The sequence below is a fragment of the Notamacropus eugenii genome, chromosome 6 (assembly GCF_028372415.1).
Source record: "Notamacropus eugenii isolate mMacEug1 chromosome 6, mMacEug1.pri_v2, whole genome shotgun sequence".
NCBI classification, from domain to species: Eukaryota; Metazoa; Chordata; class Mammalia; order Diprotodontia; family Macropodidae; genus Notamacropus; species Notamacropus eugenii.
Genome location: NC_092877.1, coordinates 58,457,365 through 58,529,453, shown reverse-complemented (window position 1 = coordinate 58,529,453; position 72,089 = coordinate 58,457,365). Strand labels below are relative to the sequence as shown.

At 39.3% G+C, this 72,089-nt stretch overlaps 1 long non-coding RNA gene across 1 annotated transcript; it reads left to right on the top strand.

Moving 5' to 3' along the window:
• Positions 1 to 33,505: 33,505 nt before the first annotated feature.
• LOC140511152 (uncharacterized) lies at positions 33,506 to 64,036 on the top strand. The gene is made up of 3 exons (XR_011969451.1): positions 33,506 to 33,901; positions 36,804 to 36,932; positions 62,568 to 64,036. It is a non-coding gene; the product is annotated as an uncharacterized lncRNA (long non-coding RNA).
• Positions 64,037 to 72,089: the final 8,053 nt, after the last annotated feature.

Genomic DNA, 72,089 nt, shown 5'->3' with positions numbered 1-72,089 from the left:
TAGGCTAGTTTTCAAGGTGTTAATTTCTTCAACATTTTTTTGGGTCTCCTTTAGCAGGGAGCTGATCTGCTGTTCATGCTTTGATTTCATGTCTCTCATTTCTCTTTCCAGCTTTTCCTCTACCTCTCTAACTTGATTTTCAAAATTCTTTTTGAGCTCTTCCATGGCCTGAGCCCATTGGGTGGGCTGGGACACAGAAGCCTTGATTTCTGTGTCTTTTCCTGATGGCAAGCATTGTTCTTCCTCATCAGAAAGGAAGGGAGGAAATGCCTGTTCACCAAGAAAGTAGCCTTCTATAGTCTTATTTCTTTTCCCTTTTCTGGGCATTTTCCCAGCCAGTGACTTGACCTCTGAATATTCTCCTCACACCCACCTCGCCTCCTGATCCTCCCAGCCAGTGTTTGGGGTCTGAGATTCAAATGCTGCTTCCAGCCTTAGGGCTTTTGGCGGGGGCAGGGCTGCTATTCAGTGTGAGATTAAGTTCAGGTGCTGAGGTCCGGGCAGGGCCGCCTCTCAGGCTCAGTTCCCTCAGGGGGCTTATGCAGAGACCTTCCACAATGGATCCAGGCTCCTGCCCACTTGGGGAGCCCTGGTCTGCAGCCGCCTCTCAGCTTCTACCTCCCGGGGGGGCCTGAATCATGGGGGCACCCCACTCCTCTCTCAACCCGCCAAAGAGACTCTCTCACTGACCCCCGTCACCTGTGGGTGGAGGGACCTGTGCGGCCACTGGAGATCCCGTCCCTGAAGCCTGCTCAGATCTGTATCTCTCGGTGCCGCGGCGGCAGGTCTGGGCTGGGCTCCGCGTCTGCAGCGTGACGGACCTTTTGCGAGAGGTTTGCAGGTCCCTCTGTGGGTGGAGGGACCCACGTGGCCGCTGGAGATCCCGTCCCTGAAGCCCGCTCGGATCTTTTCCTCTCGGTGCCACGGCCACGGCAGGGCTGCACTCAGCTCCCAGTCTCGGCGCCCAGTCCGCAGCGCGAAGGACCCCCCGCGAGAGGTTTGCAGGTCTCTCCGGAACAGAAATCTCCCTCGCTCCAATATTCCTTGGCCTCTGGGTGCAGAATTTGCCATGAGTTACTTCCCTGTAGCCGTTCTATGGGTTGTGGGTTCGGAGCTATGTGTATGTGCGTCTTTCTACTCCACCATCTTGGCTCAGCCTCTGCATTTTGACTTTTTAAGAAAGCCAAAATATTGATCTTGTTTAGTGGAAGAAAAAGAATGACAAATATAGCATATTGAAAACTGGGTAGTAACTTTTCACATGCCACCCAAGTTGTGGGAGAACTCTCCACATATAGTGCTCAGTGAACAGTTTGGTGTAGCCCATGCAGCACAGTCTCTTTCCTGTATCCCTTTTTTGGTCCTGGGCTCATCTAGGAATAATAAGGTTAGGAATAATTCAAGGTCTGATTATAAATCACCTTCTCTAGTCAATATTTATTCCTCCTATTTATAAACTTGGACCAGATTAAAAAAGTAGTAACTGAGGATAGAGTCCTCAATTAGTTTTATATGTGGATGGGGGCACAAATCAGAACGGAAAGGGGGGTAATAAGGAGAACATTCAATGTGGGGAGAAACTGATCAACCACACCTGTCCAATCCTGGTTCTCGTAATCTTTCTGGATACAAAAGCTGAGCTGTTCCACACGTCTTTCTCAAGATAATTGAGAACAGGTTGGTTCCTCTTGAACTCAGTGTATTTTGATTGTCCTCTACCTCCCTCTTCCCAGAACTCTATATGAATTAATTCCAGTCACCTATATACATTCACCTTCTAGTTTCTCTCCAAAAGCAGAGATGTTCACCAGATCTTGTAATACTATGAGTAATTTCCAGATTTTACGTAGTGATATCCTCTCTACCTTTTAAAATACAAATCATGTTTTCTTCTCCATACTTAAAATTTTTTAATTTTTTTACTCATTTCAAACTTAAATACAAAAAGACAAAAAAGAATATTTCCATGTATCCAGCACAACATAAAAAGAGGATTCGATATAAAACCATGAATTTCCACTTCACACTGTTTACTCTTTTTAAAAAATGATATGATAAATATGGCATAACTTTTCAAAGTTACCCTGCTTTTCTGTGCTTCCTTCTATAAACTTTAAAGTGATATTTAAATACTATTCTTTATACAACTTCACACAAGGGACAAGGAAAGTGGAGACAACATGCAACACAAATGTATTGGGAATCCTGGAACTGGTCCCAGGTTGACATCTCTGTAATGTCCCCCAATGATGTGGCAATAAACTGTACTCTTTCAGGGTAAAGGGCCAGTCTGCACAATCATTAGCACTAGTGAAACTCAGGTGCCATCTTTTATCTACTACCATCAATCACCAACCTAAGAACCATTATGAAGGGTAGGTGAGTACAGACTGCTGGTCCACATTTCTCCAGCTCTTGACCATGAACATTTTTCATGGTGAATTCCTTTGTTTCTGTGAGGGCTGTCATGGTATAGGGGAGAGGGAACGTGAGGGAGGAGGAAGTAAGTGTGTATGGCAAGAATAATGGGTTTTTCTACCAGGAGTGTTTTTGTTTTCCCTTCATCCTTGACACAATGAACCAAGATGGAGTGAGGACAGCAAAGAAAATTCTGACGGGGTCATAGGCATAGTCATGAACCATTGGAAGTGCTTGTGTGATTATCTCACTGGAGCTACTAAGTAACCCTTATAGGGTGGGTGTGCTATGGAAGATACAGACAATCCAAATTTCCATTTCTTCAGGCCTCTTGCAAAGGTACAAGTCTCTTTGCTGCCTAGTTCTTCCTCACTCAGACTGACCTGGCTCTGTGAGATTCAGAGGGATTTTTTCTCTTTTCTTTCTCACAGTCTTGTTTAAACTCACTGCCTAACAGTGTTAGTGTAGGGATGATAGGGGATTTAGATATATCCAGGCACATTCACGTTTTAAAGATTTAGCATCCACTACTTAGAGGTACTGTCAGTAAGTGAGAAATACCATTCACGGGTAGCATTTTGAGAAAGAGCTTTTGGGATGAAGCATTATTTTCTTGATGTTATCCAAAGTTCAAAGTGGGAGAAACATTAAGAAACTGACTTTAATTTCAGCTTCCATTTACTTGCTAGAGGGTTGGTGTGGGTGAGGAGGAAGAAAATGACTTGTCCTTAGGGGGACAATAAATACTATTTTCTCTAGAGGAGACAGCTGGGAAGCATCAGCACACGCTCTTGTTTTTCCTCTTAAGTTTCAGATGATCTTAGGATACATTTTGGATGCAAGGCAAACATTGTTTTTAATTGTAATTTGCTTCTTATTCAGTATTCTGTTTTCTTAATGTGGTTAGGAACCACATTAAAATAGTCATATTGCACTTTCTTTGTTTAGTTTTGTCCTCCTTGTATGGACCTGTGATTTCATCGGCATAGGGAATTTCCAGTGAGGAAACTTCCTTCACCAGTGCAGATAGGTACTGCTATGCAATTTATGGTCTTAGAATGTTACCTAGGGACTCCAAGAGTTTACCTGATATGCCCAGAGTCACAAAGCCAATAATGTTTCAGAGGTGAGACTTAAACCTTGTTCTTCTGACTTTGACACCAGGTATCTTCTCTACCATGTGATGCTTCATGTCTTTGTTTAGGTGTTTTTTTAAGTATGTCAAGTTTTTTAAATATCAAGAGAATTAGAAGAGGGGCCCCAATATATTAGGTAGACCCCTTATTTATGGAAATAAAGGTACAACAATCACGTAGAATGGGTCACAATCTGAGTCATTGTCAGGAGTTCAGACTGATAAAATCATGAAGCTATATCTGTCAGGTTGCTTCATCTTGGTCAGCTGTCCATTAGTACAAGAAGGTAGAATCTAGTTTCTTTATAGTAAAAAAGACGAGGCCGTTTTCTATATCTGCTGAATCACAGGATAATGAAATTTCAGAATTGGAAGAGATTTCAGAGGTCATCCAGTCCAAATTATTCTTGAGCAAGAATTCCCTCTACAACATAGCCAGACATATGGTTATTCAGTCTCTATTTGAACATTTCCAGTAATAGGAACTCAGTAACTCATGGGGCAGGCACCCCATTTAATCTTTGAATTTTTGACATACTCCAGGCCCATATTTCCAACTGCTTACTAGATATTTCTGCTTCCCCCTCTAACTTAACATAACTAAGACTCACCCTCTTTTCCTCAAACCAGTTTTCTATTTTGTTTTTCCTATTTCTGTTCACAGCATTGTCCTTCTCCCAGGTACCCTGGCTTACAATGTGGGAGTTATCCTTGACTCCTCCTTCTCTTTCAACCACCTTCAACAATATCCAGGCACTGGATCCTGTTGATTTTTTTCTTCACCATTCATTTGTTTCCATTATCATTGTTACCTCTATAGCTCATCTGAGCCCTCATTGCTCTGATCCTGGGCTGGCACTGGCCTCCTAACGGATCTCTCTATTGCTAGATTTCTCTTTTCCAGTTGATCTTATATACTGCTGCCATATTGATTTTCCTAAAGTTTTGTGTTAGGCTTAGATTAGATTAGATTTTCATCCTATGACTCCATATTGTCCACTTAATAAAATGTCAGCATCTTAGTTTGGCATTTAGGGCCCTGTACAATCTTGACTCAACTTACCTGTCTAGCCTTAATTCATGCACTGCCCTATAAGAGTCCTATGCTCCAGCCCAGTTGGTTTACTAGCCCAGTGAATCTTATCTGCAGAGTATGATTCTCCACTCACTAGCTGTGAAATTTGTGAATACAAATCAGGGTAATGGCATTTTTTGTACCTTAACTCCCAAGGTTGTTGGGAGGATCAAATGAGATAAAATTCTATATGTGAAAACATTTCATAAACCTTAATATGCCATATAAACCTCAGCTATTATTTATTCTTGCCTTCACATCTTCATTCTGTTCCTTCTACTTAGAATACCTGGTATCTCTTCTCCATGAAGAGATATGCTGCTCTTTAACCAGCAATCTGTCTTTCTTGTGAATAGTATTATCTATTTTATAATGCCTTGTATTATAATTATTTGTGTGCAAGCCTTTTCTCTCCTACTAGATCATAAATGGCTTCTTACCAAATCTTATAAATATTTGTAATCTCTACACAGGAACTAAATGCATTGCCTTGTACATTGTAGGCACTTAGCAAATATTTGCTAAATGAGTGGATAAATGAACTAGGGTGCTGATGGTGGTCAGATTAACCTGAAGGCTGGAAATGTGTGGACAAACAGCCTTTAGAAGCTGTAGTGTAGATTGGAGTAAATCTCTGAAAGAGTAAATCTCTTCCAAGGTTATTGGGATGCCCTTTTATGAGCTAACATTGGACAATAACAACCTCCTACTTTGCCTGAGTAGTTTAGAAACTGAGGTTTAAGGATGAATGATTTCTGTATATCTAGGCCACTTGACATAAGGAAAGCTTACCATTATTCAGAGCTTTTAAAAAATGGAATAGATGCCAGGCACCAAGGGAGTGGTTAAAGAGAGAGAATTTCCAATCTTTGAGGTTCTTCAGGAACAGGGTAGATGGTTGCTTACTATTTAAAAAAAAAATTTCGAGACAGTTGAAGTGACTTGCCTAGGGTCACAGAGATAGTAAATGTTAAGTGTCCAAGGCTGTATTTGAACTGGGTCCTACTGACTCCATGGCTGGTGCTTTATCGACTGTACCACCTACCTGCTCCTGGGCATGTTTTTAAGGGGATTCCTAGTCGACTATGAGTTGGACCAAATGCCTTCTGAGGTCCCTTACAACTTGGAGATTCTTTGAAGGAAAAGCTCAGTAACAGTTAAAGCTGTCCAGAAATGTAAAAGACATTTCCATGCTGGCAGTGATGGGGTGTTCCCAGAAGTTTTCAAGTGTAGATTGGATACCTGTATGCTGTAGGCATCATAAGTAGTTTTTGTGTCAGTTAGGAGTAGGAGTAGAAGTCCTCTAAGGCAATCTCCAACTCTTAACCTTCTAGAATTATTCTCTGAGCAAGAGCCCAGCATCATGGAAAGTAGTGTTGTCAAACTTCAGTGGAAACAGGGCCACAAAACTGTACATGAGGATCCACGCTGTCTCATATTAACCACGTATTAATATCATTTATATTTTATTGTACTTTCATTTCTGTTGTTAAGTGTTTTCCAATTACATGTTAATCTGTTTTGGGAAGCATTCAGAGTTTTGAGGCTCATGTTTGATGCATGTGATACAAAGAATGGATGGATTTGGGACCCTGAGGTCAAATCCTGGATCTGCTACTAAGCTGCTACTTAACACTTGGGTGACCTTGAACAAGTCATCACACCTCCTGTGTGCCTCAGTTGTTACTTTATAAAATTAAAGAGTTGGACTATCTGACCTCTCAATTCTCTTTTAGCTCTTTAAGATTTCTTTGGGCTTTGGCATATATAGCTCTGCCTTGTTCAAGGATTCATAGCTAGTAAGTGGTTGAGCTGGGTTCAAACCCAGATCTCATGACTCTTAGACAGGTGCCCTTTCCACCATGTTCATGGCCTTCTGGGGGAAAATATCTACATTTAGTACTTTCATTTTCTTAACTGAACAGAGAAGGAGAAATTATATTAAAATGCCTCCAATGCCAAGGAGATAAGACTTGAAAAATGGAAATGCCTTTGTGGGGGAAATGGTGGGTTAACCTTTCTTTTCCCCCCTTAAAAGGTCACAAAATGCATAGAAATTGATATGCTCCATTGGTCTTTGCCCTTCCAACATGAATTTTTTTGTTGGCAATTTTGTGTGGAACACATGATATGAGGGTTGCCATGGTAAGCGTGAATTTTTTTTTTTTTATTGAATGACATAGTAAGCACCAATCATGTAAAACACAGAAAACTGTGTGTCTGATAAGTTACAGAAGCCCTGGGGCATAGTTGACTCCCTGGGAGAATGATGGAAATCATCAAGGAGCTGAAAGTGGCTAGAAAGACAACTAACTGCTTAGGAAGATGAGAGGAAAAAAGAAAAAGGGCAACAAAGATTTTAGGGAAAAAAGAGTAGGGAAAGACCAAAGATGATTAGGGATATGTTTTTACTACTTAAAGAAGTTAGAATAGACATTCAATGATTTAAAGAAGGGGTTCTAGGTCCATGTTCATGAAATTATTAACTAGGTTCATTTTCTCACCCCATCTCCTTACTGTAATCGTCAACAACAGTGGGCCACCAGCTGGTTAAAACAACCACAGGGAATATTCCAGATTCCAGTAAAGATTTACAGGAAAATATAGAAGAAAATCAAACAGGATAAGGATGTATTGAGGGGGTGTGGTCTTCCCCAGTGAAAGGAATACTCTCACTGCTGAAGTAATGAATTGATCCAAGTATGGAAATGGAACTGAAAGGCAGTGTGATATTTTCATAGCATTTAGAACTGAAAAGGCCCTGAAGACCTAGGAAGTGAGTACTGAAAATCTTAGAACAGAAAAATACCAGAGCTGGAGACTTTAGAACCCAATGCATAGGATATTAGAGCTGGAAGAGACCACAGAAATGATCCCCGTTGTCCATCCTTGCTTTTCCCTTCCCAGAGTAACAGGAATAGTAATTAGCACTGCTAGAGCTGAAATGGCTTTTTTTCTGATGCTAAATCCAGAGCTCTTTCTACAATGCCACACAGTCTCCTAGTGGTACTAAGGACACTGAATTTAGAGTCAGAAGACTTGGGTTTGAGTCTCTTGGCCCTGCCAATTCTCAACTCTGTGACCTTTGATCACTTTCCCATTTAGAATTTCATTTTCCTTCTTAATGGAGGTCCCCATTAATACATACTCTTCACTAAACTGTTATGATGCAACTCTCTTATATGCCTTAAATTACGATAGTAATGAAAGTTGCTGCAGTGGTGGCCAGGATCAGATGATACCATGTGAATTAACCACCGTGAAAATATTAGTAATTTTTATTTCCAGCAGTTGACTAGGTACTGCAGATATTGTATATAAAGTACTTTTTAAACATCAACTTGCTCTATAAATGTCAACTATTATTATTAGCTTAATGAAATTATATTTTAGTAAGGATAATGAGAGAGTTTATATGCTGCACACAGAAATATCTCTTCTTATATATGGCATACACATGAACTCATATGCAAAACTGTGGTTATATAGAGAATAATTGAGTTGATAATCTACTGAGGTGAGTTCTAGTTCTAATTTCACTTTATGTTGCCATGTGACCTCAGAGAAGTCCCTTTCCTTCTCTGGGCCTCAGTTTCCTCATCCATATAAATGAAGAGTTTGGACTAGGTGATTTCTAAAAAATCCTTCTAATTCTTAAATTCAAGAATTTCCTGTGAGTCAGAATTGGGGAAGGGGACAATATGATGGTTTCATAGAGAAACTACATTGTCAAATGATTTATTAATGACTGAAATGGTAGAGAATGGTAGAGATGAGTGAGTAGGAAAGGGAAATCTCTACCTTCGTATACAAGGCTATGAAGGGACGATAGTATTTTCCCAAAATCAGTGTCCTTTACTTATCAGTTTCATATTTAGAATTGTAGAATCTCAGAAGTATGTCAAAGGACATTCCCCATATGTGAACTAGAATATTTTCTATAATCTCCCCCAAAGAGATTATTCAGTCTCTTATTGAAAACTTCCAATATCAGCAAATTTGCTACCCTAACAGGCATCCCATTGCATTTTGGATAGCTCTTTTTGTCAACAGGCAGGATGGCAAAATAGATTTAGACAAAACCTAAGAGCCAGTAAGACCTGTACTCTGTCGCGTGCTGGCTCCATCATGCTGGACAAGTCACTTAACCTCAATGCTCCAGGCAACCTTTCTCAGATTTGTAAATTGCAGAGAAAGTGCAGATCTTCAATAGTAGAGGAAGTTCCCTACTTGGAACTCCCATGAACACCAAGGAAATTATTGGTTCAGTTGCTGTCTCTAGTTATTAACAAGATCTTCCTTTCAGTGAGTTGAAATCTGCCTTCTTGTGACTCTCACCTGTGATTCTTCCATCCATTTCCAAAGCATTCTTTGCCCACAACCTGCTTTAGTCTACAGATGATTAGCTTAGAGAGCATGGTGCAAATCACCCTTTTGACTTTATTACTGGAGAAGAGAATTATATTCAACTCTTCCCCATCATATTCCTCCACTTAACTCTAATGCTCTAGAACTCCACTGTATTCTGAAGATAAAAGTGGGTATTTTTAGTAAAGTAAATATTTAATAAAGCAAAGGGAGCTGAATTGGAGTCAGGAAGGCCTGGGTTCAAATCCTGTTTTAGACCCTTATTAGCTGTGTGACCTTGGCCAAGTCACCTAACATAGCGTTAGTTTCCTCGGATAATTGCAGCACCTGCAACCTTACAGTGCTATTATTAGGATCAAGTGAAATGATACTTGTAAAGTGCTCTGCAAACTTTCAAGCAGGATATAAATGTTAGCTATTGTGAATAGGCGTACCAGCCAGAACTACACGGACTTCAGAGCTGAGAAGTCATTAAAAAAGGGAAAAAGAAAAAGCCATTGTGAACCATTATGAATCAAGTTCTCCATAAAATCAATATCACATTCAGGAGTGTGGAGCTTTATTCTTGGCCCTCCCCCAAAAGAAATGATGGTGCACCTTTGAAAGACCTTATTTCTGAAACATGAAAATGCGGATATTAAGATGGTCATTTAACCTCTGGGTGTCTCTTGGTTTCAGAACACTGGATATGCCCAGTTTTGAATTCCTAGAACTGCTTTGTTCTAAATGATTAGTCTTAATGCATCCTAAACCTTATAACATCAAAAATTTGAAACTGTTGGGTGACAGAGTCTGCTGACAAAGCACCTTATTACAATTTGGCTGAATCAGATGCCACTTTTATCCCATTAAAAGAATCCTGGGATTTAGAGCTGGAAAGGGCCTTAAGAATCATTTAGTCTGAGCCTATAAATTTAAAGATGTTAAAACTGAAATCCAGAAAGCTCATGTAATTTGTTCAAGGTCATACTAATTGTTTATAGGAGCAGCTAGTGGTGCAGTGAATAGGACACTGGACAGGAAGTCAGAAAGAGTTGAGTTCAAATGTGGTCTCAGACATTTCCTAGTTGTGTGACCTTGGGCAAGTCACTTAAGCAGTCTGCCTCAGTTTCTCATTTGTAAAATGGAGATAATGATAGTACCTATCTACCAGCTTATTGTGAAGATAAACTGAAATAATATTTTAAAAGGACTTTGTAAACCTTAAATTGCTGTAATAGTAATAACAATAATATTATCATTATTATTTAGGAATGGGGTTTGAACACAGGTCTTTTGATTCCAAATTCATGACATTTTACTGTACTGTGTGCTCCCAGGTAGGGAAATAATACCTGTGTTTTGGGGAAGAGGAGTGGTGGAGCAGGGTTAGGTACCCCTTTCAAATGGGGAGAAACTGATTGGGAATGTGTGATCCTAAAGTCAAAGCAGATAATTCTCCAAGACTACAAAACTTGACCCATCCCCTGAATTCCATCTTCATGAATAATTTTCAATGATTAATCAGTTTGGGAATATAACTTTGTTAGAATACGTCTATAATTTTATAATGAAAGGCAACGAGTCAATAGGATTCTTTAAAGCAGCTCATGCCAATTCTCTGACTCCTTCCTGACACCCATAGGCAAAGCTAGATTAGCAAGTATATTACTAAGGAATCTCTACTATCCCAGTAACATTAGACAGAAGGACATGATTAGACTCATAGACTCAGAATGTTAATGCTGGAGCAGACCATTAAAGCTCATCTAATCCAATCCCTTTATTTGAACACATGTGTACTCCATTCTCTGAAAGGAAGCCTGTGCAGCCATGTAGCCCCTTCAGGGAAACATGGAAATAGGTGGTGGTTGTGGGTAAAGCCATGTGCTCTAGGGTCATAGATTTAGAGCTAGAAAGCACTTTAGAAGTTGGAAGGACCTTAGAGGTCATTGAGTCCAACCCTCTCAGTTTAGAAATAAATAAATTGAGTCTCAGAGAAGTGTCATGTTTAGCGCAGTGCCTGGCCTATAGTAGGAGCTTAATAAATGTTTGTTGATTTGAAGTGACTTGCTGAAAGTTGTACTAATAATAAATGATCAAGTTAGGAGTTGAACTTAGGTCCTCTAACTGCAAGTTATTTGATTTTCCCTTTGTACCAGGCTTCCTCTAAAGAAAGCCATGTGTATCTGGACCCCATGTGAAACAGCAAACCTGTACCAGGACTCCATGTCCAACTGGGAGCCATAAGCATTGAGGAACTTGACAAGGGACAATAGAGATGTTCTTGGAATCAACCTTTTAGACCCATTGAAAAAGTTCTTGGACTACACTGAGTATCTAGACCATGTTAGGGAGTTCCAGAATGAAGCAAAAGTCAGAGCTAAGGAGCGTAAGATCTTGGGACCATGAACCTGGGTTTAGAATGAACCTCCAAGTCCACCTAGTCCAGCTCACTCATTTTTACAGATGAGGAAACAGGAACAAAACTGTTGAGTAATTTGCCCAAGGACATCTGGCAGCTCTGAGATTTGAACTCATTTTTAGTGACACCAAGTTGAGTTTAGTTCTTCCAAGTTCAGGGTTCCTTATACTATCTTGTACCCCCTCCCAGCAAGTGATAGATCTGTGATGTGGAAAAACAAAACTGGACCTTGTCCTTTTCTGGATACTGTGAGTTATATGGATTGTGCTTGTCTAGGAGAAAGAGGAGTTACCTTTTTATTGATTTCAAGTCTTTTGTTTGTTTGGAGAGGTCTCATAGTCAGGGTTTTACCATAAGTTTTGAGACCTATATAGGTAAGGCTCATTGGAGGGGTGAGTTGCTTGACTCTCTAGACACACTGGGTGATTGTGATGATACTCATAGAAAGGTAATAAGAAAAAGCAAAGATTTTATGGGTCTCTGGAAGAAGGCTCAGTGGAGAAGGAAAGAGAATTGTATTATCGATACAATAGGCTCAAGTTTGAGTCCTTTGTATTTTATATCAGGTTTAACAAAGATATTCTTATAATTAACATCTTGTTGTTAGCCTGAGTGCTTGCATAGGAAATAGTCCTTTACTAACAAAGGTCTATGGTCAGAGCTATGGTTTTTCCAGTAGTACTGTATAGCTATGAGAGCTAAATTGTAAGGAAAGCTGAGCGCTGCACAATCAAAGCTTTCAAATTGTGGTTCTGGAGAAGACTTTTGAGAGTCTCTTGGACAGCAAGGAGATCATATAAATCAATACTTAAAGGAATTAATTCAGACTATTTATTGGAAGGACATTTACTGAAGTTTAAATACTTTGACTACACCTGAGAAGACAGGACTCATTGAAAAAGACCTTGATGTTGGGAAAGGTTGGAGGTAAAAGGAGAAGGGGGTGGTAGAGGATGAGATGGATAGATAGTGTCATGGAAGCAATGAACATGAGCTTGGACAGACTTTGGGAGATAGTGGAGGATGGAAGGACCTGATATGCAATGGTTCATGGGGTCATGAAGAGTCAGACATAACTGAAAAACTAAATAACAACATCTTTTATTGGGAAAACAAACCAAATCCTGATATTCCAAGGGGAACGTCTGGATGAGGACAAAAGTCAAAAGAGAATTGGGAGAGATATTCCTGAGACTGAAATAAGGTAGAGTAAATGCAGAGCTTTGGTGTGAGCTATTGGGTCCCAATTTGATGCTTTAAAATGTACAAAGAGGGTTCACAGATATTAACTCATCTGAGCCTCACATCCACTCTGTGAAAGAGAAGTATTAGAAGTAATAGTCTCTCTGTTTTGTGGATGGGGATGCTAATGCTCACTGAGGTGAAGGAATCACAGGAGTTTAGAGCTGGGAGGAAATTTAGAGGTCATCAGATTCAAGCCCTTCATTTTACAGAGCTGGAAACAAGCTCAGAAAAGGAGATGGTTTGCTCCAGGTCACAAAAATAGTGGCTGAGTCAGAACACAAACTCAGGTCTCCTAAATCTAAGCCTGGTGCATTTTCTATTGCACTGCTTGCTGCATTAGCCAGAAGTTTTTCTAAACCATATGAGAGTTTCAGAAAAGGCACATTTTTTTCTCCTATGGGGAAAAGGGAAAATTGAAATAGTATTCAGTGTTAATGCCAAATCAAATTGGTCATCTTTTCCAGCCCCCCTGCCAGTATTGTACTGTTCTTCCCAGTCCAATCTTTAGGGCTATGAATAGCCTTTAATATGCTGAGGAAATTACTCAGGAGGTGTGCAGATGTATCACAGGATGTCAGAAAAAAGCTGATGGTGCCTTTGACTGGGTTATGACGACAGGAATCTGATTAAATGTAGACTGAAGTTTTAGGCTGGAAAACATTGCTCATGTTTTGGGGCTTTAGGGAGATTGTGTGCTGACTCTTCATTTAGTCTTTCATTTAGAGCAATTGCAGACGGGGGTCATTCTGCTTCCCCTTTCCAACTTTGTGTCCAGGGGAAAAACAGGGGAAGGGAGTGTGTGTGTGTGTGTGTGTGTGTGTGTGTGTATGTGTATGTGCATGAACCTACTAGCCATGTTCATTTTTGCATGAAGTATTTTCTTTATAATCTACCTCTAATTTTCCATGGGCAGAAATGACCAAAGTTTCCTCTTAAAAAAGTAATCAAACAATTATTGTCCATTAGCACAATTTGTTTTTTCTTCCTTCCACTTTCCCTCCCTTCACATTGGAAAAACAACACAAAACAAAATGACGAAACCCTTGTAACAAACGTGAGCTCTGGATTGGGGATCAGGAAATCTGAGTAATATTCCCAGCTTTGACATGAACTTGTTTTTGTGACTTTGGGCAAATCATTTCTGTTTGAGTCTTTCCTGTTTTCCTGTGTGCTGCTGCCTTCCTCTCTGAGATTGCCTTCCTTCTCCTCTATATATATCTTGTATGTACCTGGTTAATTTTATTCATTCACCTAGTTGTTTTATTCCCCCCATTAGAATGTTAGTTCCTTGAGACCAAGGACTGTTTTAGCCTTTCTTTGTATCCCCAGCGCATCGCATGGTACCTCAGCATCTAATACTCACATAATAAATGCTTGTTGACTGACTTTTCTGAGCTTTATTTTTCTTTTTTGTAAAATGGAGAGGTTAAACAAGAAGCTAGATATCTCCCTTTTTGGGAGATACATATTTTTAAGACCGTATTCCAGACTTTGGTTTCATCCTATTAAGTCTCCAGGATATCAGCATAGGAGTGGTTTGGAGTCAGGTGAAACTGGCTTGAGAAAGTTGATGGGTAAATTTCCAGTATCCTTCCAGTATGGGGTTAAATGACTTCTATTGTCCTTCCTAGATCTAGGGCTAATTATTCTATGATCCTATAATCTTGAAGGGCTCCTGCAACTTACTTGCTATTTTTTAAAATTTGATTTGTTTTTTTTTCCTAGAAAAATTAGATTAACATGGACACTAAAGCAATAGTGGGAGAGAAATACTGAAATGGGAGTTAGGAGAGCTCAACTCTGACCCTGGCTTTGCTGTGCAACCTTAGACTTGCTTCTTCCCCATTCACCTCATCTATGAGGAGAAGGGTTTGAAGTAGAAGAAAACGGATTTTCAAAGTTTGGTCCAGGGACCTTGGGAGTGGGGTCCCTGAGATCCTTTCAGGGGGTCAGCTAAATAATACTGTTTTACCTTTAAAGATGGCGAACATTGATAGTCATAACCCACATAAACAAAAGATCTTTTGGGGTCCTCAGTAATTTTTAAGAGTATGAAAGGGATCCTAAGACCAAAAAGTTTGAGAACCAATAGATGATAGCAAAGATTCCTTCCAACTCTAAGATCGGATGATTCTACTCTGTTGTTCCTAAGCACTTAATCCGTCCTCCATGACTATTTCCTCCCAACCCCATGCTAACAAGGGCTCAGCTTGGCTTTATCCTTGCTCTAACAGCTCATCTCTGTTTTCTGCATTGAAAGAAAAGAACAGTTGTCATTATGATTAGGAATCAGACATTGGAATCTCATAGTCAAGACAGAACCACATATAACATCCTAAAGCCAACTTGTCCTGGGGAATTCTATTTGTATTAAGTTATTTTCCTTCTTGTTTTGGCCCTAAAGTGAATTCAGTAATTTTGTCAGATATGGACATCTTCTGGTCCCCTTCTCTCTTTCTTCTATTCTCCACCACCAGTGTGCCTCTTATGAATTTATGTTCAGTCTCAATTTATTCTTGTTTCATAGGCCAATGGGGAGGAGAGGATCATTGTCTACATTTTAGTAACTGACTGTAGTATAATCATGATAATCATGATAATTATTATTATTACTTTCATTTCTAGAGTGCTTTATATTTAACAAGTCAATTATCTCAAAACAATCCTGTCTGCTATGTCCTACAAGTATCATTTTCCCCATTTTACAAATGAGGAAATTGTGAAGTGTAAGAAGGGAGATGACTTGGACACAGTTATATAGCTATTAGGTGTTCTAGGTAGAATCTGAATGCTGGTCTCCTGACTCCAAGCATGAAAAGCAAATAATGTCTGGAAAACTATCAACCAACTGGTCAATAATAATTTATTAAGTGCCTACTATGTGGCAGGCACTGTGTTAGGCCCTGGTGATACAAAGACAAAAAAATTCCATAGAACTTACCCTCAAAGAACTTCCATTCTATTGGGGAAGGCAGATATCCATATATACCAATGTGACACTAATTATCTTGGCCCCCGACTGCCCGAAGACCAGGTAGGTTAGATTTGATTCTTCCCTCCAGGTTTCTCTGATACCTTTCAGGGGATTTGGAAGGTGTCTAAGCTCTCTATGAATTGCTCTAGCACCTACCAAAGATGTTTTCCAGTTCTAGGAGTGGATCCCTGTACTCTAGGTCCTTTAGCCTTTAACGGTAGGATTAGCTTTTACACAGAAATACTTACACATGATAACAATTATATAGACTGACTAACCCAACATGAGGCATCCTCCTTCCCCCTGCACCACTCCAGTCTCTGACAAGAAGGGAATTAGGTTCATAGTTTATCCCAGTTCCTACAGAGCACAGTCCCAGTTTCAAGTTCAAAACTCCTCTCAGGCTCAAGTCCCTGGCACCTTGGCTTATCAGAGCTTCCATGCTGCACCAACCTGTCAGCAATCCTGGCTCAAAATCATCATGCCTTGAACTTATGGTCCTGTGGGGATCCACTCTAGCACCTGGAACTGAGAAAGACAAAATCACAGAACAGAAACAGACACCTCCAGGCCCATTTCTGGGAGGACTTTCCTTCTTCTGCTCCCTTTCTTTTACTCTGACATCCTCACTGTATGTGAATTGGGATGTTCACCCTCTGGACATAGAAGATAAGAGTGGCCAAAAAGCACACTAGAAGGAAGCAGTGGAAAAAGAGTCAATGTCTCAGTCTTCCCAGTTTTAAAGCTATGGAAAATCAATCAAAGGAAGCTACCCCACCCATGTGACAGAGGATACAGTGTATTCCATCTTAGGAGAGCTGGGCATATCAAGACATCTAGGTTATAGAAAATATATACAAAATAAATACAGGGTAATTTTTTTGGGGGGAAAGCATTAGCAACTGTGGGGATCAGGAAAGGTGTTCACATAGGTTATGACATTGGACTGGAATTTCTAGAGTCATCTTAAAATATTTAAAGTTAGTCTAATTTTAAAATAAATGGGGAGGGAGGAATCACTTGCCATCTTGTTCTTGTAATGGTTCTAGGATATAGTTATTATGAGTATTATTATTCTGTTTTTACAGATGTGGAAACTGAGGCTCTAAGTGATTTGCTAAAAGCCACACAGCCAGCAGTTGCCAGGAATGGGCCTGGAACTCTGTGTTCTCTCTTGCTAGTGGACAGGATAGCGTCCTGTCCACTAACCTGGCTGCCTCTGATATTCATGTGGTAGGACGCCTCCAGTTCAATTTGATGCTACAAACATTTACCAGGTATCTACTATGTGACAGGTCTGCCTTTCTGACCTGTCTGCCTTTTCTCTTCTCACTGCCTCTCTCATAAGTGTAGCAGAGCTTTGCCACAGGATTCCTTCTACAGGGAAGTTTTGCCTTCCTTCTTCCCGTTGTTGGTCACTTTGCAAAGATGGCAGGCAATATCTGCCAACTAACAGAATGGATCCTTTGGGACCATAAAAGGGATGGGAGTAGAAACTTCATGAGTTTCACCAGTCAGGGTTCAAGATGTTTGAACAGACGCGACAAGGAGCATGGGGTCATCAACTCTGGTATTTGTTGGGTCTGTGTCTGTCATCATGACCAGCAATGACAGATGTAAGTGTGAACATGCCAGACTCTTGTAATCCTATATCTTTTATCATCCATGGTGATAATATCTTCCTTAACATTCATATCTCTCTCCAGACCTTCTTTGTTTTCTCTGTTTCTAGTCAGCAATTTATCTTTAACATCTTCAACATGATGTAGTAAAAAAAATATAGACAATGGGCTAAGAAGATCTGGGTTTGAGTTACAGGTGCAGCATTTAATAGCTTCTCCATCCTGGACAAGATCACTTCTGAGTCTTATCAATAAAATGATTATGATTATACTTGTACTGAGTACTGCGCAGGACTTTGGGGCAGGAAGTAGTTTGTAAACCTTGAAAGTATGAGAGAGTATTATTTTATTTATTTATTATTTATGAGAGAGTACTATTATTATTTTAACTTCCTGTCCTGTTTTCTTCCTTTTAAATTTATCGAGTTGCTTTTCCATTCCCTAAAATCTCCATTCAGTGTATATTTTGCTTGCTTTTTTTTTGTTGTGGGAATTTCCCAGCTTGCAGTTCCATGAGCATCCAGGGAGCATCTCGCCTGCCCACAATGAGGTCTGCTAAACTAGAAGGCAAAAAGTGAGTAGCCAAATTGAAAGGAAAGGAAATTTATTAGAGCACTAAGGAAGGCTGCTAGGGCCAGTAGCAACCTCCACTTCTTAGGATACCTGATTAGGTTTCTATAGCTTTTTTGGCTCCCCTAGAGTACATAGTCAATCTTTGGCATTCCACACCAGAAAGGAAATGGGGAAAAATGAGAAATCCTAGAGTCCCAGGAGCTGATCAAGATCAGGTTGGATCTTCCTGTGGGGAAAACCACTTCTCTGTAGTGGTAATCTCTAAGATAGGGGAGGCCTCCTTCGAATAGGATCAGTCTGACTCATTCTTGTTGTTGTAAGAGTAAGATAGCTTGAGGGTCTCATATTGACACCATCCCTTAGGTCTTTTCCCTTGGTCCCAGAGGTTACTTTTTCTGGGAAAAAGATGTTTTCCCCCCAGCCTCACAGTATTCATGTTGATCTCCATACTTTCTATTTTTCCTACTTTTCTTGGGTAGATAGGTAAGTAGGTAAGGAAGACACACCCCACACACCTACACAGAGATAGAGACAGAAAGACAGAAAGAGACAGAGAGACATATAGATACAGAGAGAACAGAGACAGAGGGACAGAGAGAGAGAGACAGACAGAGAGTATATTTATAAATGCTGCATCATAACTGTTTGACAGACACCATGCCAATAAGTAGGGATACTAAAACAAGTAAATAAGACAGTGCCTGCCCTCCAGGAGCTGATATTCAAATGGAACAAAGAAGATAGCACCTAGAGGGGAGTTGAAAAGGGTAGGGGCATTCTGTACCATGGCGTGCAGATGAACTGGAGATGGCTTGGAGATCTAGTTGTAGGAAAGATAAGAGGAAAGTTTACCTGCCCAGAGTAGTAGTTCCAGGGGCAGAATCCAAGGTTCCTTTGGGGAGGAGGTACAGATGATGTCCAGTGTAAAGGAGACATGTAAAGATGGACAGGAAGTGTATACTCTCTCAGAATGTGATACGATGGAAAAAGTTCTGGATTAGGAGACAGGAGACCTGGGTTCTAGGACTTCCTGTGTGGCCATAGACAAGCCAGTTCTACTTTCTGGGCACATTTTCCCCATTGTAAGAATAGGGGAATGGAGGGTTGGATAAGACAATGCGCTCTGATCTTTAACAGTTTTAATGTTCTGAGAGTTACTTGAGTCTTATGGATTCCCCCACCCTATAGGGAATCATGCCTGATGGACTATCTCCTTCACATGCCTCATTATGGAAGTGAGCCATGAACAGTTCAAAGGAGGGCTATTAAAGAAAACACTGAATAACCTTAATTAGAGTATTAGTTACCCTTATTACTATAAAACATTAAGGGGCTGATCCTACTCAAACTGGAGCATTGCCCCAAGGAAAAGAGCAGTATAATGAGACTCCTTTATAGTTCTGTCCTTTGTACAATTTTGAAAATAAAAGCTCTCTTATCTCTGCAAAGATCCTTAGCAGAGAAAAAGGGCCTTTGTGTTCTGATGGTGCCGTTGGACATCAGTGTTTGGTTCTTTGACACAGTGCAGCATACATTTTTCTGTTCCTAATGGTTGAGTGAGATGTTGGATCCTCAGCCAAGCTGCTGGAAATGGCTTGTGGATGGATGAGGAGGAGCTCAGTGGGCGCCATATGCTGTCCTTCAAGGACCCACAGAGTCATGAGTCAAACTAGCCCAGAAGTTGTTTGGCTTTTGTCAGACTAAAGTGGACATTGTTTTTTTCTAATGTTATATCACAACATGCACATACTGCTTAGGACCAAAACACAGATCCATCAGTGCTCTAAGAAAAACCAGGCTGAAGCCTTGAATAACATAGGTGTTTGTTATAGCCCATTTGCCCAAACAGAATATTGTAATGTCCAACAGAACAATTAGAACACAAGAATCTGCATACCACCAACAAATGGAAATGATGGACTGTATGCAGAGCTCCCTACAAAGGTCTGGGGAAGATTGAAATGTCAAAAAGATACAGGTCCTATCCTCCTGAAGCTCTAGTAGGGACACCATGAATGAAATTAAGCATCTACAGGGACTTTCTTTGAAGTAAAGTATACTAAAGTATGGTGAGGTGACTTGCCCAGAGTCACACAGTTAGCGTCTGAGATTAGATTTGAACTCAGGTCTTCCTAACTCTAGACTGAGCACTCTATCTACTGCGCCAGCTAGATGGTGCAGTAGATAGAGCACCAGTGCAGGAGTCAGGAGGACCTGAGTTCAAATCTCACCTCAGACACTTGACACTCACTAGCTGTGTGACCTTGGGCAAGTCTCTTAACCCCAACTGCCTCATCCTGGTCATCTCCAGTCATCCTGATGAATATCTGGTCACTGGATTCAGATGGCTCTGGAGGAGAAGTGAGGCTGGTGACCTGCACAGCCCTCCCTCACTCAAAACAAAGCCAAGTCATGTCATTATTTCTCTGATGGCATGGTCTTCTTTGGCAACGAAGGACAAACACACACTAAAGTATGTCTTAGAGATCAATACTGTTAAGATTACATTACCTCCTTATGTCAGCAGGAAGTAGCTTCCTAAAGTGTAGCTAAAGTGGGAAATTATGTCATAAGGAGTTGTACGTGCAGTTTATACTTTACATTGTATTGTACACCTCTAGGAACATGTTCTCTATTCCTTCTAGACTGTAAACTCAGGGCGGGATCCATGTCTCGTATCTTTTGTAACTCCCCCGTGCCTAGAACAGTGCTTTGCACGTAGTAATTGCTTAGTAAATATGTCCTGGGTGAATTTTGCAATAAATGCAAACAGGAGAATTCATAATCTTTGTGAAGTCTAAAAAAAAAAGAGAAGAGAGAAAGCATTTGTCAGTATGTCTTCTGCACTGCTGAGGGAAGAGGATATTCTGATCCCTAGTGATAAGTCTTAGTTATTTAGACAGGAATACCATTAGAATGGAGAAGGGCAGTTTATCAGATAACACACTGCTATCCTTCAAGGATGAATGAATGAAAGAAAAAAGCATTTAGTAAGCATTTACTATGTGCCAAGCATGACAAATCCATTAGTTTATTTGTATCAGTGTTGCTTCTGATAAAGCAGATCATGGTCCCTCCCTATCCTGGTGGATGGTTAACCCTCTATGCCCTCCCTCCATCACAAAATGGATCCTGTGTTATGGGTGTCTCTCTTTCCATTTACATAGTTGTCAATGTATATGTTGTTTCCCTAGCTGTTCTTGTTTTATGTTGCATCAGTTCATGTAAATTGTTTCATACTTATCTGTAGTCATCATGCTCATCATTTCCTGGAGAACGATAATAATCCATGACCTCTTCTAGGTTTAACCTTGCCTGGGCTTTTGATTTGCCCGCCTCTGAAAACAGGACAAACATGTACTCCACATCAAATGATGTTCAGCCATTTGTATGGCATGACACTTACCCATGTTTCAATGCTTATCCGAAGGATCATCATTACTTTCTTTCTTAAGCCAGTCCACATGAATCTCTTCTTCCTTGCAAATGCAATATCAGTTTTCTTTGTTTATAGCCTCATTTAGAACATTCCCTACTCTGCCTTACACTGGGATTTTATTTATTTATTCTGTCTCATTAAGTGTGAAGAAAAGCTCTTTAAGAGGAGGGCCTAGGTCTCATGTTTTTCCACACCAACCCAGTGTAGTGGCCTAGATTTAGGAAGCATTTAATAAAGTTTATTGTTGTTTCTATTTTTGCTAGTAATATGATGAGTTCCCCTAAGTAGGAGGGTTGTGGAATAAGAAGACTATAAAGTCATGTAAAGTTAGAAAATAGAAAGGGACTTAGAAATCATTTAGCCCACAAGTTCTTAACTGGATCCATTCATTTGTTTTTCATTTTGGTAATGATGCAATGATTTAGTTCGTTTCCTTTGTAAACCTATGAATTTTATTTTATACATTTAATACTATTATTCTGAGAAAGGGTCCATAGGCTTCATCATACTGCTAAAGAGGTCCTTGACACAAAAAGAGGTTATTTGGCCTAGTTCAAACTCTTGTTTGATGACAAAATTTAGACCCAAATCAACAAATACTGTGTGCATGCTATGTAAAATGTCTAGAGGGTGATAAAGATGAAAAAATAGATAATACCTTTCTCCATGGATCTTACATCTAATGGGAGGGATATGACATGTGCATAAATAAGTTATAATATGATGTGGCATGTAATAGAGACAGAGGAGAATTTTAGACTAACACATAAAAAGTACTCAAGGAAAATTGAAGAAGAAGAAGAAGAAGAAGAGGAAGAAGAAGGAGAAAAAGGAGGAAGAGAGAGAGAAACAGAGAGAGAAGAGAGAGAGAAAGGGAAAGAGAGTGAAAGAGAGAAAGGAAAAGAGAGAGAGAAAGGGAAAGAGAGTGTGTGAGAGAGAAAAAGAGAGAACGAGAGAGAGAGAGGAGAGAGAGAGAGAGAGAGAGAGAGAGAGAGAGAGAGAGAGAGAGAGAGAGAGAGAGAGAGAGAGAGGAGAGATTCATAATGAAGGAATCAGACAAAGTTTTACGGAGGAGATGCCACTGCTGTACCTTTAGGGAAAAGAAGTATTTCAATAGGCAGAGATCAGGAGGGATCTCTTGGAATGGGGACTGACCTACATGAGTGCACGCAGTTACTAGAAGGATGGACAAGATTTGTAACGACTTTGGCTAGAAGGAAGAGTGTATGAAATGTAATAATATGGAAAGAGGGTTTGGAGCAAGACCATTAAAGGTTCTAAATGTCAAACTGAGGAATCTATATTTTATCCTGTAGATAATAGGGAGCCATAGTAGGTTTTTGCAGTAGGGGAATAGCATGGTCAGCCAATATTTTTTTTCTGTTCATTATAATAGATTCGAAAAAAGGAAAATAATTTCCCCAAAGTCAATTAGGTGTTCAGTGCCTTTGGGATTAGAACCTTAGTCTCCTGTCTACCATTTTATCTCCCTTTTCACTATGCCATGCTATCCTGAAGGCAGGAGAGTAGATCAGATGGTTTCTCTATTTCCCTTCTAGCTGTAAGATGTATACATATTGACAGTCTTGTGGGTTAAATAGCAAACTATTTAGCTTGCAGTATAGTTTTAATGCCATAGACATGCTCTCCAGCAACACAGACAAGTAGGTGGCAGGCTGATTTTCAACCACTCAAGCTAATGGAAAGAAACTGTTCAATTTTAATGCCTGTGACTGATTCTGAGATCTAGTATGTGCTGTACTTTGACACTGAAGCAGAAAACTGCAGGAGGGGGGCAGTAATTACTTACAGTCATTCTGACTTAAAGTCAGAAAAGACCTCAAGGGATCATCTACACTAGTCTTCTACCTTCTACCAATCATTCCTATTTTACACATGAGAATCTGGCACTTTTGAGATCTTAGGAAACTTAGAAGCATATAATTTTAGAGCTAGAAGATACATAGATAAATAAAAGAATGAATAGATAGATGATAAAAGAATAGCTAGATAGCTGGATAGGTAGATAGATTGATAGAATGTACTAAATAAATGCTCTGTGTACCAAATACTGTATTAAGCAATAGTGGTACACAGACAAGCAAGCAGGGCAGTACCTACCCTCAAGTTCCTTACATTATGGTGAAGAAGATGACTCACTAAGAGGTCCTAGAAAACAGTGGTGTAGGGAAATATTACCTTAAGGTTTAAGGCATAGTTAGGAGATGATGGAAAGCTAAATAGAGACCTGAGTTCCCACAAGGTAAGGAAGAAACTTTAGATAGCTTTAGAATTGAAGATCTTTTTCTGAAATGAGCATGATGAGTAAGAAATTTCATAGACTCTCAGAGCTGCAAGGGCTCTTAGAAATCATCTACTTAAAATGATACCTGAGGCCTGTAGCATCTCTGCCAATTGTTCCTCCAGGCTCTGTTTGGAGACCTCCCTGAAAGGAGACCCCCACCACCTCCCCACATAGCCTATTCCACTTTTTGACAGCGGCAATTGTTAAGAAAAGATATTAGCCCAGGAAAATGTTAAACTAGTTTTAGCTTCAGAAATGTTCACTTTACATCCACTGGGGCTTTTATTGGAAATAGTTTTGGAAAAATGTATTTATATTAAATAGCATATTTAATTCATTGAGCCAAATACCACTCTGTTACCAAGTATTTTTCTACAGCTCAGCTTAATTGTCATTTTAGTAATGCAGTCGGCTTGATTTCTGAGGATTCAATCATTAACTATGAATTCTGGGATGCCTTCCAGGCAAATTTATTATTCGGATTCCACTTGTAATTGGCCACAACAGGATCTGGCATTTGCCTTTATGCCTCCTGTTTTCTCACCTCCTTCCCTCCTTTTCAGTGGCTTTCCTGTCTAGTTGTAGTGTTTTTCTTTGCCATGAGTTTAGGATTTCACAGTCAACTTGATTGTCCAGTGTGGCAGGGCTGTGGAATTGGCAGTCAGTTCCCACTGGGGTCATGGGATAGCAGGATCCTAAGGCTTGGAACTGGAAGGGACTGTAGAGAACTCCCTCCTTTATGTAACAGGAACCCTAGGCCCAGAGGTGTTGTGTCCTGGCTGGTCAAATGAAAACCAGGTTTGCTTAGAGCTATTCCTCTTACAAGTCAGCTCTGAAGGACTTGGGAATTATAAAGGTCACATTCAAAGGATTTAATTCCCTGGTCATCAAAAAAATGCATCCTGGGAGGACACTTGGCAAAACAGGTGTCATTTTGCAACATTCATGATATGGTGTTGGGTGGGTGTGGGGCTTGTGGGCAGATTGTCTTTTGGGTCTTTCATTTTTGTAATAGGATGTCTCATCCTTGGGGATTCATCTGTGTGATGTGCTTCCCTCCTTCCTAGTCTCTAACCATCTGGTTGTCACCTGTATTGCAGAGCAGAAGCTCAGGGCTTTGGTCCTTTTGGAAGCCAAGTGCACCCCTCCTGCATTAATCAGCCATTCAACGTGACATTGCCCTGTCAAGGTCAGTCACAATCCAAGGTTTTGTTGCTTTGCTTGGTTATTCTCTGGAAGTAGAGATGCCCAAAATAGTCACATTTAGAGTCAGAAACTCATAAAAAGTCAGAGCTGAAAGGAAACTGGAAAAAAAAACAGTTTTTGCCTTGAGGGACCTTGGAACATAGAATATTGGAGCAGGGATGGATATTAAAGCATGAAATGTTAGAGCTAGGAGATGTGAGAACATAGGAAAAAGTGTGTTAGAACTAGAAGGGACTTAAGGGATCAGCTATTGGTACCCCCTCATTTTACAGATGAGAAAACTGATGCCCAGGGAGAGGATGTGACTTGTTCTAATTTGCTTGGGGAGGATCTGGCTGAACTAAAACCAGAACCTGTTTCCTAACTCCATGTCTGTGAGTTTGGTTTTTTTTCCCATCCTATTTAGCAAAAGCAATTAGTGAAAAGGTAATTATTTTTTTTTCCTCCTTTCTTTCTCCCTTTTTATCCTTCTCTCATGGGGTCAGCATTTCAAAGCAGTTTTGAGTTTTCTGGAGCCAAATGAAGTGTCTTCACAGGCAAAGTTCAGTAGAAGTTTGGGCCTAGTTCTTCCAGCTGAAATGTGATGTGACCTTGTCAAGTCTCTTTCCTTCTCTGGGCCTTAGTTTCCTCATTTGTATAATGAAGAGGTTGGATAAAGGGCTATTTAAACTCTAAAATCCCTTCACTTAATTCGTACCTATTTCCTCATTTATAAGGAGTTAATAATGCTACCTACCTTATGGAACTGTTATGTGCTACAGTGATTTTGTAAACCTTAAGGTGGTCTAGAAATATTATTAAGAAAGGCAAGAGCAAGGCTTAGGCTAGGGAAACTGGGGTTTGAATCCTGCCTGACAAGTATTAGTTCTATGACCTTGGGTAAGTCATCTTAGTGCCATAGATAACTCCTTAAGACTATGTTAGTCAGCTGGGTAGTGAAGGGGTGTTGGACCTGGAGTCAAGAAGACTTATCCAGCCTTAGACACTTGCTAGCAGCGTGACCCTTGGGCAAGTCGCTTAACCACAATCTGCCTTAGTTTCCTGGTCTGTAAAATGGGGATGATGATCAATCCACCTCCCAGGGCTGTTGTGAGGATCAAATCAGTTATTTATTTGTAAAGTGTTTTGTAAACCTAAAAAGTGCTACAAAAATACTAGCTATTATTATTGTTGATCTCCATGAGTGGATGGAGAGAATTTCCATTCTGATAAAATCATAAACATGCGTCACAAAGAAAGCCATAAAGGAATAGCAGTCCTCAGGGAAGATGTATGGGGTGGGGGAAGCATTTCTTTGGGCCTAGGGTGCTTGTATGGCCCAGGACTCCTGGAGCCTTTGACTAGCCTTGAGAGGGGTAACTGAGATTATCTTTGTTATATAGTTTGTACACTGATATGAAAATAGAACTTTTAAAACTTTTGTAAAACTTTTAGCACTGTATCTATGGGGTGGGGGAAGAATTTGCTTAATAGCCTGCCCAACTTTGAAAGGAATTCCCCCTTTGAAGAGAAAACTGCCCTGGAAGAGAATAGAGAACTTCAGTGGTACCAGGCCTGCCTTCGTGAACCTTCTGTGAAGACAGATGCTCTGAGAATTCCTGTGAGCAACTCAAAGGCGGCAAAGGACCAGAGGATTAGATTGAAGGAAAACTTAGCATTCATCTAATTAGCTTTTCACTGTACAGAGGAGATACAGAAAGCTGTAGAAATAAAGCAGTTTGCCCAAGATCACAGAATTAGCAGTAGAGCTGGAAGAAGAACCTAGGAACCCTAGGCAACTTAGGTCACTGTGTATGGGTGTGTGTGTGTCACTAAACTGTACATAAGGATCCCTGTGGTTACATATTAACTGAGAAAACCACATATTAATATTATCTATATTCTATTTTATTAAATATTTGTTAAATTAAATATTATTTATCAAATAATTTGATAGATTTATTAGATATTTATTAGATAAAATATTATATATTTATTAAATTTATTTATAATAAATTTATTAGATAAATATTATATAAATTAAATTGATTAAATATTTACTAAATTGTTAAATTTATAATTAAATTTGTTGTTAAATACTTTCCAGTTATATTTTTATCTGACTCCTATGGCACTCAAGTGTTGCAGGGTTCAGTGCTGCTGGCAGACCCCAGGTTTTTTTCCCCTTAATTTTTTTATTATGTAACTTTAAAAAACTCATTTAAAATTTTTTGAGTTTTAAATTATTTCCCTCCCTTCAGCCTCTCTCCATCCATTGAGAAGGCAAGCTATGTGATACCTATGATGCATATGAAGTCATATAAAATATTTACATATTAGGCATTTTGCAAAAAAAAAGAGAAAGAAAAAGAAAATGAAAAGTGATATGCTTCAGTCTGCACTCAGAGTTCATCAGTTCTCTCTCTGGAGGTCAATAGCATTTTTGATCATGAGTCGTTTGAAATTGTTCATAGATTACTATATTTATCAGAGTAGCTAAGTCTTTCACAGTTGACATTGCTATAATATTATTTTTACTGTGTATGATGTTCTTCTGGTTCTGCTCACTTCACTTCGCATCAGTTCATATAAATCTTCCCAGATTTTTCTAAAATCATTCCCTTTTTCATTTCTTACAGCATTATAGTATTCCATCACCATTATATACCATAATTGTTCAGCCATTCCCCAATCGATGGGCATTCCCACAATTTCCAAGTCTTTGCCAACACAAAAAGAGTTGTTACAAATATTTTTGTACATATAGGTTCTTTTCCTTTTTATTTAGTCTCTTTGGTTTATAAATCTTGTAGTGGTATTGCTGGGTCAAAGAGTATGTTCAGTTTTATAGCCCTTTGGGCATAGTTCCAGATTATTCTCCAGAATGGTTGAACCAATTCTTAACTCCACCGATGATGCATTAGTGTCCCTATTTTTCCATATCCTCTCCACCATTTGTCATTTTCCTTCTCTGTCATGTTAGCCAATCCAATAAATATGAGGTGGTACCTTAGAGTTGTCTTAATTGGCATTTTTCTAATCAATAATGATTTAGAGCATTTTTCATGTAACTATAGATAGCTTTGATTTCTTCTTCTGAAAACTACTTGTTCGTATCCTTTGACCATTTTATCAATTGGAGAATGGCTCTTATTTTTATAATTTTGGCTCAGTTTCCTATGTATTTGAGAAATGAGACCTTTATCAAAGAAACTGGCTGTAAATTATTTCCTCTAATTTTCCTGCTGTCCTTTTAACTTTGTCTGCTTTTATGTTGTTTGTATAAAACCTTTTTAATTTCATGTAATCAAAATTATGGTCAGCTAGGTGGCACAATGGTTAGAGTGCTGGGCCTGAAGTCAGGAAAATTTAACCCTTTGAGTTCAAATCTGGCCTCATACTTACTAGTTGTTTGACTCTGGGCAAGTCACTTAATCCTGTTTACCTCAGTTTCTTCATCTGTAAAATGAGCTAGAGAAGGAAATGGAATGCCAAGAAAATCCCAAACGGGCTCATGAAGATTTGGACATGACTGACACTCCTGAACAACCACAACAAATCAAAATTTTCTGTTTTATTTTCCATGATTTTCTCTCTCTCTTGTTTGATCATAAACTCTTCTCTTATCCATGGATCTGACAGGTGAAATTTTCCATGCTCCTCTAATTTGCTTATGATATCTATTTTGTTTATAATATTTGTTTATATCTAAATCATGTACCCATTTTTAATCTTATGTTGGAATACAGTGGGAAATGTTGGTTTGTGCTTAGTTTTTTTTAGACTGCTCTCCAGTTTCCCTAGCTGTCGGATACTGAATTCTTGTCCCCAAAGCTTGGCTCTTCAGTTTTATCAAATACTAGATGGCCCCATCTTTGATACCTCTAACTTAGAAGACTGGAAACTGGATTCATAGTTCTCTTCTCAGCTGCTCCTCTCCAATATCCTCCGTTTATTTAGAGTAGATACAAATGGATAGCCAACAGCATTGGCAAATTTCTCTGAACTTTGGTGTGACTGCTGTATCACTTAGGTATGGGCTCAGTGATAGATCGTTGCCTGAAGACTAGTCTTGCTAAATGTAGAGGGTTAATTGCTAGGTGGTGAAAATCTTCAGCATATCGATTCACTAAAATGCCTTCTTAAAGGAAAATCTTAGGATTTTAATATTAATAAATTGAACCAATAAATTATTATTAATTATTAATGATACTAAAAATTATTATAACAAATGAAATAAATACATTAATAATAATTTAATAATCATTAAAATGTGTTAGAAGGATTGCAGTCACCTACAATGGGAACATTTACTGTGAATGGAATCACAGATCCCTGAAGTACTAGGGTAATTTGAAGGACCCATGATTTCAAGGGTCCTACTTATTGACTTGTGATGGCAGACAAGTTGTTTTATATCTCTGAGACTCAGTTTCCTTATTCTTGAAATGAAAGGGATGGACCATAGGATGTATCTCTGTAGTTCCTTCCAACTCTAAATCTATGATTGATAAGTATCTACTATGCAGATACACCCTGCAGCTCCTCCAGACCTTATCCTGCATGACACTTTATTACATTCTTCCAAAAGTCTTCCATAAATCATCTGCCATGTTAATGCTGGAGAGAATCCTCTGATTTCTTTACCATCTGGGAGTGGGTGTCAGTGTAGCAATCAGGTCATCCAGCTGTTTTCCCTCATTTTCACTCATTTACTGTCCTATTTCCTTTCTGCCCATATATGTCTTTGATGATGGGAAAGGTAACATAGGGGAAAGAGCACTAGATTTGGAGGCAGAGGGCCTGGGTTCAAATTCTGACTTGGTTACTTTCCATTTGACCATGGGCAAGTCACTTACATCAATTTCCTCATTTGAGAAATGAGACCTCTAAGGCTCCTCCTAGCTAGGCAGTATGGTGGCGAGAGTGTTGGACCTTGAGTTAGGAAGAACAAAGTTTATATCTAGCCTCAGACTTTGCCTTAGCTGCGTGATCCTGGGGAAGTCACCTAACCTCAGTCTGCTTCAGTTTCCTGGAAGTGCTAATAAGAACACTTACCTCCAGGGATGTGGTGATCAAATGAGATATTTGTAAAGTGCTTTGCAAACCTTAATGTACTTTAAATGCTAGGTGCAGTATTATATTTAACATCTCATGACCTGATGATCTATAAGGTTACTCGTAGTTTAAAATCCTGTGATCAAAGCAATGATAATTTCCATTTACATGGAATTATTCAGTTACAAAATGCTCTACAAGAATTCTTGATCCCATTTGATTTTCATCCATCCCTGTGAGGTAGACAGAGCAAGTTAGGGCAATGTTATCATCTCCATTTTGCAGATGAGGAAAGTTAGACATCAAGAAATAAAGTGATGGCCTAGGGTGCCAAAGCTAGGAACTGGTGGAATCCTATTTCTTGTATACTCTAAATCAGAGTGCCAATGAACATTAGAAATGTACTTGGCCAAATCCACTGAGAACAAGGCAAGCTCTGACCTTTCCTGAGCAGGGTTAACTTTGGAGTAGAGACTCAGGTTTAAACAGCTGTAGCTGAAGATGTTGGTCAATCAGTCAGTACACATTTATTTAATTGAAGATTATGTGTCAGGGAGGGTGCTAAGTGCTGGGGATAGAAAGACAAAAACATAATCCCTGTTTTCAAGGACCTGACATTCTAATGGGTACATAGAGGTAGTCCCCAAGGAGGGGCTTGTGACTGGCGGCACAGGGGCTTCTGAAAATGGAAAGGCAGTGGTTGCTAGAGAACCTAAAATAGTAATCATTCTCAATTACAATGTTTCATTGATTTTTCATCTCAATATAAGGGAGTAACAAGATAGCAGAAATACTTTCATTAGGGTCAAACTGGTGCCAGTAACAAACTTGCTTTCGTTTCTACCTCTATTTTTACTCATTCCCATTCCATTATCTCTCTTAGATTGCCCCCTCTATTATCCCCACTTGCTCACTTCAGTTGCTACCTGTCTACTGGCAGCTTCCCTACTGTCTGCAAACAAGTTCATGCCTAACTGATCCTCAAACCCTTCCCCCCGCCCCAACCTGATCTATCCATCCACACTACCCATCACTCCACATCTCTCTTCCTTTTTGTGGCTAAGGTTGGTGGCTTCTTGGTGCAACAGTAGCTAGATTGCTAGAGCTGGAGTCAAAAAGATTTGAGCTCAGACTCAGTCTGTTTGCCTCAGTTTTCTCAAATGCAAAATGGGAATAACAGCACCTACCTTGCAGGGTTGTTGTAAGGACCAAAGTAGATATTTGTAAAGTGCTCTGCAAACTAGGCACTATGTAAATGCTAGCTATTATTATCATATTGAAATGATTTTACATTGTGTGGTGAATAGGCAATAACCAAAGTATAGAGGAAGGAAAATGATACAGTAATTGCATTATGTGAACTTTCTGAAATTATTGGGCGTTCCCAGATCCCCAAACAGATAGCTATTGAGAAAATAGTATTTTATAATGTTTGTCATCTTCAGGGAATAATTATTTTTTAAAATGGTATTTTATTTTTTCAAACTACATGTAAAAATATATTTTAACATTTGTTTTTTAAAGATTTTGAGTTCCAGATTTATCTCACTCCCTCCCCAAGATGGCAAGCAATCTGACATAGGTTATACATGTACAATCGTGGAAACACATTTCCACATTAGTCATGTTGTGAAAGAAGAAACAGAATAAAAGGGAAAAGCCTTAAAAAAACAATCAAACAAAGAAAAAGTGAAAATAATATACTTTGATCTGCATTCAGACTCCATAATTCTTTCTCTGGATGTGGATAGCATTTTCCATCATGGATCTCTTGGAATTGTCTTAGATCATTGTATTGCTGAGAAGAGCAAAGTCAATCATAGCTGATCATTGCGCAATTATAATGTTCTCCTGGCTCTTCTCCCTTCACTCAGCATCAGTTCATATATGTCTTTCCAAGTTTTTCTGAAGTCCTCATCATTTCTTTTTTTAAAATTTAATTAATTTGTTTTCAGTTTTCAACAATTACTTCCATAAGTCTTAAATTTTCTTCCCCTCCCTCTCCGCTTCCTCGCCAAGACATCATATAGTCTTATAACACATTAGTCATGTTGCATAGAAGAATTAAAATGAATGGGAGAAATTATAAGAAAAACTAAACCAAGACAAAATATTATTTTTTAAAATAGTATTTTATTTTTTCAAACTACATGTAAAGATATTTTTTAACATTCATTTTTATGAGATCATGAGTAGTCTGCTTCATTCTTCCTTCTGATTCCATAGTTCTTTCTCTGGATATGGATGACATTTTGGCTGAAGGGTCCTTTGGGAATGTTTTAGGTCCTTGCATTGTTGTGAAGGGCTTAGTCTATCAGAAACAGCCCTTGCACACTGTGGCTGTTACTGTGTATAATGTTCTCCTGGTCCTACTCATTTCACTCAGCATCAATTTTTATAAGTCATTCTAGGTTTTCTTGAAGTCTGAGTGTCTGTCATTTCTTTATTCCATTACATTCATATACCACAACTTGTTCAGCCGTTCCCCAATTGATGGGTATCCCCTTGATTTTCCAGTTCTTGACCACCACAAAAACAGCTGCTATAAATATTTTTGTACATATAGGCTCTTTCCTCTTTTATGTGGTCTCTTTGGGATATAAACCTAGTAGTGGTATTGCTAGATCAAAAGGTATGCACAGTTTAATTGCAGGGCATAATTCTTAAAGATCCAGATGATATTCATATTTTGTATGAGTTGCTAGAGGATATTAGACAGTATACTTTGAATTGAATGTGATACATATGACATTTATGAGGTTCATCCAGAAAAAGGGATATTTAAAGATATTAATAAAATCTGGTGGTTAAACTAGGGCCAATCTGCATTTCCATTTAGGTGAATTTTTAGTCTTAGGTCTAGACTGTAATTTGGCCCCTATTTTTTCCTTGTGCAAACAGCACTGCTTTGGAACCTCAAGGAGCCAATGTTTAATTGTGTTAAAGTGATATTGCATACTTAGTCCTTACCCCCACTGAGATACGCATTCAGAAGCATGGTCAGATATGTGGCAGTCATAGAATGCAAGGATCCAGTATCTGAACATATAATCATCTGATTTCCTCTTCTTTTCCCTCAGCTTGACCATGGGCAGTGGATAGAATGCTGATCTGGAGTCAGAAAGACCTGAGTTCAAATGTGGTCTTAGGTAGGCACTTACTAGCTGTGTGACTGGGCAAGTCCCTTAATCCTTTTTGCCTCAAATTTCCTCATCTGTAAAATGAGCTGAAGAAATGGCAAACTGCTCTTGTATCTCTGCCAAGAAAACTCCAAATGGAGTCACAAAGAACCAGACACTACTGAAATGGCTGAGCAACAACAAAAATTTGACTGTGAGGTCATCCACAGCTCTGATCCACTCATTATCTACTCCTGATAACTAAGGCCAGATGTTTTAGAACAGTTCAAACCCAGGCTGGTTCGGTGATTCAAATTCAGCTTCAGAACTGGAATAAAATGAGATATTCAGAATCCATATAGCATTAAATAAAGGGTGGTTCACTTAACAATACAGTGGAAAGGATGTTCAGCAAAGGTACAGACTTCCTTCAGTCGCCATGCGCTTCCCTGCCTCCACATTTGTTATGGTGGCATCCCTAGTCAGAAGCAAGAGTTGAACTTTTGTAGTTGGATACCCAGAAACTTTAAACTTTGAGTCTTAGTCCCCTAGGCCAAACATGTCTGGAGAATGGCTTCTTTGCTTTTGAGGAGTAAAAGAAGCAAACTCTCCATATCTATGTGGCGAGGGACTTTAGTAGAAGTTGTTCCTATCACAGGGGAGCATCTGAAAATTAGTTATCCAGTCACCCACTGATGAACAAGGGCTGACAAAGGAGGCTTAAGTTCACAAATTAATGAGTGACTGAGTAAAGATTTTAACTGAGAATTGATTCTGTTGCTTGATTATTCCTTGTTATTTGCATGTCTGTTTTGTTTCAATTCATTACTTTGTTAGTCAGTTTACTTCATATTTAGATCTGGATGGACTGAGGATGATGGGAAAGGCCTACTGAGAGGAGTGACACCCTCATCAATAACTAGTGATGCAATGCCAACCTTTTCCTCAGGAGCTAGGAATCCAGTGGCAGAGGTGGTGATGGTAAGTCTCAGGGGTAGACTGCCAGTCAATTTACTACTTGGGACCAATATGGAAAGTTATGGTATCATAACACACACACACACACACACACACACACACACACACACACACTTATACAAAGGTATATACTTCAAAGATACAGCAATAACAGAGGTAAAAAAAAATCCCTTCCCTCCTCCTATCCCATCTTTGTCCCTGGGGAGAGTGGGCTTAAATTGATTTTAGTGCTCTATAGCATTGATCTCTCACTTGGCACTGTCAGAAGGTAGTCAAACAAAGAATAGGCAGTCTAAGAGAAAGATAGCCAAGATTCTGCTTGCTAGTCCTTTTTTCAATGTCTTCACAGTTAATAAAAGTGCTTCCCATTCACTACATTGTTAGTTGACTGAAACCAGGCACAGAATGTCTATACATGTTCCAATGTCTCTCCAACTCATTCCTATTACATCTTATCCCAACCCTCCTAGAAGAAGACTCTTCAGGCTCCTCCATATTGGAAAAGAGAATCAGAGGTATCAGATGCATATACCATCCAAGTGAAGTCTTGACAAATTTTTCTAGCTGTCTGTTTTCACGCAGGGCACAGCAAAATTTCTTTGGGGGTCCCTGTAGTATAGGCAATCTCCTTAGATATTCAAGCAAATTTTCTATGAGTTCTTATTCCAAAGCCCCTCAAAATAAAATTCCCCTACTGGATCTCTGAAGTTGTAAGAGCAATCCTGCCAGAATTCCAAAGTCACTCAATACTGAACATGTTGACTTTGAGACGATGGAAGATAAGTCAAACCATGTCAAATGAGCCCTGAAAACTGGTGAGGCTCCCAAGAAAATCATTAAACACACAGAGTTGATTGAGGGTTACCAGGCACATAGGCAAATATTACCCTACGGATTCATAGGAATAAGAATCTCATAGTGAAGCAAGCAAATGTAAGTCTAAATGTAAGAAAAAAGAAAGAAGAAAGAACATTGTAAAATTAGTGATACAAACTCCATGCTTCTGAGATTAGTCTTATTATCAGTATTTGTATAGGATTCAGCAATGCGGGTGGTATTAATATTTAAAATTCAACAAATCAAGGAATGCAAATATTTTAAAATAACATCTCAAATAGAATTGACTTGCAGGGGAAACACATACAATGTATAAATGTGCATATCTATATTAATACATCTGTGCAATTGTAACCTAAAACAAAGTGAAAGAAAAAGAAATTGCCATTTGCTCTAGGATCCCACAAACAAGGGTACCAAAAAATGAGTTTCCCAGGTACAGAATCTTTCCAGCTCTCCCTACAAATTTGAAGGACATGGTTTTATCCCAGACAAGGCCCTACATGTAGTGATTATGCTAGGCTTACTATCCCAGACTGAGGTTGTGAGAAGCGGTAACTATAACCTAGGTGACAGTGTCTTTCACCCTTAATAACAACTAGTTTTTTCTTTTTTATTAATTTGTTTGTTTTCAGTTTTCTACAATCACTTCCATATATCTTAGATCTTTTCCTCTCCCTCCCTCTCCCTTCCCCCTCCTTCTTCCTTCCCTCCTCTAGATGGAGTGCAATCTTATATAGGTTCTACACACATATTCTTATTAAATACATTTTCACATTAGTCTTGTTGCATAGAAGAATTAAAATGAATGGGAGAAACCATGAAAAACAAAACAAAACAAAACATAACACAAGGAAAATAGTCTGCTTCATCCTACGATTTAATTCCATAGTTCTTTCTCTGGATGTGGAAGGCATTTTGCCTCGAGTCCATTGGGATTTTTTAGGTCCTTGTCTTGCTGTGAAAGTCTAAGTCTACCAGAAACATTCCTCACATACTATGGACAACTAGTTTTTAAAAGGAATATTTACTTTGAACATAGAGCAATAAACATTTCTTTCTAATACCAGAGGGGCACATTCTTCTCTCTGCCACTTTGGTCTCTGGGGACAGTGGGCTCAAACTTAACTCAATCCGTATATATTGGTTCTGTCTAAGTTTAGCTGCTGGATGAGTGCTTGTCTCTCATTAGATTCCACCACTGAAAGAATCAAACCAAAATTGAGTAGCCAAAGGGGTGGGGAAACCTATAATATTTCTCAAGGGAGCATCACTTGTACACCAGGAGAGGAACCCTTCAAGTGGTGACTTAGACATGCCATGAAGGCAATATAGGACTGGCAGGACACCAAGACTAAGAAACCTAGACATTCAGGAAAGTAATGTAGAGCTTTAGGGCACCTCATATTTTTCCTGAAGCTGCAGTAATCCAGGGTCATAGTACTCAGATATGTGCAAAAGCTAGGCAACTAATTTGGTGGCACTCAGAATGCACATGGCAGCTATAAGAAGTTCATTGGCACCCTGCAGCAGGAAGGAGAAGAGGCCTTTGACATGATGTTAAAATTGGAGGACCTGTCTCTTTTAGAGAGCAGTAACGAAAGGGTGATACCTTTGGAACATGTAGGCCTCCCAAGACATTCATGTAAGACTATTCATCCTGTACAACTCTTGCCCATGCAACGTTTTAACATCACATGATTGACAGTGGAGTATATTGCCTATCAGTGATTCCTTGCTGTTGATACATGATCAGCCCTCTTTAAAAATTTATTTTTTGTCCGAATTTAATGAATACAAGAAGAAAACATTTCCATATAAAAAGTAGAATAGAAAAAGAAGATTACGTGTAAGACCACAAATCTTTATTATGTACAGCTTGATTTTAAAAAGTCTACATGTACTAACTTCAGTTATACTTTCAAAGCTGTCCTGCTTGTCTGTATTTCCATCTGAACATCCCTCTGCTCTTTCCCAGGAATCTTAAAAAATGCTCCAGTGATCCTCTTTTGTTTTTCTTTTTTTTTTCAACACTATCACCACTTTTTCCTTCTCATTTCTTCCCCAGCAATTAAAAAAGAAAAAAGAAAAAGAACCATAATCCTGACAACAAGGTAAAATGAATTCCCACACTGGCCATCTCCAAAAGATATTGACCTCATCCTGCACCTTCAGTCTACCGTGCTTCTGCAAAAAGGTGGGTAGTGTGCTTCACTATTGGCCCTCTAGAACAGTGCTGATCACTGCATCGATCAGAGTTTTTAAGTCTTTCAAAGTTGTTTTTCTTTATGAAGTTGTTACTGTATCAATTGTTCTCCTGGTACTGATTATTTCACTATGTTCCGGTTCATACGTATCTTCTCTGGTTTCTCTGAAACCATACCCTCTTTCATTTCTTACAACCCAATTCCATTCCATTTATTTATTTAATAATTCCACAATGAGTGGACTTCCTCTTCTTCCAGAAACTGCTGCTATAAATATTTTTGTGTATATGAATCTCTACCTTTTCCTTTGATCTCTTTAGGATGTCAGCCTAAAATGGGTATTACAGTTTAGTGACTTTTTTGGGTATGGTTTCAAACTGCTTTCCAGAAAGGCTACAAAAGTGTATATATGTGCCCGTCTTTTTTTGTTGTCTTTTCTAATCTTATCTCAGATGGCACCTCAGATTTGCTTTAGTTTGAATTTCTTTAATTATTCATTATTTGGAGTATTTTTTCATGGGGCTCTTTGTTGCTTAGATTTTTTTCCTTTGAGAAATACCTGCTCATACACTTTGAGGATTTATTTATTGGGAAATGATTTTTTTTTCTATACATTTGAATGAATTCTTTACATATTTTGGATGAGATCTTTATCAGATAAACCTTATGTGAAGTTTTTTTTTTCCCATTTAAAGTTTCCCTTCTATCTTTAGTGGCATCAGGTTTGTTTGCACAAAATATTCTTAATTTTTATGTAATCAAAATTTCCAGTTTTATCTCTATCCTTTATCTATCATGAACTCTTCCATCTGTAGTTTTGAAAGATATGTTTTTCCTTTGCTCCTCTAATTTGTTTATGATGTGATCTTTTAAATCTGGTCAAATAGCCATTTGTAGCTTATTATGTTATATGGTGAGAGGTGTTCTAAACCTAATTTCTGCCAGACAGCTTTACTGTGAAATAGTAAATCCTTACCCTAGTAGTTGGTTTTTATCAAACATTGTTACTATGTTCATTTACTTCTCTATGTTGTATATTTCATCTGTTCCATTGCTCAACTTTCCTACTTTTTAGTCAGTACCAAATAGTTTTGATAATTACTGTTTTGTAGTATAGTCTGAGATCTGGTACTGCCAAAAGCTTCCTTTTCATTTTTCTCCATTATTTCCCTTGAGAATCCTGACTTTTTCTTCCTCTAGATTAATTTTATTATTTTTTTCTGGCTCTCTAAAGTCATACTTTAATAGTTTTATTGGCACATGTGAAAATTGGCCAATTTCTTGGCTCTATCTGACAGAAATGACTCCATGACAGATGATGGATTGAGTTGCTTATATAATGGAAAGTTCCTGTGTACCCACCAACTGGCTTGGTCAGCTATATTTAGGGTTAGGAAAGCAAGGTTAGGAAAATGTCAGTTTAGGAAACTTCATCTAATCCAGGGATGCAAGATTAACAAACTTAACTAATCACAATGTTCTTGTGCTTTAAAAGGGAAGAGCCACAGTCCACACTACTCACTGATTGATTACCTCTAAGGTCTTCTTTCCGCTCAAACACTGTGAATCTATTTAGCAACAACAATCACATGCAAAGGTACATATGCCACTTGTACCTGTTGGACTCAAGGGAGAGGTGGCCAGATGTTTTCATGCCTGTTAGTAGTAAACAGCCAGACTCATGATACTTTGAGTACTTATGTTCCTTCTTGGGATCTCCTCACCCTTGATTCCTTCCCAGCATGACACTGAATAACTAAATTCATTTATATAGTTTTGTCATTTTTATTTTTGAATATCCTAACAATGAATAATAAACATCTCTCCTCTTACTTAGATCTGTATTTCTAAAAAGAGTGTTTTGTATTTGCATTCAAATAGTTCATTTGTGTCCTTGTAGATGGATACCTAAATATTTTATACATTTTATAGTTGTTTTTTTTTAAATTTTAATTAATTTATTTTTAGTTTTCAACATTCATTTCCACAAGATTTTGAGTTCCAAATTTTCTCCCCATCTCTCTCCTGCTCCCACCCTAAGATATCATGCATTCTGATTACCCTTTCCCCAAATCTGCCCTCCCTTCTATTGTATCCCTCCCTTCCCTTATCCTCATCTTCTCTCTTTTCTTGTAGGGCAAGATAGATTTCTGTACCCCCTTATCTGTATTTCTTATTTCCCAGTTGCAAGCAAAAACAATTCTCAACATTTGTTCCTAAAACTTTGAGTTCTGACTTCTGTCCTTTCCTCCCTCCTATCCCCACTGAGAAGGCAAGCAATTCAATATAGGCCATAAATGTGTAGTCATGCAAAAGACTTCCATAATAGTCATGTTGTGAAAGACTAATTATATTTCCCTCCATCCTATCCTTCCCCCATTTATTCTATTCTCTCTTTTGACTTTGTCCTTTCCCAAAAGTGTTTACTTCTAATTACTGCCTCCTCCCATTTGCCTTCCCTTTTATCATCATCTCCACACTTCACTTCTCCCCTTCTCCCCTACTTTCCTGTAGTGTAAGATAGATTTTTCATACCAAATTGAGTGTGCATGTTATTCCCTCCTTAAGCCAAATGTGATGAGAGTAAGCTTCACTTTTTCCCTCTTGCCTCCCCGCTTTTCCCCTCCATTGAAAAAGCTTTTTCTTGCCTCTTTTATAAGAGATAATTTGTCTCATATCTTTTCTCCCTTTCTCTTCCCAATATATTCCTCTCTCAGTCCTTAATTTTATATTTTTAGATATCATTCCTTCCTATTCAACTCACCCTGTGCCTTCTGTCTATATGTATATATATCTATATATATTTGTAGATATATATATATAGATCTATCCATCTATATATATGTATGTATGTACATGATCCCACCAACTACCCAAATACTGAGAAAAGTTTCAAGAGTTACAAATATTATCTTTCCATGTAGGAATGTGAACAGTTCAACTTTAGTAAGTCCCTTATGATTTCTCTCTCCTATTTACCTTTTCTGCTTCTCTTGATTCTTGTGTTTGATCGTCAAATTTTCTATTCAACTCTGGTCTTTTCATCTTGTCTTTTCATCAAGAATGCTTGAAAGTTCTCTATGTCATCAAATAACTATTTCCCCCCCTAAAGTATTATACTCAGTTTTGTTGGGTAGGTGATTCTTGGTTTTAATCCTAGTTCCTTTGACTAGAAATATCATATTCATATTCCAAGCCCTATGATCCCTTGATGTAGAAGCTGCTAGATCTTGTGTCATCCTGATTGTATTTCTACAATACTCAAATTATTTCTTTCTGGCTGCTTGCAGTATTTTCTCCTTGATCTGGGAACTCTGGAATTTGGCTGCAATATTCTTAGGAATTTTCCTTTTGGGATCTCTTTCAGGAGGTGATCAATGGATTGTTTCAGTATTTATTTTACCTTTTGGTTCTAGAATATCAGGGCAGTTTTCCTTGATAATTTCATGAAAGATGATGTCTAGGCTCTTTTTTTGATCATGGCTTTCAGGTAGTCCCATAATTTTTAAATTGTCTCTCCGGGATCTATTTTCCAGGTCAGTTGTTTTTCCAGTGAGATATTTCTCATTGTCTTCTATTTTTCATTCTTTTCATTTTGTTTTGTAATTTCTTGATTTCTCATAAAGTCATTAGCTTCCCTCTGTTCCATTCTAATTTTTAAAGAACTATTTTCTTCAGTGAGTTTTCGAATCTCCTTTTTCATTTGGCTAATTCTGCTTTTTAAAGCATTTTTCTCTTCATTGACTTTTTGAACTTCTTTTGCCATTTAGGTTAGTCTATTTTTAAAGGTGTTATTTTCTTCAGCATTTTTTTGGAGTCTCCTTTAGCAAGCTGTTGCCTCACTTTTCATGATTTTCTTGCATCACTCTCATTTCTTTTCCCAATTTTTCCTCTACCTCTCTTACTTGATTTTCAAAATCCTTTTTGAGCTCTTCCATGGCCTAAGACCATTGTATATTTTTTTTTTTGGAGTTTTTGGATGCAGAAGCCTTAACTTTTTTGTCTTCCTCTGATGGTATGCTTTGTTCTTCCTCATCTGAAAGGATAGAATAAAATACCTGTTCACCAAGGAAGTAGCCTTTTATGGTCTTATTTTTTCCCCCCTTTTTGGTCATTTTCCCAGCAAGTTACTTGACTTTTGAGTCCTTTGTCAAGTGGAGGGTATACTCTGGGGACCTATAAGTTCTCCAGTTCCTCCAAGGTTACACAATCAAGCAAGAGCAGTTTACTCCTCTCCTGGCCTGCGCTGTGATCTGAGAGCAACCACAAGCACTTTTTTGCCCATGATCTGTGAGTAAGATTCCCTCTCCAGAGCCTCCACCAACTCCACCAGCCAGTGCTCCTCCTTACCTCAGGACTGCCACTCAGAACTGAGACCCAGATTAGTCAATTGATTCCCCCCAGGTCTTTAGGCTGAGGGCTCCAAAAATGGAAGCTGCAGCCACCTGGTGCCAGGGCTAGGGTGGGACCCTGCAGCCTTCTCACCCAGGTGAAAGCACTTTCTTACTGACCTTTGAAGCTGTCTTTGTGTTTGTGGGTTGAGAAATCTGGGAACACTGCTGTCTGTGGTTCCATGCCCTGAAGCCTGCTCTGGTCCTGTCTGTGCTGCACGACCAAAGCTGGGCTGTGCTCTGCTCTGAGCCTGGTGTGATAGATCTTTCCTATGGGTCTTCCAGGCTGCCTTGGAATGGAAATCTCTTTTACTCTGTCATTTTGTGACTTCTGCGGCTCTAGAATTTGTTTAGAGTCATTTTTTACAGGTATTTCATGGACTATGGGAGGAGAGTTACAGCAGGCTTGTCTTTCTACTCTGTCATCTTGGCTCTGCCCTGCCCCCCCCATAGTTGTTTTGAATGGAATTTCTCTTTTTGCCTCTTCCTTCTGAGTTTTGTTGGCAATATATACAAAAATGTTAATGACGTGTGTGTGTGTGTGTGTGTGTGTATGTGTGTGTTAATTTTATATCCTGCAGTTTTGCTGGAGTTATTATTTCAATGAATTTTTTACTTGACCTTTTAGGCTTCTTGATGTGATCTTTGTTTTTCCCCTTTCTGCTCATATGTTCTTATATGACAGTTTTTATACTGCTTCTCTTGTAGAATTTTTCATTTGTAATTTAATGAAGTTTGTTCATGCTCGTTATGGGCCTTACATTGTCCTTTGTCCCATCCTTAACTTCATTGCTTTAGAGTCTAGTTCCGTATTATTCACTACCATATTTATATTTGGCAGTTATATTAGTATATTAGACAACTCTACATTGTTATACTTCAGGAAGAATAGAAATATTGAAAAGATGGGCCTTTGTTTTAGGGAGAAGATTAGGGGTCATTGGGAGAAATATGCAATTTCCTGAAAGGAGTTCAGTCCACTCACCTCTTTCCATTTAGTTTAAACTTAGCTCATTGTCCATTTTTTGTGACTAGCCAAGATATATGCATTGTTAGATGAGTTCTGTAGGGTTTTCTATTGAACTTCATTTCATGACCTGGACAGCAATCATTCTTCATCCACTTGGTCTATCCTGGGTAGATAGTTAGACCAAACTTCCCACCTTAACACTTTCATGCTAATCTTCCTACATTATTTCTCTGTTCAGAAACCATCAATGACTCTCTATTGCCTAACTGGTTCTGCTACTTATTACCTGTGTGACCTTGGACAAGTCTTGCAGCCTCGTTATCTATCTTCTTCATCTATCAAATGGATTAATAACATTTGCACTGTCTACCTTATAGGCATGTTTTGAGGGCAATGTTCTGTAGACTTCATATGCTGTAGAAATAGTGGATTAGTAAATTTGAATGGGTGTGTCCCTGGCATAAATACAAATAAAATAAAGACCAGGAAAGGAAGAAATGGGATGAGTTAGAATCTCCTGCTTTTGCCACTAGATGACACTCTCTGAACTAGGAATGTAGGGATAGTCAGATTGCTTCATATACAGTGGATCTATTATGACTCCAGAAGAATTATTTACTGGTAATTCTTCATGATTCATTGACCATGACGACTGTATTTGCCTAGAGAACACAAAATGCATGAGAGGAAGCAAAGAATCCAGATTCTGGGCAGACTGTCATGCTGCATGTAATTATAAAAAAGCAGGAGGGAATAAAAATACTCTTGTGTGTGTGGGATATTCTGTGTTGAGCATGGGCTTCATACAAGGCTGAGTGAAGAAGGTTTGTGGTGGGGGAGGAAGGCAACAACTGAAGTGGCTCGTGCCTTCATTCAGATGCCTAGGACTCTGATCACCTGGCTCCCTCATTCTTTCCTCTACAGGAGGGGTGGCATCTTCTTGCCTTGGGGCTAGACTGTAGCATCTCTCACACAGACCCTGACTCACTACAGTGGGTCTGGCCAATTGCTAGAGTCCCGCTGGTTAGGAAGGAATATCTGTGGGGTCAGTTGCTGCCTCCAGCAGAGGCTGCCAGAACTCCACAGGGTCATTGGAAATCTATTCTGGCAAATAGAGCTGCTCCTCAGATGGAACTTTTTGGCAAACTCCACTGTAATTAAAACTGGGAGGATGAGAAAAAAAAGAGGCTCATAAAGTTGGAAGCCTGCTTTCCAGCCGAGTGTGTTGATTTAAAACATGGACGACTGCAGGGCTGCATCCTGGAGGAAGCAGAGTATGAGAAATTTAAAAAATGAAACAAAACACAATTAAAAAATGCTTTCCTCTGGTATCAACCTTCAGTGCAAACAGCTTCTCCTTGAAAATGGGCCATATTCATATCCAGTGGCTGCAGCTGTTACCTAAATACTTGGTGATTTGGAAAGACTTTTGAGTGGACCTCATGTTTCTCTCTGGACAGCTGGTATCTGCTGGCTGGCTGGTTGACTGGGAACCATCACCCAGCAGCTGCTGCCACTGTTGCTTTGAGGTTTATAGTGTAAGAATCAGAGGATTTAGAATTTCAAGGCTCATCCCTTCATTTTGCCAAGGAGACACTTGGGTTCAAAGAGGTCTAGAGACTTGTCCAAGTTACATAGGGTCCAAGTTACAGGGGATGGGATTTGAGCCCATGTCCTCTGACTCCAAATCTAGCACTCTTTCTGCTATATTATGTAAAAAGAGGCATGGTCAGGGTAACGTTCTCAACAATGAAATATTCAGTCAAAGCAGTGTCAAAGACAGCATGAAGGGGGCAGGTGAGACAGAATGGAACAATGCAAAGAATTCTGGATTTGGAATCAGAAAACCTGGGTTTGAATCCTGACTCTGCCACTGGCCTAACCTTGGTAAGTCACTATAAGTCTGGGACTCACTTTCCTGCTCTGTAAGATGAAAGTGTTGGAACAGGTAAGGCATTTTGAAATCTTTTTTGTGTCACCCACCCCTTTGGCAGTGTGGTGAATCCATGGACCCCTTCTCAAAAGGTTTCTGAATGTGCAAAATAAAATACATATGGATTGTAATGCAGTTATAACAGTTAAGAACCTTTGGACTAGGTGATATCCAAGATCCTTTCTAGTTCTAAATCTGATGATCTTAATCATATTTAGGATCAGAAAAGGATTTGGGCTGGCCATGTATTGGGAATAAGAGACCACAAAGGGATAGTAGATAAGATGGAGGAATACAAATGTATGGCATAGCCCTATATTATATAATATTATGTAGGTATATTATAATACAATTATATATATACATATAATATTATGTATGTATATTAGTATAAGGAAGCTCCACATGAACTGAGGCTGGCAAAAACATCTATGGACAACAAGTAGACTTAAAAATCTAAACTGGAGCAGGGCATCCAAAAAAGTTAGGCCTGCTGCTTAGGGAAGATAGGATGGTGATAATGGATTATGGAAAGAAGGAAAAGCCATGCCCTTAGTCTTGCTTATCTTTTCTCTGTTTTGCAGGAGAAATCTTTGGATTGGGAAAGACAGAATGAAATGGACAATAGGAAATGGATACCCCAGATAAGTGGGGCAATAGTAAGAGAGCTCTAGTAGCCCTCAATGAGTCCAAGTCAGGAGGTCCAGATGAGCCACATGACATGGTGCTGAAAGAACTAGTGGATCTGAGTCATCAGCCACTGTCTCAACAATTTGAACTATCTTGGAGAAAGGGAGAGAGAGAGAAAAAAAAGAGAGATAGAGATAGATACATAGATAGAGACAGAGAAAGGGTCGGGGGGGGGGAAGAGAGAGAGAGAAGTACAGAGGGAGGGAGATACATACACACACAGAGGTCCTGCAAGATGGGAGATGGACATATTTATTGCCTTGATTGTGAAAAAAGAGAAGACAACAGAATGTGCACATTGTAGGTCAGTGAACTTGACTGGTTTCTGGTAAACTTCTAGGGTGCATTGTTGACCATCTAGGGTGAACGACCATCTAGAAAAGGAAGGAGTGATCACAAAGAGCCAATATGACTTCAAGAGCGGGTCATGACTAACAACCTTATTTCTTTTTTTATTTTTTTTTTGGGGGTGGGGGGAGACAGGATTATAGTGCTGATAGATCAGAGGAATGCTTCACATATAATTTGCCAGGATTTTGGAAATCATCTACCCAAATTTTTATGTTATTCTTGTGGATGGGATGGAGAGATGTCAGCTAGATAGCAATACAGTTAGGAGGATTTGGAACTGATCGAGTGCTAGGACCCAAGGAATAGTTATTGATGCTTTGTTGGCACATTTGGAGTGGAGTGCCCTAGAGAGCTTTATGCTGTCCATTTTAGCAATGTCTTGAATAAAGGTATAGATAACCTGCTTATCAAATTTGCAGATGACTCCAAGCTAAAGGTTGAGCTAACGTATTTGATGATAGAGTTAGGAGACAGAAAAGATCTTGACAGATTAGATTTTGGGATTGAGTTTGCAGCTTAATAGAGACAACTTGAAAACTTAATATTTGGGTTTAAAAAACAAATTCCATAAATCAAAATGGAAAAGCATAGCTAGAAAGAAGAGAATCTGAAAGAGATGTAGGAGAGAGAGAGAGAGAGAGAGAGAGAGAGAGAGAGAGAGAGAGAAAAGAGAGAGAGGGAGGAAGAGGGAGAGAAAAAGAGAGAATTCATAGCCTATGCTATATTAATTCTAATAAACTCCAAGGAAGCAGATTTTGGCTCTGTATAAAAAAGACTTTCCAAATGATTACAACTTTCAAGCAGTGGAATTGGATGAGTCACGAAGTAGTGAGTTTCTTGACAATGGTAGTCTTCAAGAAGAATTTGGATGACTGTTCCTTGTTGTCAACACTTCCTTTGTCCTTGTACAAGGAGAAAGGAGAGGCCGTCTGGTATAGCGTAAAGCACACTGATATTGGAGTCAGAGGATGGGAAGCCCCAACGTAGCTCTCCTATTTACAAGTTGGGTGCTTTGGGTCAAATTTCTTCTCAATGAGTTTGAGTTCATTCAACTGTAAAATGGGATTAGCATTACTTGCATTTCCTACTAATTTTACCAGGGTGTGGTAGGGAAAAAGGCTTGTAAATATTGGAGTGCTTTGGAATGTGATCTCTTTTTAACATCCATGGCTCCTTGAAGGCCCTAGGCCAGTTTCTGAGGAGTATCTAGTGCCTGGTGGTGTAGAACCTCCTAAGGTCAAAGAACCATGTGTGGTCTGTGACTACCATCAAACAGTGTTTCAGTGAGAGCCAGCAGGACTAAGGCCTGTGTCTGGATTTCATTAGTTGGCTGAGAATCTTAAATTATAGTGAGTGGTTCTAGGGCATTGTTTGGCAGTCCTTGCCATCTCCTGCCAATTGATTTGTATTAACTTATGTGTTCTTTATCAGCATAAATAATTTTGACTGTGCTTGCCTTATGCATATGCATGCCCTTTAAGACCTTATTCATCACTGAGAAATGGGGTAACTAAAGATTACATCATTTTGGAGCTGGAAAAGATGTTAGAGTAGGGTTCTTCACCTTTTGGATTATGGTGCCCTTTAGCAGTCTGGTAAATCCTATGGACCTCTTTATAGAAGAATGCTTTTAGATACATAGAATAAAAGGCATAGAATTACAAAGGAAACAAGTTATACTGAAATCCATTTATCAGAATATTTTAAAAAGAAACCCCAAGTTCATAGACCCCAGGTTGAGAACTCTTGCTTTAGAATTTAAGAATTTAAGAGCTAGAACTTTAGAACATGGAATTTTAGAGATGGAAGAGATCTTAGAACTGATTGAGAGAGACCTTAGGGGAAAAAAGACTACCATTTATAAAATGCCAGACATTGTGCTAAGCACTTATAAAATGTCATTTCATTTGATCTCTAGAACAACCCTGTGAGGTTGGTGCTGGGTTATTATTTCTATTTCTTTTTAATACTTTAGGAAACAAAGAGAGAAGTTAAATGACTTTTCCAGGGTCACTCAACTAGTAAGTGTCTGTGGTGGGATTTGAATTCAGGTTTTCCTGAGTCCAGGTCCAGCGTTGTGTCCTGTGCACCACCTAGCTCTCTAAAAAGATGAGGAGGTTAGAGCTAGAAGAATTTACAATAATTTCTCAAATCTTATAAGAGTTTGTGTCACTGGTTCTCAAAGGGTAAGCTGAGGCACACAGAATGGGTTTTTTTGAGGTATCCTGCACAATCCCTAGCTTCTGTCTCCAGCTTCATTTTGCTGCCTGCTCTTCCATGCATGGGGTTGAAGCTTCCAGAAAACCATTCCATCTACACTGGGAGTTCTGGAGAAGTCAAAAGATAAGAGGGTGGGGGTAGGAGAAGGAAAAGAGAGACAGATGCTTCCCATGGTCTGCAGAATGGCTTTGGAGGTTTGACTGCTCTGGAACCCTTCCTTGGGAGCACTTTCAATTTTCAGTGTTTTGTGATCCTCATAACAAAGAATAAAAAACTTGTGTGCAGAAAAAGCTTAAGAATAACTTTATGGTTTTCAAAATACTTCCTTTATGGCAACCCTCTGTAGTGCAAATATGATCTCCACTTTACAAAGGAGGCACAGAGAAGGGAAAATCTTGTCCACGATTCCCCAGCAAGGATGTATCAGAATCAGGTCTCCCATCTCCAAGTCTCCTCCTTCTCTGTCTCGTCTATATCACATTGCATTTTGGGGCACTTGGGCCAGAGTTTGCTATGATAGGGCAAGTTCAGGGAAATTTTCCAGTTTTTTCAGTGTGGTACATTCCAGTATACAGTAAAAGTCTGCACATGAGATACAATGAAAAGAAGACAAGACTGGGATTTATTAGACCGTGATTCTGCCACAAATTATCTGGGTTACACTGGACAAGTCAGTTACTTCTCTGGCTTTCAGTATCCTTTATCTATCTATCTATCTATCTATCTATCTATCTATCTATCTATCTATCTGTGCCTATCTATTATATCTATATATTATATAACATATTAATAGAATATATGTATATGTTATATAACATATAGAAATAGAATATATAATAAATATCTAGAACATACAATATAGGAACAGAATATAATAAATATATAGAATATTTTATATACAGTATATTCTATATGTGGTATATAACTATATTGAATATGTAATATACAAATAAAACGTATATATTATATAACAGAAGGGAGTTGGACTAGATGATTGCTAAGTTTCCTTTCACATACAATACTATATTATGAGCCTAATTGGAAAGAATGTTGTCATAGTATCATAGAGCTGGAAGGGATTCTTAGGTCATGGGACTTTGAAGAAGTAGGGGACTTTGAATTCATCTAGTCCAACCTCTTATTTTATAGGTGAAGAAACTATGCTTCAGATGGAGAAAGTGGTATGCTTAGTTATTTGATTAGTTAGTTGGAAGGTCAGGTCTAGAACCTGGGCCTCCTAATTCCAAATTTAGTTGTTCAGTCGTGTCTCTGACTCTTCTGTCTCTGACTCTTTGTGACTCCATTTGCAGTTTTCTTGGTAAAGATACTAAAATAGTTTGCATTCCTTCACCAGATCATTTTAGAGATGAGGAAACTGAACAGGTTAAGTGACTTGCCCAGGGTCACACAACTAGTAAGTGTCTGAGGCCAGATTTGACCTCAGGAAGATGAATGAGTCTTCCTGACTGCAAGCCCAGTGCTATATCTACTGTACTACCTAGCTGCCCAAGTTCAAAGGAAGGAGTAAATTTTATCCAGTTTCAAACATTGAGTTACAGGACTTCTGGGTAGTCAGTCCAACTTCCTCTTACTGCCTGGTGCTGAGTGTGGTATTTCACATACCCACCTTTGGGAAAGGACTTCCTGTCAGTTGGATTATGCTTCATTTCACTGGCTCACTTTTTTTGCATTCCCCTTTGACCACCCTGATTCCTCTCCCTCTTGAGACAACTTGGAAGTTGCCCTGATTTATTATGCATGTAGTCCTTTGTGGAAATTTATAAGAAACAAGTCAGAGAAAAAGAAACTCAAGTATAGTGAATGAACTCAACTCAGATGAGATCACTGCCTTTGGAATCATCTGTGAGTCACCCTTATTTCAGAAACCACAGTCATGGAGGTGAAAAACTCTGGGCTTTTTCTCCCCAGTGAAATGTGCTGGCCCAGGCCCAATGAGCTGAATTCATCACTCGTGTTCAAACTGATTCTCTCCCTCCAAATGTTAGAAAGTGCCCATCTGGGCGAGCAAGGAGAAGGCCAGCTGAAGCTCATTGTTTAAAGTGCATTTTTTCAATAATAAATATGGATACAGGTAGATAAATGGGAGGCAGTGTATTGTAATGGATAAAAAGCTGACCCAGGAGTCAGAAGCACCTGGGTTCCAGTGCTGCCTCTGTTACATGCTGGCAGTATGACTCTGGGCAAAGGATTGAACTTCTCTAAGACTATTAAGTTGCAAGTTTTGTCACCTACATTGGTAGAGAGTGTTTCCTAATCAATGAGTTCTCTCTATCAGTGAATTCAAAGGTCCAATCTCTAATCCTATCCTACAGGTAGATGTAGATGTATCCAGAAGTTAAATTTAATTTAATAAACATTTATTGAGTTCTTCCTATGTTCTGGCACTGCACTAGAGATATAAAAACAAAGAGGAAATAGTCCTTGTTCTCAGTGATAGAAAGAATTTGTGTAGTTCTTGAAGATTTGCAAAGAGTTTTGCAAACATTATCTTGTTTTATCCTGGCAACAAGTTTGTCAGGTAGGTGCTATTATTATCACTATTTTGCAGAGAAGGAAACAAGAGTTTTCCTGGGGTCACACAGCTGGTGAGCGTCTGAGACTGAATTTGAACATGGTACTTTTTGACTTGGACTCCACCACTCTAGCCAGTATAGCACCTAGTTGCCTCAAGAAACATATTCAAGTGTAGGTAGCATTTGTGTATCTGGATCTTTTTCTCTATGTGTGTGTCTGTCTACATATCTCTCTGGCAGCTAGGTGGCACAGTGGATAGACGGGTTCAAATCTGGTCTCAGGCATTTACTAGCTATGTGAACCTGGGCGTGTCACTTAACACTATTTGCCTTAGTTTCCACATCTGTAAAATGAACTGGTGAAGGAAATGTATACCACTTCAGTGTCTTTGCCAGGAAAACCCCAAATAGGGTCATGTACACAACAGAAAATGACTGAAGAACAACAACAGTCTATCAATCAATTAATCTATCTATTATCTACATACATCTATACCTATCTGCTTTTCATTTTGTCTATGTCTATGACTTTAAAAAACACTAAAATTTAAGATGTGAACTTTGAGAAGCCTCCTCGCTCATTTAGATAGGTACTTTCTAGCACACACACATATGTGGGGAGAGAGAGAGAGAGAGAGAACAGAACAGAACAGGACAGAACAGAACAGAACAGAACAAGACAGGACAGGACAGGACAGGACAGAACAGGACAGGACAGGGCAGGACAGGACAGGACAGGGGAGGGGAGGGGAGGGGAAGAAGAGAGAAAAGAAGAGAGAGAAAGAGGGTCATAGTATACTGTATGGATAGAGAGCTGGATTTGGAGTCAGTAAGACCTGGGTTCATATCCTACCATAGACACTAGCTATAAGACCCTGAGCAACTCGCTTAATTTCTCTGGGCCTCATTCTCCTCATCTGTAAAATAAGAAAATTGATTTGATAGCCTTTAAGGGTCCTTTCAGCTCTAGCTCTATGAGACCTATGTATGTTAGGTTACCTCATTCCCAAAGCCCATTGGGTACAAGACTCTCTTTATTGGTGGAGAAGAATTCTCTGTCCTGAGTGAGGAATAGGATGAAACTGATGAGAATGGGAGAGAGGGGTGGTCTCCAGCTTTGGAATTTTCTTCAAGCTTTGGGTGGTTCTGGCTTCCAGCTTTGAGAGGGGAGATGGGAGAGCCCAATCCCACTTCATATTGCTGAAGGAAAAGACTCTGAAAAGAAGAAAACGTGAGAGGAACTGAAGGTCCCCCTCATGTCTCCAACCCCAGCTCTCTACACTATAGATTTCGGAGAACTTCACCTTGGGTGAAATCTAGCACTCTCTCTCTTGATTGTGACGAGTTTCTTTGTTCCCAGTGGAAAAACTCCTTTATTCTGTATTGTAGGGTATATATTCTCATATGTATACTTTCTGAATACATAATGCACACACATATATACATATGTGTGTATGTGTGTGTATATATACGTATACACACACATACACACATATTTCATATGTATACAGGCAGCTAGGTGGCTGTCAATATAATGAATATACAATGGATGGGATGCTGAGCCTGGAGTCAGGACCATCTTCATGAGTTCAAATCTAGCCTCAGACACATAGTAGCTGTGTGACCCTGGGCAAGTCACTTAACCCTATTTGCCTCAGTTTCCTTATCTGTAAAATGAGCTGGAGAAGGAAATGGCAAACCACTCTAGTATCTTTGCTGAGAAAAATCTCAGATGGGGTCGCAAAGAGTCAGACATGACTGAACTAATCAGACAATAAGAAGAATATTTTCTAATTTGTTTTGCTACTGATTTGGGTAAATGCGTTTCTTAGCTAAGTGCTTTGTGTGTTCATTGTAGAACGGGTATTTGGCAGGAAGTGAGGTAAGCTTTGGATGTAAACCTTGAAGTCTTCCTCCCTTTCCCCTCAATAATGAAACAGTGATCATAAGGTAAATTGTTTCTGTTAATATCAACCTAGACTAATAGTATTGAAGGTAGCATATAGATGTAATTCTAGCCTGGTACTCTTTCTTTCTTAAGAGGACAGAATGGTCCTTGGCCTCAACTTCCTGCTTCCCCTCCTGGAAGCAATCAAAGTCTTCCTTGGAGAAAGGTGGGGGAGAAGAGGCTAGAGATATCTACTTTGCCTCCTGTGGACAACCCCATGCCATGTGTGGGGGACAGCCCTTGTTTTCCTTGTGCCCTCACCACAGGTACAATATTCCAGAATTGCTTGATTTCATGAGGATGAGAACTCACTTGCCTGGGGCAAATTGTTGTCTTTCCACACTCTCTTTAGCAGAGGGACTTTGTACATGACTGTAAGTCAAAAGTGGCCCCTCCTACATAGGGGGCCGGCATTATGATGGTGTCCCAGCCTCTCTGTACTTAGCTCTGCCGATCATGTGGTGAAAGATGCACAGCCTATGGTGGCTGAGCCCATACTCAAACCTTGCCAGCTTGGTAGGACATGCGAGATCTTGTGCCCTCCCAACACAGCCTCAGAAAATCTGAGGTCTCTGCCATACCTTGGTGAGGGTTCAGAGGAGAGAGGAGGACTTTGAGTAACAGGGGTAGTTTACTTTTACAGAACTCTTGAAGGGGCGAAGATCACTTTCCATACAGGGTCTCCTAGCATCCTCACACTGAGTCTGTGGGGTAGGTGCTGTACAGGGGCAAAGAGCTTGGTCTTTGGAGTCAGAGACCCCTGGGGTCTGGTTCCAGTCTCACCTCTGATGAACTGCTTGCATGAACTCTTTATGTTTGGCCTAATGGCTTCTGAGGTCTCTTCCAGCTCTTTTGTAGCCCCTCCCCCCTGACAAAGAAAAGCAGTTTCACAAGAACAATCAGTTTAATGCGCACATGTGACAATGAATGCAGCGTTATGGTTCTGTTTGTTACTCTCTGGACCAGTTCCTGCAGATCTCCTCTGTTTCTCTGAATTTCTTCTATTTGTAAGATCATCAGAGTCTAAATTCAGCTTTGGAAGGAAACTTAGAGGTCATTTAGTCCAAGCACCTCATTGCATTGAGAGACCCGGAAATTGAGGCCCAGAGAGGCTAAGTAATTTGCTCAAGGCCACACAGGTAATAAGTAGCAAAGTCAAACTTTAAAACTAGGTATTCTCTTAAATTTTTTTCTTTTTTTAAAAAATAAGTTTTATTGATATATTTTGCTTTTTTTTACAGCAAACTTCCCCTTATTATCCCTCTTCCTCCTAAAGAATCGTCTTGTATGAAAAATAGTATTTTTGAAGACAGAAAATGAGAAAGAAAAGAAGAATCAGCATGATTGATCAATAGATCTAAAAAGTCTGAGAAGATACACACTCTCCAACTCTTGTGGACCTCCTGCCTCTGTCCCTCGATACGTAGGGATGTCTTCTCATATTTCTTCTTTGGAGCCATGACTGTTCCTTCTAATTTTGAACATTCCCTTTTGAATTTTTTGTGGTGGTTCTTTCCATTTACATTATTATAGTGACTATGTATATTAAAATCAGGTACTCTTTCCAAATCCAGATCTCTTTCTGCAGTGCCTTGCATCATTTTTATTCGTATTTTCTCACTGCACAATCATATTTCATTGTTGTTGATCAGTTGTTTCAGTCACATCTGATTCTTTGTGACTCCATTTGATACTGGAATGGTTTGCCATCTCCTTTTCCAATTTATTTTACAGATGAAGAAGCTGAGGCAAACTGGGTTAAGTGACTAGCTCAGAGTTACACTGCTAGGAAGTGTCTGAGGCTGGATTTGAACTCAGGGAGATGAGTTTTCTTGACTCATCCAGGCCTGGGACTCTATCTACTGTGCTACTTAACTGTCCTTGCACCACCTAGCCATATTCATCTTGAAAAGAAAATCTTTCAATGAACAAGTATTTATTACCCTTCCTCCTACCTGCCACTTCCCTTTGAGAAGAAAAAAAAAAGGAAAGAAAAACAAACTCCTCATAATAAGTATGTGTAGTGAAATAAAATGAAGTTCTCACGTTGGTCATGTTCAAAAATATGTCTTGTTCTTCATTTTGAGGCCTTTGCTTCTCTGTCAGAGGATGGGTAGTATTCCTCATCACTGGTCCTTTAGAATCACGGTTGGTCCTTATATTGATTAGAATTCTTCAGTATTTCAAAGTTGTCTATTTTTACAGTATTATTGTCTAAATTATGCCCTTCATGTTGCTCATGTCACGGTTCCTACAAGTCTTCCCAGTTTTCTCTGAAACCATTGCTTTTATGATTTCTTATTGATGTGTCATAAGCTATTACTTTCCTATACCATACTTTGTTCAGTCTTCCTTCAGCTATATTTCTAGCTTTTCCTTCTACAAAGAGTGTTGCTACTGATATCTTGGTGTAATATATTGGGGCTTCCTGTTCTTTCCCTCCTTGGTCCAGTAGTTTATCTGTGAGGTATGGAAAGAACCAGAGGAAGACTTCTGGTGCATTGGGTAGCTCTTCCAAGGGATACTCAAAGAAAGACAGATTGCATAGTATGAGAAAGTGTGCCATCCTTGTGATGTGCCCTTGTGGAAGGAGTGCTCGCATCACTGAAGAAGAAAGCATTATTGTGATTTCTTCTGGTCTGTTAGCCAAAATCACAGACATATGTTATGATTTACCTAATACTCTGGACAAAGTTTGACATTTCACTTTGATTGACCCAGCTGAGCTCTCAGATTTGCTAATATTAATTCATCCCACATAGATAATTATCGTTGTCTCTCAAATAATTTTTATTCATGTAGTGTAGGAAGATAAAATGTCACTTATTAGCTCCAACAGCTTTCGGATGAGGTGGCTTTCAAGCTAATGATATGGTCACTGGGTTTTGAGTATTTCAGTAACATTTTGTTTAATTGACTGATTTAGAGTTTTCCTTGTAAGGCAGCAAATCAGATCAGTTTTTAAAAGATTTTTTTTTACCAGCTATGCTTTCTTCTACTAGGAAGGTAATGCAGAGACTCTTAAGGGAAGGAGAAGCTGGGGCAAGAATCGTGCATGAGTGATAGCTTTTTATTTGGTGTGTGTGTGCGTGTTTAACTGGAAATGGAACGTTGATGTCAGTTTGCTGTTCTGACTTCTGGGGCTGCCCCTTCTACCTGTGTCTTCATCCTCTGAATTTCATGGAAGTTAATGAAGACAGGGTTTCAGGCTTGGGACTGGGACTTTAACTGAAATTATCTGGAGCAAGTTCATGAAAGGGTATTCCACCTGTATGTACAGTCATGATGGGGTGAACCTGTTCCTTGCATCATCCTGCTGGCTCTCAATGCCTTAAAATAACAATGGAATAAAGGATAGAGATAGTGGTCAGCATGAGGCTGGTAGAAGGAGGCATATTTCCTGAGGAATAGGTATACTTGTGTACTTCACAGGATAATATACACCCTGGAACAATGCCTTATTCAACTGATGTTAATTATGGTTCTAGACAGAGGTAGCCTGGCCAATAGCTTCCTTGGAAGGTCATGAAGGTAGCAACTGCCTGAAGATTTTATCAACTATTGGGAGATTCAGAGAGTTGGAAGAAGGGGCATAGCCAGTACCCATGTAGTAATGAGATAGAAATTGAATCCAAACCCTTTGTCTGGCTCAGCCTATTGTCTCTCTCCCACACCAAACTTTCAGAGCCTAAAACCTTGCTTCCTGCCTCTAGTGGTCCCATTGGCTTGGTTCCCAACATTGGCTTATTTACCATTTACCATTGCTCCCAACCTCTGTTTGTAGGGGATTTCCTCTGTCATCTCTCTTTCTTCTTCCTGAGAAAGGAAGAATTCATCTAGCACCAGGGGTCCTACCTATCTTGATGCAAGTGGAGACTCGATGAGCCCTTGTAGTTGAGATGTTATAGAAGTAGGGAGAGCATTCTAGACTGCTTAGGAGCCAGTCAGTGCAAAGCATGGAGATGAGAGATAGATTATCATGTAAGAGAAAGGAAGCAAGTAGCAGTGTAACTAAACCATAGAGTGCGTGGAGGAGAATAAAATGTAAGAAAATGGGAAAGGTAAAAAGAGAGATTTTAAAGAGCTTTAAATGCCAAATGAGGACTTTAATCTTAGAGGTAATAGGGAGCCACAGGAGTTCATTGAAAGACAGAGGGGTAGGAGGATACGTAGTAAGAAAGCGCTTTAAGAAGAGAGTTGAATAAAGGAGGCCAAAGTTGGAAGGCTATTGCAATAGACTAGACAAGAAGAGAAAGATCTGAACTTTAGATGATGGCTTTGTGAGTGGGGAGAAGGGAGTGAATAAGAAAGATATTGTGGATGTAGAAATGACAAGATTTGATATATGGCATGAGGGTGAATGACGAGTCTAGGATGATGCTAAGATTACAAGACTGGGTGGCTGGGAGGATAGTAGTGCCTTTGATACCAAGCTTGATAAAGAAGTTTAGGAGGCAGCAGGGTAGGGGGGAGGGAAGATAATGTGTTCTGTTGTAGACATTTTGAGTTTGAGGTAACTATGGGACATCCAGGTAGTTGCTGATGTTGGTATGGAGCTAAGGGAGAGACTAAGGCTTGATATGTACATCTGGAATTGAGTCAATCCTTGTTAATGAAATCATTCAATAAAATGGTGTAGAGGGAAAAGAGGAGAGGGCCTAGGACATATGTGTATAGATTCTAGGATGGAGAGGTGACAGAGTAAGTTTCAGATTTAAGTTGAGCAAAACACTTGCTTCTCCATTCTGGGCCTCAGTTTCCTTATCTATAAAATGAGAAAACTGGACCTTGTGGTCTCTGAGGTTTCTTCTAGATGTAATTCCTGTGATTCTAAGAACCATCGACTCACCTACAACAAACTTGGCTTATGCTGGTGTTTTGCCCAGGGCTCTCCCTGAACAAGAGCAATGATTATTGTTGTGTCAGACCTTTCCTTGGGTAAGCACTTCTAGTCATGACAAGCTTTGGCATCTTGTCCAAATACTGTAGAAGTAAGTGTCTTTCTAGTCACACAGCCAGATTCTGATTCATTAATTTCTCACCCATCCCCTTGCTATAAGGAGTTCCTGTATAACATTTTCTTTACTATTACAACCTATTAATGATTCTTCCTCCACTTCCCCCAAAGACCTGTCACACATTATAGATTCAAGGGATGTCTCTCCTTAGATTGCTTATAGCACTTTCTTTGTATGGGGCTTCCATAAAAAACCAGATGCATTTCTTAAGAGCCTACTACGTATGAGACTCTGTGCTAGGTCCAGGGATTGAGAAGAGCTCAAGGCATTAATTTTTAGTTTGGGTGGGGATGCCATATTACCCAACATTATGACTTTCTCAAGGTCACTCGGGTTACAGAATAGGAATTCTCTTCACCACACCACAACTGTTTGTGTGCCTGACTCATTTCTCCAAATAAACCCCAATCTCCCTCAGGTTAGGGATGACATCTTCTTTACATCCTCAACAGTGTTTCCCAGCACCAGGACTTGCAAGAAATGGGTAAGTAGTAAATGGTGATGAATTAAATTTTAAGGCTTCAATCATCTAGTTGTTAACAAACATCTTTAAAATAGAGGCAGATGAATACTGATGATCTTAAGACCCAACACTAATATTCTCTAGTAATGACATAGTGTAAAGAAAAATAGATTGGGAATCAGGAGAACTGCATTCTCTTTTGTGTACTATAGAAGGAAGCACATTAGATTTAGAGCCAAAAGATCTGAGTTCAAGTGCTGGCTCTGCTACTAATTAGTTATGAGGCCTTGATTAAGTTGCCTATTTTCTTTGGGTCTCAGTTTCCTAATCAATAAAATTGAGGAGTTGAATTCTATCAGGAGTTCTTAACCTCATAGTATTATGGAACTCTTTGGTGTGCTGGCGAAAACCTATGGACCCTGCCTCAGAGTAATGTTTTTGGATACTCAAAATAAAATACAAAGGATTACAAAAGAAACCCATTTTATCGAGTCACCAAAATATTTAAAATAATGGCTAACATTTATATTGTACCTTCTATGTGCCAGACACTGTGCTAGGTGCTTTACAAATATCTTATTGGTCCTTACAATAACCTTGGGAGATAGATGCTATTATTAGTTCCATTTTGCAATTGAGGAAACTGAGGCAAATAGAGGTTAAGTGACTTTACCAAGCTAGTAAGGCTAGATTTGAACTCAGGTCTTCCTGACTCCAGGTTTAGCATTCTACTCACTACACCATAAAACAAACCAAGGATATAAACAGGAATAAAACAGCAATCCCCTACAAATACCTACAAGCAATCTTTGTTGGAAGACATTTGGTGATGAATACCTCACTACTTTGGAACAGTTCTAATAGTTAGGAAGTCTTTTCTTATATCAAAAAATTTGTCTCTGTGTGACTTTCACCTGGATTTCTTGGGACCAAGCTGAATAAACAATGATGCAAGCATTTAAAATATTTGTGACGGTTCTATCATGAATTCCCTTGCTCCTTCTCTTGACTCTAGGATTACATGGTCTGTAGTCCCCTTAATCATCCTGGCTGCCATCCTTTAGATGCCCCAGACATTCTCAAAGTCTTTCCTAAAATGTGAAGCTGAGGAATGAACATAATTCTTGGGTGTGATCTGAGAAGAGCAAAAGATAGTTAGATTAAAGCCCCTCTTTCCCCCGAGTTCTGGACCCTGGTTAGATAATTTTGGTGCATTTGTGGTTTCATCAATGTGAGTATTCTTTCTCGTAGTATGGACCACAACATATCCGCACCTTCACATTTGGTATGAGTTTTGTCCATGTTCACCAACTTTTCTACCAAAGAGCATTTGTCCAGTAAACTGGGGCCTTCTTCTTCACATCTAGAATGGACACCAGAGGTGGGCCAGCAGCTATCTCAACCCGTGACTGTCTCACCTCCCTTTTCATTCAAGCATCTTCCTGAAGACAGCCTTTACAGTTTAATTCAATATACAACTGAACACCTACCTTTATATGTCAGGCACTATTCTAGGAACATAAAGAGAGACATGAAATAGTTCCTGCCTTCTAGGAGCGTGGTGGGGAATGGAGAACAAGCATTTACGAAACGTCTACTGTGTGCCAAGCACAGTGCTAAATGCTTTACAAACATTGTCTCATTTGATCCTCACAATAACCCTGGGAGGCAAGGGCTATTGTTGTCCCGATTTGTCAGTTGAGGAAACTGAAGAAGACTAGTGTCTTGCCTAGGGTCACACAGTTGCAAGAGTCCGAGGCTGAATTTGAATTCTTTGTTCTATACAGTGCGCTATCTAAAAACATCCAATGAACATTGTCTGCACAGTAGCCTGGTGAGTCAGTCAATGCAAAGTGTTATTATTCCCATGGGAAAGCTGAAGAAACTAAGTCTCAGAGGTAAGAGATTTGGTGAAGTGAAAGGCATCTAGGATTTGGAATCTGAAGACTGGGGTTTGAATCTGGATTTTTTCATTCATTACCAGTTGATATCGGGCAAGTCTCTCTAGGACTTCCTTTCTTCCACTGTAACATAATGGGTTGTCACTACTAACAAATAAACCTTGAATTCGGGATCTCTATGATCCCGAATTCAAGGCTCTTTTTATTATGCTGCATCTGTATTCTCGACAAAATGAGCCATCTTGCTCTGTTCAAGATTCTTATCACCTGGCTGCTCAAGAGAGAAGACAATAGTGATTGATTGATTGATAGACTTTAGATGACAGGCAGTGGGAAACCTGAATAAACTTAGTCATTAATTTGAAATGCAAATTCTGATTAAATAGAAAATTAATATGAATTTCATATTTTGTTATTTTAATCAACAGATGTCTTGCCAGTGCCTGGGAGCATTGTTAGTTATTGCTGCATAAATACATCGAGATCCACATATATTTATATACACGCAATATATATGAATATATGTATATTCCCCTTAGGTTGCAGCTCAATGGTGAAAAGAATTATTTGCTCTTTGTGTATTTCATGCACAAATAAACAAATTAAACTACGGATATAATTGAAACTGATTTTCCCCAGTGAATGGTACAAGTGGTTCAGAAAATTGAAATTTTATGAGTTGTCTTTTACAAGGTAAGTTTTACCATGTTTGTGTGCAGTTCACCTCAGCCAGATAGGTTTGAGTGCAGACATATTGCTCCAGAAAATGTGTGCCATCTTTCTTGCAGAAATCCAGGCCAGATGAAATGTGTTTCATTCACTAGCATGAAGCCTGAGAGATAGTCTCTCAAACAGGAGTAATTTTTAATGGCAGGCAGAGAGGGGTAGTGGAAAGTGTACTTAACTGGATTGGAGCTCTGGTTCTGTCAAGACATCATTTTCTTTCCACTTAATGCTCCGGCTGCGGTCATCCTGGTATGGGTCCTCATCACCTAAAGCCTAGACCACTGCAGTAACTTGCTGGTTGGACTCCTGCTGCTTACTCCTAGTGCTTTTCCTCCGAGATCACACAGTTTATCCCATCTATAACTTGTTTATGGAGGCAGCTAAGTGACTCAGTGGATAGAGCACCCTGCCCGGAGTCAGGAAGACCTTGTCTTGGACATGAGTGAACAGGTACAGCAGCAACACAGCTTGTCTGTATGTAGGTGCTTGCATGGTTTCTTCCCCTGTAGGTGGTGAGCACCTTGGGAAAGGGGACTGTCTTCTGCTTTTCTTTGTATCCCCGACATTTAGCAAATTGTCTGACACGTAGTAGGTGCTTAACCAATCTTTGTTGATTGATAAGGTCATGAGGAAAGTGCTTCATAAAGCTTAAAGTGCTGGAGAAATGTTAAATATTTTAAAATGCCTCTTTTACATTGTATTATCCTCAAGATCTGTTCCTTTCAGTAGTGCACAAATGGGAATCTGTACTAAATTTCCAACTCTCTGATGTGAGTCCACTGTTGTGCAGTGGTATCAAACTCAAATAAAAAGGGATCCCTGTGAGTCACATATTGATTTAGAAGACCACAAATCAACATTATCTATGTTGTGTTGTGTTGTTTTCTTTGTGTTTTTAAAACATTTCCCAATTACCTTTTCATCTAGCTTGTAAACATTCAGTTATGCAGCCTTGGGGAGTTTGATGTTACCGGTGTATTGTATGTTGATTTTATTTTATTTTTTTGCACAGCAATACAAAGTTATTTTTTTAATTAATTTAATTTATGGAATAAAACAAACATTTCCATAACATAGTGTGATAAAAAGGATGATTGTACATGAAATAACAAATCCATTATGTACAACTTATTATTCCTTTTAAATATACAATGTTATCATGTAAATTTTCTTGTCCTGCCCCCAGAGATGGCTACCAAAGTTGTTTGGTTTTATATTTAACCTATTTGCATTAAGCTGATATTTTATAGTTAACTTCTACAATCTGGAAAGCAACATTTTCTTTCTTATCAGATGAGATAATATATGCAAAGTACTTTGCAAACTTTAAAGTTATATAAATGGTAACTACTATTTTCCTTGGCTCCCAAGGTGATTTAGAATAAATTATTTTAAAAACTTCAAAACTCCTGACTTTTTTCATTAGCATACTAGTATTTTTTTTTAAGGAGAAAAAAGAGGCTGTGTATGGATATGTATGCATGTGTATAATACATCCATAACTTGGTTGGTAGGAAATAGGAAACTACAGAAGCTTTTTAATTAGAAGAGAGATGTAATCAGAACAATGAATTTAGGAAAATTACTAAGGTCTCAGTGAATATAACATGCAGGAATAGGAAAAGACTGGAGGTTCAGAGACCAGTTAGGAATTCAATTTAAATCAACAAGCATTCATTAAGTACCAACAGCGTGTCAGAGACTGTGCTAATTTGATAAGGATACAAAGACAAAAACAAAACAACAGTAATAAAAACCAGAATGTCTGCCCTCCAAGAGCTCATTTTCCATTGGATTTGCTCCATTATAGCTATCATGGTGAGAGGTGATGAAGGACTCAGATAGGGTATGAACTGTGAGAGCAGAATTTGTAATGAATGAAAAACCTTGAGAGACAGAGTTTCTGGGCAATTAATCGATTTATTAATTAGACTAGCCACCAATCAATAAATTGATGGTCAGTGGTTTCTCTGGATAATCAAAGATAAGCCCCTGAAAACTTTAAATACTTTTTGAAAGGGAATATCCCTGACAAGTGAAAATCAACCCTGATTGGTGGACATTTAATGAGGAGGTGAGCTAGAAGTCTTCATCTCCTGCTGAAAGTGTGACTTGGCCACCTCTAGCAATCTGGACAGGGAAATCCATCTCCATCCAGACCACCCTGGTTGGTTTTCTCCTTCAAGGGTTGGGTCACCCTAAACTCTAAGGATAGGGCTCCTTTCCCTAGGGTAAGAATTCACTCAGACTGGATTCTGTTTACAAGTATCCCTTCCACAAAGCACGAGTTAGGTGCATGCTATCCCAGTGATTTGGAAAATCTGCATAAAGTTGTTTGGTCCCTCCCTTTGTACCAGAGAAGAAGTCTGAATTTTGTTATTCTTTTATGGGGTGTTTATAGTTCCTGATTGTAAGATTTGGCTTTAAGTATTGGGTTATAGGCTCTATGTCATTTGCTGGCCTTTGTGTGTTTTCTGCAGCTTCCACAAAACTCCCCCAAAGTTCCCGTTGAATTTCTTATGCTGATCCATGATAAAGCTGAATTTCCATGGGGAAAATCGAGATGTGGAAGGGATAACTATATATTCTAAACAGAGGTAAGATCTTCTGGTTGGGTGGGGTCCTACCCAAGATTGAAGAGCATGTTCCCTGAGGGCTAGGGGTAATCTCATCAGTTAGTCATAGGCCAACCTTTTACAGGAGCTGGGCCTCTTAATGATTAGAGAAAATAAAGGAGAAAAGCCTGGAACCCAATTTAATAATTGGTTGTTAATATAATAGTAAAATAATAATTTATCTCAAGATGAAGGGGTAGGATGATGATGGAGGTAGAACTAACAACTGGGGCATGTAGGATGGTTAAGATCTGAAGAGAACTCTGAGACTTCAAACCTGGGAGAATGGATGTATCATCAAGAAAGATGAGAAAGGCAGGAAGAGTAATGAATGACCCTCTCCCCACTTAGCTGGCTTGGACCTTAGGTTATAGGCAGACAGTCTGTATCTGAGCCTGTATCCAACACTTTTCCATATGGGTAGCAGCTGTCAGAGCTTATGTTCTATTGGCATGGCCTTGAAGAACCTTGACTCCTTTCCATGCTAAGATGGGACATCAGAGAAAGACTACAGTGGAGATTAGTCAAGGTGTGTGGTATATTCGTCCTTTGTTGCCAGAGAAGACCATGCCATCAGAGAAATAATGACATAACTTGCACTTGACTTTGTTTTGAGTGAGTGAGGGCTGTGCAGGTCACCAGCCTCACTTCTCCTCTAGAGCCATCTGAATCCAGTGACCAGATATTCATCAGGATCACTGGAGATGACCCAGAATGAGGCAGTTGGGGTTAAGTGACTTGCCCAAGGTCATGTAGCAAGTGTCTGAGGTGAGATTTGAACTCAGATCCTCCTGACTCCTGCACTAGTGCTCTATCCACTGCACCACCTAACTGCCCCGGAGAGTGAAGGTATCCCAAGAGTTAAAACTACACTAAGACTTTTGGGAGACTATGTATGCAACCGTGCATGTATCTATATCTATTATATAAGACAGCCTCAGCAGTGAGAAGACCTGGATTGAAGTGCCACTTCCATGACCTTGGAAAGCCACTTAAACTCTCGGTGGCCCAGATAACTCTCTAAAGACTCTAAGTTGGCAGTTGGGTGGTACAATGGATAGAGTGCTAGGTCTGGAGTCAGGAAGACCTGAGTGTACTATGTCCTCAAACACTTACTAGCTCTGTGTGGGCATCGCGTAACATCTGTCTCAGTTTCTTCATCTGCAAAATGGGGATAATAACAGCACTTACATTGTAGGGTTGTTGCAAAAATCTCAAAACATAATGTTTGTAAAGTGCTCAGCCCAATGCCTGGCATATAATAGGTGCTTAATAAATGCTTGTTCCCAGGAGGTACAAGTCTCCGTTTGTGGTGGTGGTGGGATTTTTTCTGTGGAGTTCTCTGTGCCATAATCTTGCTCTTTGATGGTTTTAGCTGTGTGACCCTGGGCAAGTCACATAACCCTCTTTGCTCAGTTTCCTAATCTGTAAAATGAACTGGAGAAGGAAACGGCAAATGATTCCAGTGTCTTTGCCAAGAAAATGCCAAAAGGGGTCACAAAGAATCATACACGACTGAAAAACTATTAAAAAAATACAAGAGCATGAAATTCTGATTTAGATCCTTGACTGAATTTTTTGAGTCATGGATCACAGTTACTCCTGGTTTCAGCATCACTTGTACCTGCCTGGGGATGTAAGATGGCCTCACTCTTCCCGTGTCTGCTGGTCTGGAATGGAATTGATGTCCAGTTGTTCATCTTTTGATCAAGTTCATTTCACTGAAACCAACACCTCTGCTCTCTCCAGTGCTGATTTATCACCAAATCCTCAGGTTTGCTCTCGTTATGGATTCAGCTCAATTTATCCGCCACCTTGGGCATGATCTGTCATAGTCTCATCTCTCTCTAGCCTCCCTGGTAGGAATGTACAGCACTCGATTAGACAGTTCATATTGCCAGCATCCTCTTTCCCCAGTTTTATAGGTAGGAGACTTAAGAGAAGGGAAAATGAAAAAGAGAAGGGAGAACTTCGGAAAGTACTCTTGTATTCTGCTCCCTCTTCCTTTTTTAATAAGATTGTTCTTAAAATTTTAGAGCTGCAAGGGTCCTTAAAACTTCACCCACAGAATGTCAGGGGGCTCTGGAAGCGAGTTCAGATGACTGAAAGTTAGAGCTGGGAGAGATCTTGGAAATCATCTGGTTTAAACTCCAGAGGAGAAAGCTGACTGAAGAAGAAGATAGAGCACTGGGTTTGGAGTCAAATCAGTCAACACAGCACTAGGCCCTGGGGATAGAAGCACAAAAAACAAAACAATCCTCATCCTCAGTTCTTGTCTCCTGTAATTCAGTAGATGCTTAATTTTGGGAAAATCTCTTTGCCTTTCTCTGCCTCAGTTTCCTTTCCTCAGAAAGAAAAGAAGGAAAGGCATAAGTGCTTATGAAGTACCTACTATATTTCAGGTGATGTGCTAAATGCTTTACAAGTATTATCTCACTTGATGGAGATAATGATACTAATCTGCCCACCTTCCAGGATTGTTTGGATGAGTAAATAAGATCATCTATGTACAGTGCCTTGTAAAATTTAAAATGTGATATAAATCCGTTGTTTAGTAGTTTTTCATTTGAATGTGAATCTTTGTGACCCCTTTTGGGGGTTTTCTTGGCAAAAATACTGGAATCACTTGCCATTTTCTTTTCTAGCTCATTTTATAGGTGAGGAAACTGAGGCAAAGAGGGTTATGTGACTTGCCCAAGGTCACAGAGTTAGTAAGTATCTGAAGCTGGATTCGAAGTCAGGAAGAATCTTTCTGACTCCAGGCCCAGCCTTTTATCCACTGTGCCACCAACCTGTCTGATGTAAATCTATTACTATTATCACTATCAATGTCTAACATAGATAGATTATGAGAATCAAATGCGGTCACGGATGTACCAAATTTGGAAAAGCTTTCATATGAGTCTGATCGTAGATTGCATGTCAGTCTGCTTGGTAAGTAACACTCTCTTATGAATATCACACTCCTTTTTGTTGAAGCTCCTCATTGGTGATACGTTCCTACCATTTCACATGCACCACACACCCCTCCATTGCTCTCCCTGGGGCATTCAGTTCTCTGGAGACAGATGTATTCCATGTCTCATTGCTACCACATAGCGATACCGGCATAATGTTGGCATTAGTTAATATTCAATAAACATTTATTAAGGCCCACTAGATGCCAGGCATTGTAGTGAGTGCTAGGGATACAGATATGAAAAAGAAAGATGGTCCTTGCCCTCAAGGACATTACAATCTAATGGAGGAAGATAGTACATTAAAAAGAAACTGAAAAGCAGAGGAACGGGGAAGGTACCCAGCTTTGGGGCAGGCAAAGGAGCAGTGGAGAAGTCAAAGGAGTCCAAAATGAGCACAGCCAGAAAAGCCAAAGCAGTGAATGCAGCTGGGTGGAAAATGAGAAGGGTCTTTGTTCTTGGGGATCTTGGGGTCAGAAAAGGAACCTGACAATTTCCTAAAGGCATTTTGTTCCATTCTCCTCCTTCTGTTTAACTCTGACTCTAACTTGTTGTCTATCAACACTGTCTGTCCCACATGAGCCTTCTGATGCACAAGTCTGTTGATTATAAATATGTTATCCCTATACGATAGATTTCCTTCATCTATCTGTTTTCTTTGGAATGGTTGCAGATCTTTTCCAGGAGACTAAGGGATGTGCGCAGCATCATACAGACAATATATATGAGGGGGGACTTGAACCCAGGTCTACCTGATTCTGATGCCAGTTCTCTATCCATTATATCATGATGCTTATTAGAAAGATAACTCTCTCAGACTGTACATTATAGAGTACTGAGTGTTCCCTACACAAATGAAGTCATGTCGAATAAATAATAATAATGATAGCTAACATTTATATAGAGCTTTAAGGTTTGCAAAGCTCTTTACAGATATTTCATTGTATCTTCACAATAATGCTAGGAGGTAGGTGCTTTTATTATCCTCAATTTATAGATGAGGGCACTGAGTCACAGACAGGTTAAGTGACTCTTCTCAGGTCATGTAGCTAGTAAATATCTTCCATAAGGTAGAGGTAAGGACATTTCAAGCATGTGGGAAAGCCATTGAAAAGGACTGAGGATGGAGTGTTGTTCATGTGAGAAACAGAGAGAAAGTCTGTTTGGTTGGATCAAAGAATTTGGGAGGGGGTGAAATGTACCACAGTTATGGACCTCCCAATTGGTAGTGTCCTGCCATGTATCTTCTTTGGAACCATAATTTTCTTTATAGCTTTGCAACATTTTTTTCTTTTTTTGTATATGTATGTTTCCCTTTTAGTGATGGTGTATATTGTTTTCTTGGTTTTGCTTACTTCACTTTGTATAGAGTAAGACCTTAGGGAAAGCTAGTCTCATCCAGGTGGCAGGGCCTTCAGAAATGTTGCTTCTATAAAAAGGCTGTTGTAATCATTTAAAAAGGAAATTATAAGAACCTAAAATCAAGTGGTAGCTTTGGGAGTAGAGAGAAGGGGTCAGTTGCAAGAGACATGTCCTATGTAGAAAAAGACAAATTTGGTAACTGATTGGTTATGTGGGGTAAAGGAGAATGAGGAGTTGACGATCATAAACCTGGATGTTGGTGCCTTTGAAAAGAAATAGAGATGATTTTGGGGGAAAGATAATGATTTCTGTTTTGGGCATGTTGAATTTTAGATATCTCTGGGACATCCAACTTGAAATGTCCAATAGTAGGAAATGATGACATAGGACTGAATGTTAGAGGGAAGTCTGAGGCTTGAGATATGGATACCTATATCTGCATAGATATAGATCTATATCTATATGCTATCCCCTCAAGTCATGGTCCCATCAGCAGGATGGAATTATTATTTTGTTGACAATATAACAGTGCCTTCATGCTTAATACCTTAATAGGCTAATGTGATTCAATAGATATAGAGATATATAGGATTATACACATGTATGTATATATTTTTATATATGTATATATTTACATAGGATATGTGTGTATCATATACATGAAATATGTATATATTTGTGTATATATACATGTGTATATATATTTACATAGGATATGTATCATATACATGAAAGGTATCACACATGACAATTTCCTAAAGGCAGTTTATCCCATTCTCTCCCTTCTGTTCAACTCTGACTCTAACCTGTTGTCTTTTGACAATGTCTGTCCTGCATGGGTCTTCTGATGGACAAGTCTGTTGATTAAAAATATGTTTCACTATATGCTAATCTTCCTTCATCTATCTGGTTTTCTTTGGAATGGTTGCAGATCTTTTCCAGGAGTGATGTCACATAATATAGATATATAACCATAAACGTCTATCTACAGAGGACATATACTAAGATATGTAGATATAAAGGATATCTATACTGGCAGCCAGGTGGCACAATGGGTAGAGTTCTGGGCCTGGGTTTAGGAAAACATGAAGTCAAATCCAGTCTCAGATCCTTCCTAACTGTGTGATCCTGGCTAAGTTCAAGTGCGTAGTCCAGTGCCTGACAACTAGTAAGCACTGTATAAATGTTAGTTGTTACATTGTTAATATCTTCATATATGGCTCTGATTGGTTTCTGCCCCTCCCAAGATAATCTCATAACTTCTCATCTCATCACCACTGGAGCCTTGGATACCACCTCCTGCCGCTTCTTCTTTCCTCTGATTGGAGGGACTGGAGGATAGAGTATCAAATTCCCCCCTGTCTTTCTTTATAGAGGGCAGAAACCAGACCCTCGACTTACTCCACTTAGCATCTGCATCTCTGCCTGGTTTCAACTCCAGGAACAAGATGCCCCAGGGCCTGGTACCCCTTAGTGTCTCCCATGTCTCCCCCTAACCTTCCCTGTTTTCCAACCTTCTTTTGTGTATCACTTCTATTAGATTATAAGCTCTTTGAGGGCAGAGGCTGTCTTTCTTTGCTTATTTGTATCCCCATTGTTTAGCACAGTGCCTAGCATATAGTAGGTGCTTAATAGATGTTTATTGAATTAAAAATGTATCAAGCCTACCTCTGTATCCATTGTTGTTCTTTGTCCTTTGTTTTCCAAGAGGACCAATGACATCGTGGGGTGATGTCTTTACTTGCTCATGAATTGGATTTAAGTGAGGCAGAGTTGTACAAAGTCATCAGCCTCACTCTCTCTTCCAGAAGTCCAGTGGCAAGACCAAAGTCAGGGTGACTGGCAATGACTTGGGATGCAGTGAATGACCATGGCATCTTTGATATATAACCAAGCTCTAAACGCTTCAGCTGCCTTCAAGGCCATTAGAAGAAATAGTTCTCATCTGTCCATTTCACTGGGAGGTCTTCACATGCTTAGGGTAGACAGTCCCCTAAAAGGTAACTCTGTTGGTTACCCTCAACCCAGTTTAGCCTGACTGCCATGATGGTTTTACCAAATGACCACTGGGCATGCTACAGCTTTTTGGAGCCAGAGGTGAGAGGTGACTGAAGCTCGATACCAAAGGTGGATGAGCAGCGCTGATAAAGGTTTGGTAAGCCCTCATACCAAAATTCCTAGTCCTTCCTGAACATTCCATATAACTCAAATCCATAGTTATACTACATAGATATATGGGTGTGTCTGTATTGATAAATCTATATATCCATGAGTTATCTTCAAAGATAGTTAAACCTATGGGAATTGGTGAGATTACCAAGAAGGAGAGAATATAGAGGGAATATGACAAAACTTTGAGGAACATCCACAGATACATGCAAGTCTATAATGCCTTTATTCCATGATTCTAGGTAATAATTACAATAACTCACATTCTATAAGACTTTAAGATTTGCCAAGTGCTTTTCTCTCAGTGACGCCATTGTGGCTAATTCTGCAATCTACAATACTATGTAATATAGTATCTCATACATTTATTGACCACCTACTCTGTGTGTGTGGACGCTCTATTAAGATCTGGGATAAGACAATCCCTGCCTTCTTACAGTTTTATAGAGGGATAGGACACACAGTATAATGTAGTAACAGCTGATATATTCTAAGTGCATCAGTTACCTGTAAAACAAAAGACCTTATGTTTTATGAAATGTGAGCAGGAAGATCATTATTTTCATGGGAAATGAAGGAAGGCTTCCTGAAGGAGGTGACAAGTGAATTGGGCTTTAAAAGGTGGGTAAGAATTAAACATCCTCTCTTAAAGTCCCATAGCTGTCAGAGGGTAGGGTACATATTTATAGGATAATAGAATCTTAGATCTAGGAATGGAAGGGACCACAGAAGCTGTCTATCCAACTCTCTCATTTTTACAGATGAGTCCTTCAAATGTCCTTTGCATCAAATCAGCCTGTTGATTAAGGGATTAAGCATGAAGGCAGTTATATTGTCACCAAGATAATAATTTCATCCTGCTGATGGGACCATAGCTTGAGAGGATAGCATGATGAATGATAAAGCATTTATTAAGGGCTTACAATGGGAAAGCCTATCCTTGAACTTTCCTCCTTGTTTTTTTTTTTTTAAATTCAACAGTCCTGCCTAAGACAGCTTTGTGGGGAGCATGGAAGCATATGGAGGCTAATAAGGGAAAGAAAGTGTAGGAATAATATGAGTACTTAAGAACGACTTTTAAATGGTTCGGCGCCATAAGACTTGGCACCACAATCTAAATTCTATCAAGCAAGGTAATGGAGGGTAGAGAAGCTGTGGCAACCAGAGTGACTGCAGAGCTAAATGATGCTATAACCCTATGGTACCAAAGAGTTGCCAAGACAGTCTAATGAGACCATGGCGGCAAAGGCTTTTGTCACATCTCTGGGTATGACACTCAGCCACTGAGCCAGAAACTTGTTACTTTATTTCCAGAATAAGACTTTATATATCTGGCTGATGATAAGATCATTTGTTCATTTATTTGTTTATTCATTTGCTAATCTATTCTTTTTCACTCGCTGATGTGTAGTTTCTTGTGCTGAATCCTCCAAGAACTTTGTTCAAGACCTACCTATTCCATGAAGTCTTTCCAGGACTTTCCAGTCATCTCCTGAACTCATAGACTCAGAATCTTAGAAGGCACCATAGGTATCATCTCATCTCTCTTCTGTACCTTATACTTGAGAAAACTGAGGTCCCAAAAAGGGTTTCACTTTCCAGGTATTTAGAATATAATAGACTGTAATATTCCAAGCATATATATTCCAAGAATATAATGTTAGCTCATAGAATTTTAGAAGGGATCATAGATTATCAGCTAATCCTTCTCCACCTTACACTTGAGAAAACTGAGGTCCCAAGAAAGGCTTCATTTCCTAGCTATTTAGAATATCATATTAGAATATAATGTTCCCAGCACTTAGAATATAATATTATCTCATAGAATTTTAGAAGAGGTTGTAGATATCAGCTAATTTCTCTCCTTTATCTTTCATTTGAGTAAACTGAGGTCCCAAGAAGGGCTTCCCAGCTATTCCCTAACCTTATCTTCTCCCATTCTAGCTCCCCTGTCATGTGCTGTCTTCTCTGATTAGAAGGATGTAAACTCCTTGAAGTCAAGGACTAGCCTGCTTTTCTTTAAGTTTAGATTCTCAGCACTTAGTATGGAGTGTGACATACAGTAGGTATGTCATCATACTTAATCATTCTTGATGTTATTTTCTCAAGCCACAGTTCTCTCTTTCCTCCTCTTTACTGAACTAAACTTCCTAAAAGAGCTTTCTCCATTTGGTGTCTCTCCTTCCTAATCACTTCCTTTTCAACCTCTGATATCTAACTTCCATCCCTAGCCCTTTACTGAAACTGTCTCCAAGGTATGCAGTGGCTCCTTAAATGATCAAATCCAGTGTTTGCTTTTCCATCGTCATTCTCCTTGACTTCTCAGTAGCTTTTGACACTTTCCAGCCCCATACTTTTAGATATTATGCTCTCTGTCGGCTGTTTGTGCTATAATAGCTCAGGGGAAGGATCCTGGTGGGATATGAATAGTCAGAGAAGTCTTCCTAGAAGTAGTGGAACTGCCATTGAGTCTTTAAAGATCTGAAGGATTCATTGGGGGCAGCTCAGTGGTGCAGTGGATAGAGTGGATAGAGTGCTGGGCCTGGAGTCAAGACTCAACCTACTGAATTCAAATCTGTCCCCAGATACTTAGTAGCTGTGTGACTCTGGGCAAGTCACTTAACCCTATTTGCTTCAGTTTTCTCATCTGTAAAATCAGCTGGAGAGAGAAATGGCAAACCACTTCAAAATCTTTGCCAAGAAAGCCCCAAATGGGGTCATGAAGAGTTGGCCATGACCGAACAAAGATTCAGAGGGTCAAATATGAGAGGAGGAGAATGCAAAATGATACTTGTGTCATGGTATTTTAAAATTATTGGCTTTGGGACCCTTGAAAACTGGAGTATACTATCAGCTCTAATTATCTGTCTATCTATCTATCTATCTATCTATCTATCTA